At 38.3% G+C, this 66,619-nt stretch overlaps 1 protein-coding gene across 1 annotated transcript; it reads right to left on the bottom strand.

The window, feature by feature from the left end:
- Window positions 1-9,117: 9,117 nt before the first annotated feature.
- LOC114359626 (CREB-regulated transcription coactivator 3) lies at window positions 9,118-43,495 on the bottom strand. Its single transcript, XM_028314092.1, has 14 exons — window positions 43,294-43,495; window positions 40,084-40,238; window positions 35,872-36,032; window positions 29,432-29,531; window positions 27,256-27,416; window positions 27,084-27,148; window positions 25,090-25,251; window positions 23,792-23,839; window positions 22,476-22,583; window positions 21,462-21,557; window positions 17,733-17,828; window positions 13,967-14,202; window positions 13,308-13,402; window positions 9,118-9,495 (listed from the first exon to the last, which is right to left on the bottom strand). The coding sequence occupies exons 1-14, from the start codon at window positions 43,405-43,407 to the stop codon at window positions 9,341-9,343; spliced, it is 1,752 nt and encodes a 583-aa protein (XP_028169893.1). The 5' UTR covers window positions 43,408-43,495; the 3' UTR covers window positions 9,118-9,340.
- Window positions 43,496-66,619: the final 23,124 nt, after the last annotated feature.

Genomic DNA, 66,619 nt, shown 5'->3' with positions numbered 1-66,619 from the left:
CGCGCGGCAAACTCGACATCTTGCTCACTCAAGAGCAGGGTGAGCAGGATGTCGAGTTTGCCGCGCGAGCATATTCGCCCAGTGTGGACGCACCATAAGATTAAAATAATATTTTTTGTACAGGCATAGCACATAACTGAGTAGGTCGCTGGAGTGCGGATAGGGTGACGGTTAACGTACCAAAAAACCTAAACACTACTGCACTGCTCCACTACAGGAATCTACTCAGTTTGCGCTATGCCTGCAATTAGTTTGATTATTAGCGGAATTAGGGATTATCATTAAAAGACATGCATTACTTACAACAATTTTATTTTAAATGAGACCGTTTCATCTCTATCACACTTATTATGTACATTTGGTTTAAATAAAACAAACCTTTGAAATATTTACTGCAAAATCTTCATTAAGTTTGTGCATATTTGAGGGAAAACATTTATGTCCTAGATTTAATGTTATACAAATTGATCAAATATTAAAGACTTTGTAGAAATGTTTAATCACACGATTTGGTGTCTCGACGCTTCCCCGCGAAAACTTCCTCTCGCCTGTACATTAACCCTACCGCTACATAACCTAACTCCAAAATGCAAAAGGTAAAAATCCAACAGCTTTATATATTTATGAGTACATAGAGCCACGAGAGAGTAGAGGATCATTCATTGCCAGTAAAAAAAACCGTTTTCAGAGCTATATAAAATAATCTTTGACCCATTGAACCGCCTGTGATTGGCTGGTGAGACTCGTAACAACTAATCACAGTAGTTAATAAACTATTGACCATCTAATTTTTATCATCCAGTTCAAAAATAACTTAAGACGATCCGATAATAAATAAATTGTTTTGTCTCTTTTCTTTACAGGGACTTTGATAATCGACAGAAAGAGACAAATCAATTAAACTAATAAATAATTAATACAAAAAAGAAACGCAACTCTTATGGCACTGTTAATTTTGTATGAATTAAGGGTATCAGAATCTTAGCACTCGTACCTGCATTGATTCTCTACTCCCAGATAGCTTTCTCCCTCTATATTTGAAACAGTTTTGAATTTGGCGTTGTACTTCTAACGATATAAACAATAAAAGAATTTAACAATCAATATAACATTGATATAATAATTTCCTTTGGAATTGTCGATTTACTAATTTGCCTTTAGGTAATAATATATTTTTTTATACTTTGGAATTAGCTTAGAATTTAGAAAAATAAAAAACATTATGCATAATTTATATCGAGAATAATCGTTTAAGTGAAATCTGATTAACTAAAGACATCAGTAAATCCCACTCTTCCGTCGTCAAAAAATCTAACGGATCACAAAATTCTAACATGAATGTTGTTTCAACCCAACATATAAACACCATATTGCACCTGATTCAGACTCGAGTCTAACCGACACGTCGCTCCCACATACCTTTAGAAAACTTTACGAAAACAAAACTTACTTCGACGTCAGATTAGGCTCCGCTATGTTTTATGTTGTGCTTTTTTCCTTTATCACATTTATCCTACAATAACTATTTATACAGTACATTACATCTGTCATACAGTACATACCTTTAGTGAATGTGAAAAACTAAACTTTAAAACCATATTACCAACACGAATTATGTTCAGTGTGTAAGACATACACAGTTGCTATTAAATTCGAGACGCGAAACGTTTCATAGAACGCGAATCGCGCTCACGTAAAATGGAATGAAGACTGTAGGACTTACAGTGTTAAAACAGGGTCTATTTCGTCTGAAACTCATAACTTGATGACTAGACTCTTAAAACATAATAAAATGAGCATTTACAAAAACAGAAAAAAAAAACACGTGTCTAGTTGCGTGTCAGTGCGGTCGCAACATTAACGCGAAATGAATTAAAATTAATTTGTACATTTTAATCTTTTTACAAAACAAACGGTTCACACGTGTCGGTACGAAGCAATCGTTATCGTATATGGCCAACATTGATGTTGCGAGAGCAGCGAGTGTTATAAACTAAACGATTCAAACTTAATAACTACTTAAAGTTTAACTTCAGATAGTTCTAGACTTAACGTGAAAATGCATTATTCGCTGTTAGGGCGTCGAGTGCTTGTATTAACCACTCCAGTGCCAAAAAGTAATCGAAAGTAGATTTATATTATAGCCAACGTATACTAAACCATTAAAAGTAACATTTAAAACGAGCAAAATAGGATTAATTCACTTTTCATCTACATTGAAACCGTGCGCAATTCTTTTATTGAAAAGACAGGCTTCTTTAAGCGGTAAATATATCTACCGGTTGCTTGTTTAACCTGAAGTTTTATTATTATGAACGTCCAAAGTAACGTATTGCCAAAACGTAACGAATGTACAAGAATTGACTATCTCACTTCGAACTCGCAACCACACGCACGTACCGTCGATAGAATATCAACTTGCCACAAAATGACGATTTTTCCCAATAGATTTGGAACTTTATAAAATTAAGTATACGTTTCAAAGTCAATTGAGGAAATAAGCCATTTTGAGGTAAGTTCATGTACTGTCGATTGTACTACAAATACATTTAGATATGTTTGCGACAAAAGCTTATTAAAAATGTTCAATAACAACTCTGCGGCCTAAGGACAACAATGGGACTAAGAGTGAACTTTGGAACGACACAATTTATATTTATAATATTTATTTACAGTTAAATTCAATAAATTTCCAACATAATTATATTTGTAGAAAAATAATTGCACATTATAGTATTAGTAAAACGATTTCATAAATCATTGGATTTCATTGCACCGATATATTGCGGTAAATAAATGTCAAATATAATTCGATAAATAATAATCTCTCGTTCATTGTTGTTGCTTAGGTCACCAAAAATATCTATTTACATGGCTCTAACGTTAATTCTAAAGAATTAGAAGTATTGGGACATGATCGTATGCTAAACAACACCCAGAAGCCGTGCAAGGTGGTTCCCACTGGGACAGGTTGCTAACACCTCTATATTATACGTAACATTTGGCTTAAGTTGAAAATATTCAGTCAACGCTTGAGCAACCGCTGAATGACGTAATTTGAAATGACAAGAGCTCACAGTAAGCATACGGTTCCTATGCTAGTCCAGAGATATCAAGTAAAATATTTTAAAATTAACTTCCGCAACCAAGTACATTTACAAAACGATAATTGAATTAAGAACTGGGATTTTGGAGTACAAAATTGCGTATTTTTTCATACTGTTCCCATTTTTAGGTCTCATATGTGGTTGATAAAAGGGTAATCACATCGCTTCATAGGAGCAGTATGCTTAGAGAAATACAGCTGTATGTATGTGCACATTAGAACTATTTTATATTCGTAAAAATCGTTTACGCAACTAAAACGACCGATATTCTAGCATGCAACATTAGCGATTTAAATGCAATTTCAATAAAGTGAACACTTTCAAGTTTTATTTACAAAGAAACGGCCGCGCGGGCCTCACATATAGAACAGTAATCAAAAATGTCTCCATTAAATCCGAATTAAATTCCCTAATGATATTCGAGTAAATATTCACAATACTAATTATAAAATAATCACCTCATGCTGTACAAGAATCGTCGATAAATTGATCGATTATCATTATTAAAAAATCTAATTCTACAACGTACCTAACCCCTCGAATTAGAAACATGAGTAAAACGTTAAAACCACATTGAACACTTGCATTCTTTATATTACAGAGTACCTCACTCACACCACGCCGAGAGCCGACACTACCTCAGACTTCGATACAATTGTCATGATAGGGAGTCTCCGGGAATCATACAGTAGGAATGCGTTTTGCGACCTCTAGCGTACATCGGCCGGTGGCGATTCAAGTTCATCAATTAAACAAAAACTAATAAAATCCATTCATTCACCGACCAGGCGGTAAGGAGAGCTCATTTAAGATAACTTAGAATGTTTGCCACCAACTCCTTGACTATAAAAATACGATACTGGATGTTGTCTTTGACAGAGCTTGTGGTGTTAAAATAACAATAATAGCTCAATGCTGTTATTTTCATTTCATAAAATATTTTAGCACAAACAGTGCAAATTGATTAAAAACTTTTAATAAAACAATTTTCAATTGATAACGAGAGTAAATATTTTGTTAGTGCCAAATATTTATTTTAGTTTACTATAGAAATATTTTGATACCAGTTAGGTATTTTATTATCAACTGAAATAAAAGTGTTTGATACATCTTGTACCATTCTTACGGTAGTCCAAAATATAAACAGCACGATTAGCTATATTAACACCACAATACTCCGTCATGCGTGCGTATGCTCAAACACAACTAACCACCATTTTATCTGTACAGTCAGTCCGATAAAACACACACACAGTACAGTCGCATTACATTTTTAGACATTATGAAGAACAAAACAAAATGCTCTTAAGGTGCATCGTTTCGAGTGAAGCGAGTTTTGTATTTCGACATACTTTAGATTTCGATAGTTGTCACATTTGCAAAATACGCAATTTATTAACTGAAGAGAAATGTCATCTAATTTAGAGATTCCTACAGCAGGCTCAGTATAATTTTGATGATCATTAACAAAATCTAACAGATGCTGAAAAAAATATTCGTTATTTTCAAATATGACAACAACCAAAATCAGAAACAATAAACGCTTGGAACTTAATCGATTATCGAACATTACATAATCTAAACACGGAATCAGTAACTTGACGTTTGAACTGTTACTTATTATCTTTCCGACTAGGTCCCACCGTGACTTAATGACCAGTGGAATTTTGGAGAATAAAATACCAATGCCATATCAATAGATATCAATTAATAATATTTCATGTCATTCATAATTTTACGTCAATGAATTTAGCTAAGGGCTGATTTTACCATCGTCGGATAACTTTTAACTGAAGAATAAGTTTGGCACATTGACAGTTTCAGTATGGGAAATATGTCAAAATGACAAGTTTATTCTTCAATTAAAAGTTATCCGACGGTGGTAAAATCAGCCCTAAGAAAAACTCACTGTTCATAATATTCCGGTGGGTTTTTTGCACTAACAGAGATCGTACTAGCTAGGCGCCTGAAGCAATTTCAATAATGCACAATAATTTTATACAATTGAATGACTGCATTGGTCATTTCCTTCAGACGCACTGGCTAAGGGTATATTCACGTGGTGTGAAACATTTGTATGAGACCAAGAAGAGACTCAAGTTTGTAAGGTCAGCGTCAAATAGTTCGTGACACCCAAGTGGCCAAAAAGTTGACAACACAACCTTATTCCAATGAGGGTTTTCGCGAATGAAAAATCCGCCAGATGGCAATACGTAGAGGCGAGGTACAATGCTGCATGATTGGTTATTTTTTACATGACATTGACAGATATGTCAAAATCCACCAATCACGCAGCAGTCAGACCCCACATCCACGTCCCGCCATCTAGCGGATCTTTCATTCGCGAAAACCCTCATTGTAACAAAGACGCGTTAACTTTTTAGCTACTTTAGACGTCACGAATTATTTAGCGCTGACTGTACTGGTCCGTGTCACATACACAAATATCGCATCACGTATGTGAATACGGTTTGGTATTGGTCGGCATATTTTTAACGATCTCGTATAGTCGGAAAGATTGTAACGCCGGTAGCACACTACCTTAAAACTTGTCAGCGAATCGTAACACATGACATCATAACCACACATCGTGGTAGAATGGTCACTCAGAGGCTACGCAAACTTTTGAATCGGAAATGAGTATGTGTCAAGTGGACGCACATATAAAAAGTGTGCGTCTGAGTGGCTAATTTCCAGGGTTCGAAAATATCCGATATTTATTATAAATATCAAAATATCGGATATTTATGATATACAGTCGTGGTCAACTAATTAGGGACGTTATATGACTAAAACACAAGACCGTCTCTCCAGTCCGAAAAAAAAATCTTCACGAGGCTTTTTAGCTTGTGCCTTTTAATAACAAGTAATTTGGCTAGTATTCTAAATATTTACAGGCCAGAAGAGAAACTAGATAGTTGCGATCAATATTTTTAAAATAAATAAATCATTGCCACCTACACATTTATTGACCTAGGGATGGACAACTAATTAGGGACACGTAACACTTTCACTGTAAATGTAAATAAATTGGAAATTATTTAAGTGTTTATTACATAAAAAGTTTTCATTAATAAATATAGAATACAAAACAAAATCATCAAACGTATTTTTATAACCAATATGGTTGGTTTTGTTGGTTATAACCATTTGACATCGGCGCGGCATGGATGCAATCAAATCATTACAGGTTTCTAAAGAAATATTATTCCAAACACCATGAAATGCCACGAAAAGCTTATTTTTAGTGCCAGTACGTTGAGCTGCAACTTTTTCCTTCGTTTCATACCATAAGCTCTAATAGGGCTTAAGTCTGAGTTGTTTTCAGGCCAATCTAGTACCGTCACTGACTGTTGCGCTAGGAACGATTAAACAGAGAACGCGGTATGTTTTGGGTCGTTATCGTGTTGAAATGTTTATGAGACTGGTAAGACTTCTTCAGCATACGATAGCATCGTTTTCTCCAATATTTATTTGAATTGGAATTGCTCAAGTTTAACTTCAGTTCTTTTTATAGATTACACTCTATGTCCAGAAAAACAGCCCCAGATTTTAATATTGCCGCCACTATGTTTCACCTGCTTCTTCGTTTACTTTGGTATCATTTCGGACTTTACAGATCGTCGCACGTATTGTCTGTCATCGGATGAAATAGGATTTATCTTGGTCTCATCAAAAACAGCACTTTTATCCATTGAGCAAAAGCCTAATGTCCATACTTTCTTGCAAACGCCAATCTTGCTTCTTTGTGTTCCATCTTCAGTAGTGGAACTTTTCGAGGAACTCTTCCTACAAGCTTTGCCTCCACCAGTCGCCTTCTGACGGTCCTCGCAGATACTCCAGCAGTCGGTTCTGGTCCAAAAATCTCGCTCTTGATCAGAACGGAACCCTTAAAGGGGTCTCTCTTTGCGAGAGTGACCATTCTGCGATCATCTTGTGGGGTTGTTTTTATTGGCCTTTTCCTTCTAGGCATACTTTCTGTGGTTTCATGATTTTGAAATAAGCCACTGCATCGTAGATTCATGTTTTTGGAACATTTCAGATGATCTGCAATTTACCGGTATGGCCATCCACACTGATAAAGATTGATTATAACTTAGCGCATTGTTGCTTTTCTTTCAGCCCATTACCTTTAATAATTTGATGAGTTTTTAACTCGCAAGATAAGAATATCACTTTTCAAATTGACGCCGAAATTACAAATGAACAGAATAAAAGTTATTACTTTTTATTTTTTTTAATTTAGAAGGAAAAACTTAAGCGTCCCTAATTAGGTGGCCAGACCGTCCGTACCATAATTACCGATTCATGTGATTTGATTAAGATTTTTTATTAAGTTAGTAAGTTTTTTTTTTGTTGTTATTGTATTCTATAAATAGAGTACTTGATAGTCAATATGTTTACAAAGTAACAGTCAGTAATATCGAATGAAGCTCACAATAATAGGATATGAACACTTAGTATTGCTTAGTATTCTATCTGTCCCTAATTAGTTGACCACGACTGTATATCCGATATATATCAACTTTTTTTTTTTTTTTTATGCATAACAAGGCAGGTATTTGACCACAATCGCACCTGATGTTAAGTGGGATGCGGTCTAGGATGGTACATATCTGCCCTGTAAGTGCCTATTCACTCTCGCCTTGAAAAGGCCCGATATATATCAATTTTGTATGAAAGCCATAGTATTATTTTATTGTATTATTCATGAATACTATTGCATATGTGTTACATAAACATGTTTTTAATGTTTTTAAACTTAAAATCAGACAAATAAAGCAAAAACATAAAATATTCTGTTAAATACGGCAAAATCAACTAAAAAAATAAAAATTTTATGTCAAAAAGTACAAATACAGTAACAAATTTTAAAAGTTGATATATATCATCAAAACCGGCTGGATATATATCGGATATATATCCAATATATATCGGATATATATCCGATATATATCTTGATATATATCCTCGAACCCTGCTAATTTCATATTGAATATGAAAATAAATTAACCACTGGTGGCTAACCCGTGGTCCTAGGTGAACGACAAACCCGGTGATTTGACGCCATGTAACCCAATGTGAAAATGTCAAGTAGTCGTTGGATATAATACTTGGCTATGTAGTCACGTGTCATGACATATTACTATGTCATACATCACGTGATTGACACATTAGGGCTCGTTCCCCCGTCAATCCAGTTTTACGTGATCCAGTTAGATTCCACAAAATTAGACTGTCGTGTGAACACACTCATGGTGTTTGAAATTCAGATTCAGATTTTTTGCGGGACACTGCAACAGGGATGTTCGTGTGAACGCTAATAATAAAACGTATTAATATACTAAATGGGATGTCTCAGTCGGAAGAAGCCCTTACATCGCATCGCGTCGCTTCATGTCGCGTTCCATCGCTCACCATTGGCGTATCTAGGATAATTTTCCAGGGGGGCCTGGCCCCCTGACATGTCATGACATCGCGGGAGGGGTGCGATTGGTAACATATCTCATGAGTACTATCAACTGTCATCTTTCAATCGGTAGCCCAACATCCTTGGGCACCAGACCATTCTAAGGGGGCCGTGCCACCCCGGGCCCCTTGCTATACAGGGTGGAATTTTGTAATGCCCACCTGGAGGGAAAGTACTCTTAATATTTTGTAGATAGAAAAAATATCTCAAAGAAAACATTCCTTTATTTTTGACAAGAAATAGAACTGCATTCAAAGATTTCCAAAAATTAGCTTGCTACACCCGGGAATCGAACCAACTATAAATCTGTTAAAAATTACGCCCTGTATTTTTATTGCATTGATCGTTAGTGTTAAGTATAAGGATGAAATCTCTCTAAGAAACTTGATAAATCAAATGAAAGGAAAACCATGAAATCTTAAATTATCTTAATTATTTACAGAAAATTTTATGGTATGGTAGTGAATTTTCGAAATTTTTTCGAAAATCTATGAATGCAGTTCTCTTTCTTTTCAAAAATAAAGGAATGTTTTTTTTCAGTAAAATTTTCTATTTACAGTATTAAGAGTACTTTCCCTCCAGGTGGCATTACAAAATTCCACCCTGTATACGCGCGTGTCGTTCACCTAGGACAACGGGCTGATACGAACACAAGACAAGTGTCTACGATTGCGCAGCCTCAGTTTATCGGCGTGCGTTACAGGCGGTCCACGATGTCGTCCAAGCGTCAAGCGGTCACGCCGGCGGCGGGCGCCGCGCGGTACTACAATCGGTCGAGGCGGAACTCGTGCTCCACCGCCGAGTCGGGCAGCAGCGCGCTGGGCTCCTCGAGAAGCGTCAGGTCGTCGAGGTCGAGTCCTTCGCGGAGTTGCGCCTCTTCGCCGCCGAATATGCCCGCGTCTAGCTCGCCCGAGTAGTCTGGAAGGGATTGGTTTGTGTGTATTAGATGCTGGTTCGACTTTATATGGGTCGTCGTCGTTTCAGCCAAATGACGTCCACTGCTGGACAAAGGCCTCCCCCAAGGTTTTCCATAATGAACGGTCCTGCGCTGCCCGCATCCAGGCTCTTCCCGCGACCCTTACCAGATCGTCGGTCCAACTAGTAGGAGGCCTGCCCAAGCTACGTCTTCCAGCCCGTGGTCGCCACTCGAGAACTTTCCTGCCCCAACGGCCATCGTCTCTACGAGCTATGTGCCCCGCCCACTGCCACTTGATTTTAGCAATTCTGCGAGCTATGTCGGTTACTTTGGTTCTCCTGCGGATCTCCTTATTTCTGATTTGATCACGCAGGGAAACTCCGAGCATAGCCCGCTCCACCGCCCTTTGGGTAACCTTGAGCCTTCTTATGAGGCCCTACCTCATATCATAGAAAGAGAATGATCTTCTATGATCTGAGGGCCCTACTATGGGCGACCACGTCTCAGATCCGTATACCGTATACTTTATATGGGTAGACAAAAGAAAAATTATTATATTAATGTAACGGAAATAATTGGCTCTTTAGAAAATCATTTTGATAAGAGCAGCCTACATTGCTTGTGTAAGGAGTGGGTTCACCACAATAAGGCTGGTTTTAGTGTCACCCGGACCGTCCGGTGCGGACCCGCTCCGCACGGTCAATCTGTATGAACTTCTAGGGAGCGTTTTAGAGTAATGCGGTCCAGAGGAACCGCTCCGCTCCCCAGCAGTTCATACAGATCGGCTGTGCGGAGCGATCCGCACTAACAGTTCGCGTGACACTAAAACCAGCCTAAATAATCTAGCGACCGGCGGCGGAGATGTGTTAGGCGACTCGGACGGAGCGGCGCTTGGGCTCTTTTTTGCCTTCTCCCCGTGTCTCGCACACCCGAGCGTTATACGATTCGTAGACAGCAATATACTGATATCTACGCACAGCTCACATCTCCTTTCCTCTCGTTTCCTCTCTACATTGGTGGAAAGCGTACCTTACTCTGCAGTGGCATTCTGGTTTGGACAAATATGGTAGTCCTCATTCACAGTCATATTATAACGTATAAAGCCCGGTCTGTGAGCACGTAGAATTTTGTCCAATAACCCAAAGCTACCCATACTTATCGCTCACGCGTAATTATATTGCTGTCGTGACTGTGTGACGGGCGCCCGCAGTGAGTGTGCAAGCGCGACAGCAACATAATTACGCGCGAGCGATAAGGATGGGTAGCTTGGGGTCATTGGACAAAATTCTACGTGCTCACAGTCCGGGCTTTATACGTTACTAGCGGCCGCCCGCGACTTCGTACGCGTGGATCCTGTTTTACCCCCTTTTCCGAATTTTCTTTGCTATAAACCTCACGGAGCCCGAGACCTTTCCAACGAATGCAAAACCGTGGAAATCGGTTCGTGCGTTCTGGAGTTATAGCGTCAGGGAGGAAAACCCGACTTATTTTTATATANCGTGGCGGCAACGCTCGTCACCGTTTAAACTCCCGCGTGATCCGGTTCGAGGACACTGCCAGGCGGGGAGTTTGACTGGGGCGGTACATCTGTCAAAGAATAACGCAGGTGTCCTAAGGCCAGCTCAGCGAGGACAGAAACCTCGCGTGGAGCAAAAGGGCAAAAGCTGGCTTGATCCAGATGTTCAGTACGCATAGGGACTGCGAAAGCACGGCCTATCGATCCTTTAGTATAAAGAGTTTTTAGCAAGAGGTGCCAGAAAAGTTACCACAGGGATAACTGGCTTGTGGCAGCCAAGCGTTCATAGCGACGTTGCTTTTTGATCCTTCGATGTCGGCTCTTCCTATCATTGCGAAGCAAAATTCGCCAAGCGTTGGATTGTTCACCCATCAAAAGGGAACGTGAGCTGGGTTTAGACCGTCGTGAGACAGGTTAGTTTTACCCTACTGATGGCGTTGTCGTTGCGATAGTAATACTGCTCAGTACGAGAGGAACCGCAGTTTCGGACATTTGGTTCATGCACTCGGCCGAGCGGCCGNGTCTAAAAGCGCCATCTATCGTCATTGGTTAAAATCTACAGCACTGGACAAACTACGGTATGACGTTCGTAAATATTCATTCGGGGGAAACCGTGAAACGCCATCTATCAACATGGGTAAAATGAGGTAAATAAACATCATATCTAACGGGGGTAAAACGAGGTCCACGCGAACAAAGTCGCGGGCGGCCGCTAGTTTATAATAGGTAGCTTTCCCTCCGCAACCTTATTGGTATTCCATGTATGTGTCTTTTAACTGAGTTCTGTTAAACATTTCATGTAAAATTTGTCCAGTTATAACTCTATTTACATCTGCATCTGTAAGCAAGAATTCATGTTCTCCAGCCCAGATGCCGAGTAAACAGAATCGTCTTTCAGTGACGTGCAGCTGCCCCTATATTTGACCCACTGACCTAATTTTTTATTATTTATTTGTGTCAGTGTGCTCTTCTAAAGAGTGAAGACGATTGTATGTAGGGTTTCTGCTCGAGCTTTCTCGAACTCGAGAAAACTCGAGAAATTTGGCTTCATCCGAGACGAGAAAAAAATTACCGGAGCTCGAGAATTCTCGAGTTTCGATTTTGAAGCTTTAATATTCTTGAAAGCCTATTTTCTTAGATAAAAGTAAGTTTTTAAATATTTAATAGGTTAACGTTGCTTTTAGACTGGCCTAGTCTCTCCTTTTTTAACTGATTTGATTTGCAAGTAATGATCTCAATCGAAACTAAGTATGCTATATTTATTATGTACTAGCTGACCCGGCGAACTTTGTTCCGCCTTAATGGCAATAAATAAGCAGACTTTTTTTTAATTTCGAACGGGATAAAAAGTATCCTATGTCCTTCTCCTGGCTCTAAACTACCTCCCTGACAATTTTCAGCTAAATCGGTTCAGCCGTTCTTGAGTTATAAGCGAAGTAACTAACACGACTTTCTTTTATATATATAGATGTTTAACTCTGACTGATTTAAAGACTGAAACATTTGTTTACTGTCTGTTAGGTTAGGTACTCGTGCCTCCTCGTAAAGTTTATTCAATAGGCTAGATGACAAAATTTCAATTATTTGTCCGTCAGACAGATCATTAGAAAATATTAGACTCATATTATTCATCATCTTTCATAACTAAATAATAACTGTGCCACATCGGTTTGAAAAAGCGCGTTACGTCACACTTGAGTAGAATTTTTACTCATAAGTGACGCCACGCGAAACTTTAACTCAATACAATACTGTAACTATTCGATTATGAAAATAATCAAAAAATATGTCTCCAAAATCTCTTTATTATCTGTCTGACGGACTAAATAGAATTTCGATTTCATTACCCAGTCATCATCCCTACTGTAGCTCCAGATTTTTATTGTTACTTATCCTTAAAGTACACGCGACTTTATGACTTAATTTGTTATGATTATTAGTTAATATTAATTATGAAAGAAGATTTTATTTTTTGTTTCTTTCCTTACTAAAATTAGTGTGATACTAAATTCTAATATTGATTGTTGTGCAATAAAAGTAGGTATATTAGATTAAAAAACCTGTGTTTTTATTTAATTTCAACCGATTTCGACAGTTTTCATGAAAAGACTCGAGACCCGAGAAAACTCGAGACTTTGGCCTCGAGAATTCTCGAAACTCGAGAAAAAAAAATAGGTCGAGAAATCAGAAACCCTAATTGTATNCTGGGGATGGGCAGCGCGCGCAGCAGCGCCCGCGCGGCGCGCACGGGGTCATCGCGGGCGGGCGCGGGCGCGGCGGGCGCGGGGGAGGCGGCGCGCGCGGCGGCCAGCAGCCCGTAGCGCGCCAGCAGCGCGCGCGCGCACATCGACTCGCACCAGCCGTTGCGCCGCAGCAGCGCCATCTCCACGATCCTGTGGCCGCGGTATGGACACGTGTAGTGTGGCAGAATGTCTTAAGAACATGAGTGTTTGTAAACGCATATTATTTTCGAAGGTATGATCGACCTTGATAGTTTTTTTTTTTTTCAAAAAAAATATATTTATATTTTTTACATTAAGGTGTTTTAACATGGTTATTTAACTACGGCGAATAATTTTGTATGAAAAAATTAAGTCGAAAAAAATTGCTGAAAACATTTTTTAATGCCGTTCGTTTCATCGAAGCGGTCTCATCGATACCCTAGAGTTCCAGGAAATCATAAGAACGCTCTCACAGGGTGGGACAAAAATTAATAAAATCGGAACGCTTCGATCGTTGAAATCCGATGATCGGTCACCGTATAGACGACCCACACTGAACTGTCCCACCAAACTCAATGACAGGGGGGCGCTACCATCGTTCAACTATATGGTTTCCAACATGGCAAAAATCGGAACCAGCGATCCGGTATTGACGGTGGCGCCCCGCTGTCAACGTCACGGATAGGACAGTTCAGTATATTGGAAGTATAACTCTCGGAGCGAGCGCGCACTCACCCCTGCGAGCGGATCTGGTGGCGCAGCAGCGCCAGGTCCAGGCGGTGCGGGCGCAGCTGCGGCTCGGGGCGCAGGCAGCGCACCAGGCGCGGCGCCGCCGGCAGCCGCCGCACCAGCGCGCCCACCAGCGCCCGCTGCCGGCAGCCCAGCGCCGCCGGCCGCCGCGGCGACCCGCACGCCCCGCCTGCACGCGCCGCGGATCGGAAACGATCGACGGACGACATCAAATAATTACACTATTACAGTGCATAGTGATTGAGTTGATATGACGTGTGCCACTCATTTATTACGTGAGACAATTTAAGGCTTGGTATTTCTTCTAAAGTAGGTATTTCGCGCTGTCAAAATCTGCGCGCGCAATTCTTCGCCGAAAACAGCGCGTCAAAGAGCTCCCGCCACAATTTCCAGCTACACAGTATAGAAATACGCAGTTGGTTAAGTTAGGTCGACTTCCTTCCCTTCAAGCGTCACACGAACAATTCGAAAGGGTAATTTGACGGTGTTTGGGGAATTCTAGGAATAAATACAGAGTCTCCTCATTGAGATTGAGACATTTCAATTTGAGATTTCACTTGACATTGAACAAAATCTGAAATGGATTTTTCAAACACTTGTAAAAATAAAAAGTAATTAAATCAAAGGCACTAAGTAGTATTGATATCAACTTCGAAGAAAATGACTGCCAAAATTACTTTCTACCCGTTCCACACGTCTTTCATGAATTATATTAAGGTATTGTTAAACTAAATTTCAAGTAGATTGAACCAAGGAATCACTTTGTCCCATACAAACTTTGCCCCCTTTTTTCACCCCCTTCATTTCATGACCCCATTTCGGAAAATCTTTTCTTATGAGATGCCTACGTCATAAAAAGAACACACCTTCCAACTTTCAGGTCTCTACGATATCCGTCAGTCATTTAGGACAAAGCATTTTTATTAGTTGTTCAAAACTCTATCGTTCCAGGTATGTCATTGACAGGAGGGCGCTACTATCTTAATGGGTTATTCATTAGTCCACTTGACATTTCAGAATCGTTTGACTTTAGATACCTAAGCGATTTGATATTCGGAGTCTTTTAATGAAATCAAGTTTTTGTATGAAAAATCTAAACCGCTTAAGTTAGACGCTTGAAATTTGGCATGCAGGTACCTTAGTAAACTTAAAGCTTAGTTACAATAGGATATTGCAAAATTCCCACGGGAACGGGAGTTAGCGGGAAAAAACATTTGTATGAAAAAATCTGAACCGCGTAAGATAGATGAAGGGGGTAAAACAAGATCCACGCGTACGAAGTCGCGGGCGGCCGCTAGTTATAAATAAACTAGCTTTCCGCACGCCGCTTCGCCTTCGTGGAATTTTTTGGTTTTTATATAACCTATTACACTCAGATATAATGTGGCTTTCTATTGGTGAAAGATTTTTTAAAATCAGTTCAGTAGATCCCGAGATTACCCCTTACAATTTAACAAATATACAAACACACAAACTTTACCTCTTTATAATATAGATTATAGATAGGTAATTTGAAACCCTATTTTGTTTTATTCTTTTTTTTATTTTAAATATTTCACGATCCAAACTAATATTTACTGTATAGCCTGACCAGGAACATAAAAACCCTGGCATAGAGGCGCCACAATTGCATTTGATAGTGCAACACTGAGTACAGTCGTACCTGTGTTAACTTAATAGGCTAACTTTATGTATCAGGATTACGGGCTAATTTGATATTTTCATAGTTAACGAAAAAATATTATTATAGGTAACCTGGTTTAAATAAATTAAATGAAACCATCAATCGAGCTAGTAGGATTTAGTTTATTATTCATCAATCATCAAATTCAGAACTTGAATATTCAACTACAATGTATGCTCATGAACGCATCAAACTCGGTACTTCTTTTACAATTCCATAAAATTCAACACTTAGAAAGTGACAAAAAACTTTAAAATAGGTAGTTGAAACAAACCACAGCTAATTTTCATAGTGGACTGTACTATACGATAAACATGTCAGTCAATTTGACAACCTTTGTTGGAAACATTATTCAATGAAAATATTGTCCGAACCCTTAGTATTTCTCTTCGACAAATACTTTAACACATTGTGAACCACTTTTCTTTCACGACTTTAAAAAGATTTTAGCAATTTAATTCATAAAATCAATTGCACACATTTAAAATAAAGTTTGTTTACACTTTGACAGCAATAGACTGACATGCAAGGTGACAAGTCAATGAAGTTTTCAGTTACTGTTGCCATTAAAAGAAATTAGTACCATTAGTTTTCCGCAACATGGCGAGGGTTTTTATGTTCCTGGTCGGGCTATAAGTAAATGCTAAATAGTAAATATTAGTTTGGATTGTGAAATATCCTACTAATATTATAAAGGCGAAAGTTTGGATGTCTGGATGTCATGATGTCTGGATGTTTGTTACTCTTTCACGCAAAAACTACTGAACGGATTTTGTTGAAACTTTACAGTATTATTGTTTATAACCCAGATTAACATTATGACGATATGTGGCAAATTTTTAATAAATAAATAAGACGTGTCTAAAAGCGCCATCTATCGTCATTGGTTAAAATCTACAGCACTGGACAAACTACGGTATGACGTTCGTAAATATTCATTCGGGGGAAACCGTGAAACGCCATCTATCAACATGGGTAAAATGAGGTAAAACATCATATCTAACGGGGGTAAAACGAGGTCCACGCGAACGAAGTCGCGGGCGGCCGCTAGTTTATAACACGCGTCCGTCCTCCGTAAGCGCCACCGCGCGACTGATTGAGATTGTCCAAGCCGTCATGGGCGATTTTTTCCACATTTTTTAACATAGTAACTAAATAAGACGCAATATAAAAATTTCATCCGTTAAAAGCCCTCAAGTTATTTCTGAACTTTAGTTTAGTAAAAGATTCAGAATCTCAAATCGCTTATTTTAAAAATAAAACCATAATTAGAAAACGAATAGAGGTAACTTTGGGAATTTATTCTATCGAGTCAACTTCATCAAATCGTGTTTCCATCCGTTAATAGCCCTAGAAAATATCCTCAACTATGCCCAAAAAAAATCTTAGCCTTTTATTTTACTGTTTAGTACCTCAAAAATGAAAAATGAAAACCTCATTTTCGCCATTTTCTCTGTTACCCGGCCTTAAATGAAACAGCAAATCGAACGCACAGCGTTAAATGGAAATCTGTGATTGGTTCGTGTGTCACCCTGTGCGTCCACGCGCACTGTGAGACCTCATAGTAATGTTTGTGAATATGGGAGTAAGGCTAATACTTGTGCGGATCCACGGAGCGGGTACCATGATTTCAAGATTGGCCGGTTGGCCAGTGTTTTCCTGTAAACTTTATAGGATCACCTGTGCACCTTGTTGTCTTGGGTGGACGTTCTACACTGCACTTTCCGGTACATGGCCTCAATTACAGAACGTTGCACCCTAAAGGCCGGTGCTGTAGCTTCAGGTGCCAAATGCTACGCTTTGCAGAAAACTCTACGCGGCTGATGCCCGCGGTCAAATGCCTACAGGTAGATAAGAAAAACGCTCCAAATCATACGACTCCTTCTGGCACAGGTGCCATTGCACTTACAAAAAAGAGTCCACCTCAAATCTCATTAATTGTTTTTGTTAACGAAATAAACATTTTTCATTTTCACTTTATTATTGTGATATGAACATTTCAACCAAAGGACCCAAAACGGATAAAATACGCCCTTTATCAAACAAAAGAACATCCAAGAATGTTACCTGGGAATATGTGTGCGGCGTACTCGTAGTCTGTGGCGAATGCGGTGAACTGTGGTTCATGTACGATGTGTTGTAACTCGAAACTGGCTGATCCATCTGCCGACCGAAATAAAACAATTCAACACTTCACTCTAATAGACAAACAGAATATGAAGCAATAAAAACACCGAGAAAAAATGCAGAAAAACCTGAAATAAATCAACATGACGTCACTAAATCTACACTGTATAAAAATGACACTCGAAGCGTAATAAAATTCGTAGGAAGCAGGCGGGTAACTTAAATTATATTCACATGACATTTATAAACGATACATCATTTTCTTAGTAAAATAAGTGCATTTGAACGATTGGTACATTTTTAAAACATGCTCCAAAATATAAATCTGTGTACAAACTACGTTATGGACTTGTCATGCGATAGATTGTGGAAGGTATGCTGTGGTACATTCTGTCTGTGCACAGTTTTACTACAGACATGTTTTCTATGATATAACAAAATAATACTAATATTTCCTACTTTAACCGAACTATCGAATCAGTATGGGTATTTCTATAACTAAGAATTTGTACTAAATAACTATGTACGTTGTGCAAGCAAATAATTAAAAAGTACATGTTAAGGAACTATACGCATTAAATTAAAGCTTTACAAAGAAATGTATACTATTGATATCATTTTTGTTTAAAAGATACATAGTACAATGATTACAATAGTACCATATCATACTGATGCAGGAAATGAACAACTTTTCTTTGTCTATGGTAGTCGAAAAATAATTCATGTTCATTGCCTCAAAAGTATGTCAAATAAATGAGAAATGTCAATGTGTGTGTGTCAATCCTCACATCGCTTCGTACAATAAGCAATGAAAGTCATAACACGGTAATGTTTGTAAAATAAGTATAATAAAACTGAGAAAATATTATAGAGTGTATGACGAAGCCAAAATGAAATCATCACATTCATTATACAAGTCTAGGAAGATAAACATTGAAACTTGGACAGCTAAAGAAAAGTAATTATGTCAAATATTGCCAACATACCATTCAATAGCATACACCTCTATATTCTTTTCAGTGAGTGAATTATCACCATATTAGAAATGCTAATAAAACTTAAATCAATTATTCCTCTCAAAAGTGTATAACGATTTTGAAATTTGGAAAGGTATCTGTCTCTCTCTTACCCTTAGATATTTCTAAAAGAGAGGGAGACGGATATCGCTGACAAAGTACTTTACAGACTGATTAGAAGTGTTGTGTTTGCATTTCTAACAGGTAATGTAAGGTACGGTAACGCGATCCGTTGAAATGTCATTTGTGTGTCAGTGGTCAGGATTATTTCACTGTTTTGTACCAATAATTAATCACTGAACCAGTGACCACGTTTCTGAGGCACTATTTCTCATAAAAATCTACCATATCACGCACGTAAAATCTTAAAAAACCTCAGAGCTCATATTTTTAGCGTGCCAATGAGTGCTAACAAACTGTCAAATAGTTGCAAAAAACGGTTCTGTTAGACGTGACGGCGACGGCATCGCATGTCTTTTTATCACACAGCGTTGACATCTCTCGCTCGCTCAATTCTTTGTTGCTCTAAGCCGCTAGGTATATTAACTTTATGAACTATCAGCGCCAACGATGAAAACCAAATTGAGTTCTATGAAAGACCCATTCCAACGCATCGCGCACCAAATTGTCAATGTTTTATGTATGTTAGTGTAGTGTGGGGGTGTCGTACATTCTCCGCGACTTGGACGTGCGCGGTCCAGCCGGACTCGACCAGCGTCTGCACCAGCTGCGCCCAGTCCTTGGCCAACATCACTCACGTTACACGTACGTACAACAAACGCCGTGTACAAACTGTCTCTCATTCATTCTCATTAGTTTTTCTACACTACGGTTTTTTCCCGCAAGCGGTAACCCGCCAAACCGCGAGACTGCCCGAAACGTATACACGGAAAAAAGCCGCAATGCGGAGATTCCTTTTGGCGCATTAGGGCTAATTCTCATTAAGGCTACTTCTCAATTTGGCTACCTCAGATTAGATTTACTTGGTTATACTCGTAAAATCACGAGGTTAAAAACCGCGGCGTTTTAGCCGTAGTGCGGTCTCGGCCTAAGTTTAGTTTTTTTTAAATTAGTTTTCTGCGTCTTTCATGCTAAAGAATCTTGCTTTTTCGCCAAGAGGCCGATGTGTTACTTTTTCATTCTTTACAAACTTATTTTAGTTTCTAGTGGGCACGATTTACAATAGAACATAAAAAGCGTCATCTGGTTATGCAGGGTTTTATACATGATCAAACAAGGGTTGGTTCTACTACTCAAATAGTTTGCTTTTGTCTATTTCTGTTGCATTCTATGTTCTTTTTTACAACAACATAATTTGACGTGATTAATATTATTATATTAATCATGTAACAGCTATTGATGAGTGGTTAGAATTTATAAGAAGAGACAGTTTGTACATAATTATGATTAACTCTATCACAAGACCACATGAATATCGATTATGTATGTACATAGAACTACTTTCTATTTACTTCCCAACATTGCAACAGGAATCATCCTGAACTCTTACATACAATTCGATCTCGTATGGTCTCTCAGGTTTTTGTATATTTTATAATTTGCTGTTTCGACAACATGTTAAGGAAATGCGACTGAAATTTGAATTAGGTATGTGATTGAAGAAGGTTTCTAAAACAAATATGCTAATAGTGAAGTGATGTTCAGTCACAGTTTCTTAATATTACAATATCGATAATCTATAATCATCTGATTCTATTGTGCTAGTATTTAATATGCTGTGCGGCGATCTTTAATAAACTGTGCACTGTCAGTTTATTTCCAGTTTGCGAGTGCCAATATTCAGCTAATCTTTCATCCCGGTAAGACTTTTAGTAAGTTTGTACTGACTTAAATATACATCGATATCCAGACGTATAAGTACATCCGAATGTAGAAGCATTTGGTTAGCATCTAAATATTTATGACTGTATATTACTTACAACTCCCTGCTATTCCATTGAAGCATAGAAATATTATAAACATTTTACATAAAAGGGTATTTCATGTGAACAATAAATATTAATTGCACCATAATTTTACTTAAGCGAACTGACTCAGATGTGCCCAAAGCATTCTTCAATACGCCATTAATTCTTATTTATTGATAACTGTTGGTCAGTTTCATAAGAACGATACATATTTTACGTTTACCCAATAAAGCACAGCATCCAACTGACGTGTGTGTATTTAGTGAGAGAAACTCACGTCAGAAATAATTAATTTATTTTATGGAAGCATGTTTATCAAATTATTATTGGTTGCAATTGTAGACATTATTTTTGGTTTCAGATCATTTTACTGTGCATATTCTCAAGCGACAGGACTGCGGGTATTTCTGTGGCGCAAACTCTACAACATGTACTCTATTTTTTAATTCGAGTTTAAAATCCAATGTTTGAACCATAGATTACGGCCTTAAATCTATACAAATCATGAATATACTTAAGATAATACTCAAGACTCTACTGTTCTACTTTACACATCAACGTGTTTATCTCATTTGAAATACACCTTCAGCATGTTATAAAATTACATAGATAAAGTTTGAATGGACTCGAATTAAAAATAAAGCCTAGTTAGTAGTCTACAAAGTCTTTTGTTCAGTAACTGCCAATTCAATATGTCAGTTAAAAAAAACATCGACAATACTTACCATTGTGATTTGTTCGAAGGGCTGTAGCAGAACTTGGTGCAGGTTGTAGTCGGCCGCCGACGGAGACTCCGCGGGGCTTCCCGGACTGTGCACCATCTTGAACCATAAACGTAAAGCTTGACAAATTATGAGAAATTGGCATGGCAAATACGTGGCAAAAATCGGAACCAGCGATCCGGTATTGACGGTGGCGCCCCCTGTCAATGTCACCGATGGGACAATTCGCTGTAGTGGGTCTATAACGAGAATTAACGGGACTAATCGCACCTCTTTTTCCCACTCCTACAACTGCTGTCTAGCCAGGATCTACAGTTTGCCCTCCAATTAAGCTAGTAGCTAAGTAGCTTAGTGTCTTGGAATCCACAATGAATTTAATCAGAAGAATAGAGGTGCAGATCGAAATAGAATAAAGAAAACGGTACTTGTGAAACTGTTATAAATAAATGGAGGCTTTCCTAGAAAAGTGTGTTTCATTTACAAGGATACTAGGTCACTCGTGTTGTAGTACTCTATTAAATGTTTTAATCCAGATGCGATTTTTGTAACAAGATCGAAAGTGTCTAGTTATAATATTTTTTGCGTGCTAAGTCTTCCATAACATCTTGGCACTTTTCTTCTGACGGAAAACAATTAGAATCATATCTGACGTATAAATATTCAAAGCGGATTAAACGAGTTACGGCAATTTTTTTGTCCCTCTGACGTAAATTTAACGTTTTCTATTTATATTGTATACAAATTACGAACAGTGACGGAACATCTTTCCACTGACACGTATCCAAGTGATTTGAATAATTAATATGTAACTTCCCAAGCTATTAAAAAGTAGTTATGTTGAAATGAAACTTTTTTATATTTAAATCGACACCAACTTTTTTTAATGTAACTTTCCAGTTCGATTAATTTCGTTTAAAGGTAAGCGTAGGTCAGTTCACAATCTATGACACCATAGTTAAGTGTTGTGACCTTTTTGACATTACAATACATACGATAGAAGATGAATTATTCACTTACCGTCGGTGAGGGTATGTTTATATTCGATGTCGATGAATATTGCGAGGGCGGACTACAATGTGATTGGTACCCTGACGTTATCCACCCTTGGTCCAATGGAGACATATTCTGTAACCAGCCAAAACGTTCACCGTCAACGCAGATTAAATTAAACTTTATTGCAAAGAGTTTAGGTAAAAAACAGTGTGACTAAGTAAGAAGTCAATTTTAAAGCACTAATGCACGATTACAATGTTTTTTTAAATGTTAGTTCAAGGTTTTGGTCACACTATTTTAAGATTGAGGCAAAGCTTGACATGCTGTAATAGAAATAATGTAAAATGAACGCTGTTAACTGCGAAGCATTTGTATTTAAATGAATAATGAAAATAAGTAGATTACAATTTAATTTTAACAAATACATTTGGCAATAGTTATAAAATTTGAGCATTACGAATCTATGTACACAAAAAGCAACGAAAAAAATTTAACTGCAATTTTTATTAAGTTTAAAATGGTTTTTATATGGTGCCAAGGCACGGATACCGGTTAATTTACTATGTTATCTTAACCGGAATACAGTTTTTAAGTCAATTTTTATAATTTGACAAATATTGTGACAAATTCCATTCTAGGGATTTTTAAAATTTTTGATTCAATTTAGAGAAATATTAACCGGTTTCGAGCTTTGCTTGGCACTTAAATATTTATTTTAATATTACACAGTTTACAAAATAAATATTAATGCATAGTAATGCTAAGTTTAAGCACAATTTCCTACCTGATAGTAAAAGCAGAACCTGTTCCAACATTGAAATAATAACCAACCCCAGAACAATAAAATAAGCACTAATAAAGAGAAGAGTTAAAAAATAACCTAAAATAACATCAAAAGATTCGATACATAATTATGATCAAGATAAATTATACACCAGAGTGTAATTTAAATAAATAAATGGACTGGAAAAGTACACAAAACAAATTCAACTGGAATAGTAATAAGTTAAAAACCTCCATACACAATGCGTAGTACATTAATTTACTATTTAGATTGTTCTGTGATAAAATTATGGTATGACATAAGCAAAAATTGCTTTGAATAATTTGATAGTGCTGTTAGATTAAAGCGAATAACTGTTAATACATGCAGATAGTATCAGTACATCGATGGAAGCTTTATAAATTGTTATAATTGTTAAAAATGTGTGTGAGCATCGAGGATATTAGTTATATCCTCAAGGGTGCGTGTCACCGACGCGCAAAGCACTCAAAAGCAAACGCCTGGAGAAAACGTATGAACCGGAAAATTTAAAAGGAGGTTAAAAAAGAAAACGAACCTTATTATGATGAAGATAATTATTTGTGTTTGGTACAGATAAGTGATTCTGAAATAAACAAAAAATGATATTGTGTAGAAAGCAAATAAACACAAACAAAACAAAACAACAACATAAATGTTAACATCCCTATCAGATAGTAATTTAGCTGACACGAGTTACATGTTCCAAGCTTTGGTTAGATCTAGTGTCTACACACACTACAATACTACACGTTGAACTTTTAATGGTTGGTTTCAGATATTGATAGCACGACCAAATGTGCATAAAGTATAACACTGTAGCTTCTTATGTAGTGGTGATAGGTGTGCAATTTTACAACAAAATTATAGTAAGCTCAACTAATATCGATACTTTGACAGTACATCAGACTATACATTTTGTTCCAAAATAGTACTTACTTAGTAGAACTACATAAGATATAAGGTTACATGGCTCGTTTTGAGGGTAAATGGTTTAGCAGTGTTAAATCAACCATTAAAATTTCATGGTACAATTTAACGTACACATTTGACATTGATTACTATTGTCTTTACATAGCCGAATTCGACTCTTAATTTGCCTAAAAGCATTCATAGGAGCGTCTATAAAACAGGGTAGGAATAATTTTCATTCAGCGTCCAATCGTTTGCATTATACATTGCGACGTCCGTTATCAGCAAGGAACCGACGCGCCATATACGAAAAACAATGCTATGATTAATATCGATTGAATTCCTGAATATATAACTTTTTTTTTTTTTTTCGAATTAATAATTATATTCGAATTAATAAGAATACTCTTCAATATACACATAATTGATTGAGTATTTGAAAATGTAAAGTGGGATTAAACATACTATCAACAGTATAAACACGATATAAAACTTTTTTTTTAATGAAATACATATGATTGGGTTGACAGTTGAGACCGCCGAACCATAATTGACATAATCAGTTCGTCGATTCTTTGATTTGATGATGTTGTTTGATAATTCTGATATAGTTAAAAATATTTACTTTTGAATTGAATAAATGAATCAAATTATTAGTAGGAAAGGAAAAAACAACCCTCATTTCTATGGGACATCTTTCTAGTATAAAATATAATAAAAAACTTGTGGAGCTTAGTATTCTTTAGGAGTTACACATTTCATGATTGAAACAACAGATGATGATGTTACTTATTATAACGATATTTCTTGCACTATTATTTCACTAAACGTAACCTCTTTGGAATACTAACGCAAATAAAAAAAAGTTTCTAATTATTATTTCGTCAGATTTAAAAAAGAACACCAAACCAGCCAGCAACATACCTGTGTGTCGTACAACGACGTGCCGTGGTCGTACGGGTGGTGTAGCGTGTTAGCGAGCGGGACCGTTGCGCCGACCGGCGAGCCCGACGCCGGCGACAGCCCGCCGGTCGCCGGGGACACGCTGCCGCCGCCGGGCGACACCGCGCCGGGTGATGTGGGGCTCTAGAACGTATAGCATGGAGTTAAGACTCTTTTTTAAGTAAACTTTAATGCCCAATGCCGTAGTGTGCGCAGGCTTCCAACTAGGTGGACTCATGATATGGAGAAGGTCGCGGGACTACCTGGATGCGGGCAGCGCAGGACAGGTCGTTTTGGAAATCCTTGAGGAGGCTTTTGTCCAGTGGACGTAATTTGGATAAAACGAACGAATGCCAAATTAAAGCGAACTAAGACATTCTCTACGGGCAAAAAAGAAAAACTTGTTTAACGACGTTTTGAGAGCCCTTAGGTGTAATTCAAACTTGACACTTTTGACAAGCTTTGGGAACTTTGCACGCTTTGTTTTATCTGTAGTTACATAGGCAACAAAACGTGTTGTCTCACCTTGTGTTCTCGTCACTTTACGATTAAGTTTAGGTATTTTTAGTCACTGTTCAGCGAGTTTCAGTGAGTTTGTTGTGCAAAGGCACTATAGTGTAACGTAGAGCGCGTTGTACTCCAAGTGCAAAACAAGACAAATGACGTCAATGCTCTCTGATTTTTCGCACGTGCATTTGGTTAACCTAAAATGTATCAAATGTCACATTGGACCTAAAAAACCTTGGTGTGTGTAGGCTTCAATACTGATAGTCTCTCCTAGACGTGTTAATTAGGCCACTTTACAATTTAAGTTACTGTGTTTTGGGTCACTTGTCGTCAATGCAAAGTCAAAGCGTAACCCGGAGCGCATTGAACTCCACAAGAAGACAAAGTATGATTATTCAAAAAGTATGTCCTATTGCAGTTTTACCAATATAATGCCTTTTGCGTTGCGGTTTGCGCACCAAAAGTACTGAGGAAACGAAAAAACACATACTGCGCCTTTTGAGTAACATTCGCGCAAGTTTTACATATTACAAGTACCAGCATTGCTACAGCGTAAAAATGAATGATCGATGTCATTAATGATTAAAGTTGCTCGACACAGCGCGAGGTGTGGCTTTACTATGCGATATACTCATATACCTACGGTCTGGGCACTTCGATATAGTGACTAAGTCCACTAATTACCCCGATGTAAAAAGTATTTATAATTATCGCCCTCCTACCTAAATAATAGCCTAGTTCAATCCGCTAACTATTAACTAGCCAACTTTTACAAACTTACACAGTAATAATAATATGATTTGGTACAAAGGATTGTAAATCGTAAACAAAGAAAATTTTCATATAACTAAGAATTTGTTCATAAATTAAATTGGAGTATTTAGTGTAAGTAATTTACTACGCGGTAAATAACATTAAGTATTTGTATGTCAACTAATTTACTACGCACTAAAACGTACATAGTTTGTTTTAATAGTTTATTAGATAACAATATTTCAAGCTCATATGCAGGCGCATTATGTAACACAGTAAACCATACATTATGTATGAGTCAATAGTACCTAATTTTGGCGTGAAGTGAGAAATCGTTTTTCAACGGTTTTCGCGCAGCCTGTTTAGATAAAAAAAATCTGTTTAATGCAGTTTTTTCTTGTAAATTTAAAAACAGATCTAACACAATCCAAGTTAAATCTGCATTGCAATTAAACATGACATTTGAAACAGCTAATATATTTTTACATTAACTCACTTTTTGTTGTTCTTGTTCCATTAAAATTCTGTTCATAGTGTGTGACACTATTTTGTACTAATCTCGGCTGGTTGTAGTCGGGCGAGGTCCGGTGCGGCAGGTGGTGCGGCGGGGGGTAGTGGACCGACGTGAGGTTGGGCAGCGAGCCGCACGGCATCTTCTGGTCACCGTATATTAGCCCCTAGCCCCCTGTATTAGAGTCCACAGTAATAACACTCACATATCTCGGCTGGTTGTAGTCGGGCGAGGTCCGGTGCGGCAGTTGGTGCGGCGGAGGGAAGTGAGGTTGGGCAGCGAGCCGCACGGCATCTTCTGGTCACTGCATATTAGCCTCTAGCCCCCTGTGTTAGAGTCCAGAACAGCAACACTCACATATCTCGGCTGGTTGTAGTCGGGCGAGGTCCGGTGCGGCAGGTGGTGCGGCGGAGGGAAGTGGACCGACGTGAGGTTGGGCAGCGAGCCGCACGGCATCTTCTGGTCGCCGCACATCAGCCCCTGGCCCGCCCCTAGCCCGCCGCCGCCGCCCCCGCCATCCCCCCCGCTCTCGTATACACTGGATAAGAGGTTTATGGATTAAAAAGACAAGTCCGAGTCAAAAAAGGGAGAAGATTAAAGATTGGGCTGCTATCAGTCCGGGTTTCACCCGGGTCTTAGCTTAGAATTAATGGTTATTTTTAAACATTGTTGTGTCTCTCAAGAGAGCAGACTTTCTATCAAAGGATAAATTTGCAGAATCTTTAGTGAAACCGTTTGTATGTGGATGAAATCTGTTTGTTACATTGATACATAGAACAAATAAAAATTCCGTGGTTTACAAGTCTAGCCATTGCAATTTTAGCTATGGCAACCCTGTTACAGATAAGACTGGTGTTGTTGTGGTGAAGTTTTTGCCGCCATTTTGCAGGACTCGCGCGTGTGTCTTTTTAATAATTACCGTTCACTTCTTGCCCAATTAAAAGTCTATCTATTTTAATTTATTAGTCACAAACAGTTAGCAGTACCTACATAAATGTCGCGATATAATGAATGACATTGAGAATTCTTTAATAGTATAATTGCGGTGAAGTGCGTGTGACAAATTGATCTCAATTATACACGGCGATGTCTGCTTGGGTGTCTTCATGACATTAATAGGTAGTTAACGGAAAGTATATAGGAACGTATGTTTTTACACTACAGAGACTATTGATCGGGTTTCCCTCGAACTATTATGATATCCACGTATTATACTTCATTTGAAATTGACACTTAGGGGCAATTACGAATCGTTAGGCGTGTGTAATGTTTTTATACTGTTTTCATTAAAGGAATAACAAATAACGTTTGTTTATTTAGGATGTACATTTACAGTTTATTTTCAGTAGTTTAATAAGGATTTTTGAGGCTTAAATCAGCCATTTTTTATGGGACGGGACACGCGCGTATGGTGACCGCTTCTTGTGTGTAAAAGGTGCTTTTTGAGTATTCTTCAAAGATTTTTTTACACACATTTGAAATGAATTATTATTGACGGATAGATAATAAACAATCACAGGGGGTTTTATATCGAACTGTTAGACTATAATCTCTTTAAGATAGTGTATTTCGGCAGTTGATAAGGAAATAATAAATTACATATTATTATCATCTGTCTAGGGCTGACGCATAAGCATAATGCAGATGTAGGCAAAGATATATCAATAATGACGTGTTTCGGTTATTAAACTTATAAGCAATGATAGATTATTTGAATGACTTGTCAAATAACATGAATGCTTTATTTCCGTAATCTAGTATCTAATTGACGATCTAAGTAGTATTTGACAAGATATATTTCAAAAAGTCTTATTCCTCAAGAAAAAAAACTAGCATTATCAACGTTCTTTTTTATACATTTTATCCTGTACGACATTCGAGATAATTACATTTTTATGTTCTAGTAGTGCAATAAAATAAAACATTTAAACATACATAGCGTAATTGGGCTATCAACTCACGAAGTTATCATATTACATTAACGATCAGTGTAACGCTAATTAAAGTGTGATGTAATTTTTTTGCAAGACGGCTATGAAGTTCCGCTTATTATTGTCTTCTGAATTCTTTTTTATTCCATTTGTAATTACCTCCTTCTTAATTATTTTCTTGATGACTTTGTACCGGATACCGGGACCGTAAGATACCCTCTGTCACTTAATACTAAGATAAGCTCCATGGCCTTCGGCCAAATCGGGGTTTATTAATTAATTGTTCCAAGCTTATCACAACTTTTATGAATGTGTTCCATGTAGCTTATCTTAGTATTAAGTGACGTTGGGTAGGTATCTTACGGTCCCCTCTCGGTACGGTAGAGAATATCATTTCTCTAGTCACCCTCCTAAGTTTTAGCTGTGTATTTTGTGCAGCTGCTTTGCGTGTAAACATTTTCAATATGAGCAGACGTTGCCTGAACGAAGAAGCTCTTGGCCTGCATCTCACCTGATAGAAAGTGATGACTAGGCCGAAGGTAGACGCGAGCTTCAGCCGGAATCCTCGACCACAGAGAAACTGGCTATCTTTATAAAAGGAAAAATAATGTAACCCACTTACTTATTATTGTTTGGTATCCTGGGTATTTCGCAGGAGGACCTCGGACGGTTGTTGGGGCTCATGCCCAGTGTTGCCAACACATCTAAGTGGATGTCAGCGGCTGAAACAATTGGATGTTTGATAGCATAAACCAATGAGGGCTATCGTTTTTATACTTAACAGTTGGCACCCCTGGCGATTGACAGGATCTTACTCTACAGTGGCCAGGGTTCGAAAATATCCGATATTTATTATAAATATCAAAATATCGGATATTTATGATATATATCCGATATATATCAACTTTGATATATATCAATTTTGTATGAAAGCCATAGTATTATTTTATTGTATTATTCATGAATACTATTGCATATGTGTTACATAAACATGTTTTTAATGTTTTTAAACTTAAAATCAGACAAATAAAGCAAAAACATAAAATATTCTGTTAAATACGGCAAAATCAACTAAAAAAATAAAAATCTTATGTCAAAAAGTACAAATAGAGTAACAAATTTTAAAAGTTGATATATATCATCAAAACCGGCTGGATATATATCGGATATATATCCCTTGATATATATCCTCGAACCCTGACAGTGGCGCCATCTTGATGAGTGCAAATGCGATAGTCCTCCTACCACTTTAGCGCTCACCAGTTGGTGCCACTGTCTTCGCTGCTAGCAAGTGACAGAACCTTACTCTACAGTGGCGCTAACTGGTGAGCGCTAAAACGATAGCCCTCATTACTCAAAATCACTCACAAATTATCTAAAATACCTAACATGACGCAAAAACTCAATTAGCCTTCAATTTCGATTTTATTTGCCATGAAATTGGTAAAATTGTTAATGAGGGCTATCGTTTTAGCGCTCAGTTGACGCCACCGTAGAGTAAGGTCACTGTCATTGCCAGTGGCGTAGACAGTGGCGCCGACTGGTGTGCGCTGAAGCGGTAGGAGGACTATCGCATTTGCACTTACCAGGATGGCGCCTCTGTAGAGTAGGGTCATGTCAATCGCTAATAGTGCCAACCGTTACGTATAAAAACGATAGCTCTCATTGAGTTGAACAAATAACTAGTATCAAAAGCTATGAGAATCTATTCTTGAGTCCGGATCAAGATTTTGGTTCATTTCATATTATTTATGCCATAGTAGTTAGTTAGTCTTACATGCTTATCAAAAATCAAAACTGAAATGAGTGCGTAAACTTATGTTTGACGTCGATAAAATATTGATACTACATCTTTTGATACCAACTTATCATTTCTTTTTAAGATTTATTAGATAATGTTCACACACCCAATTGTTTTTACTAAATAATCTGAAAAAATCCGGATATGTGTGAATCGGACTCGTACGCTGAGAGTTCTGCCATTATCTCTATTTTTATGTCCTTTACTAGCTGTGCCCGCGACTTCGTCCGCGTGGACTAATGACTTTGGGTAGGCACTTTTAATAATTTAGTCTAATTATTTTACAAAGGCCTATGTTCAGCAGTGGACGTCCTATGGCTGAAATGATGATGATGATGATGATGATGATGATTTTACAAATAGCTTTTGCCCGCGACTTCGTCCGTGTAGAAGTCGAAAAAGTTCTCATAGGATTTTTAAATGGTTTTTAACGTTATTATCTAAATGTTTGAATACTATTTGATCGTTTAAACACAGTGAATGATTCAATTACATAAAATTTTAATGATACTTTTCACGGCTTCGCTCTCATGAATGTTAACGACCGTCAAAAGCACGTCGATAGATGGCGGTCACTAATTTAGACTTTGATTTGCTCGTTTAAACACAGTGAATTATTCAATTACATAAAATATCTATAATGACTAAATTTTAAATATTATGAACAGTTCTATAAATGTAATATTTAGTTCCTAATTAGGACTAATGATACGTTTCACGGCTTCGCTCTCATGAATGTTTACGACCGTCAAAAGCACGTCGATAGATGGCGTTTTTAAGGATATTTCTCACCTCTTAACTATTTATTGAAATTTAGTTTGTCACATATCGTCATAAATTGTAGCCTATATATTAGCCTGGGTTATAAATAATAATACTGTAAAGTTTCAACAAAATCCGTTTATTAGTTTTTGCGTGAAAGAGGAACAAACATCCAGACATCCAGACAAAAAGGTTACAGTGAGCCAACCATAAAAGATAGACATATGCTGTAGCGGACTTTTTTGTAGAACTTTTAAAGGGGAAAATCCTATCATACATAATTTATGCGAAACTTTAACCGTTTACGCAGCGTCAGCTCTCAAAAGGAAAAAAATCACTGATTTGAAACATTCTTCATTGGTGCTCCGCTCCTAGTGGTCTTAGCGTGACGATATATAGCCTAAAGCCTTCAGGGATTAACGGACTGTCCAACACAAAAAGAATTTTTCAAATTGGTCCAGTAGTTCCTGAGATTAGCGCGTTCAACCAAATAAACAAACTGTGATTAATAAATTGCGCCACTACAAACGGTACCAACAGATTGCGCTGTTACGATCTTACTATGGCAAACTCCACCGCGCATACAATCCTGCATCGCGGTGACGAAGTTTTTTACCCTGCCCAGTATATATAGACAAACCAAGATTGGGAAAATTAAATGCTCTAACTCCTTATGGTGGTTGACCGTCATGTTCCACAACTTCAGCTTTATAATATTAGTATAGATTTCGCATTCGTATTTTAAGACTACATGAACATTTATCTTACAAAATACATGCATTTGCTTACGCTTTGTAGTTTGTACTTAGTTCAAAGCAGGGTTCGAAAATATCCGATATTTATTATAAATATCAAAATATCGGATATTTATGATATATATCCGATATATATCAACTTTGATATATATCATCTAAATATATAAAAGGAGAAACTGACTGACTGACTGACAGATCAACGCACAGCCTAAACGGCTAAACGTAGGCACTTGAAATTTGGAAGGGACGTAGCTTAGGTACCGTAGAGGTGCACTAAGAAAGGAATTCCCGAAATTCCCACGGGAACGGGAATTAGCGGGAAAAACGGGATTCACGCGTACGAAGTCGCGGGCGGCCGCTAGTTTTGTATGAAAGCCATAGTATTATTTTATTGCATTATTCATGAATACTATTGCATATGTGTTACATAAACATGTTTTTAATGTTTTTAAAACTTAAAATCAGACAAATAAAGCAAAAACATGAAATATCTTTGAAATACGGCCAAATAACCTAAAAAAATAAAAATCTTATGTCAAAAAGTACAAATCCAGTAACAAATTTTAAAAGTTGATATACAGGGTGTTTGGCGCATCGTGTGCCAAAATAATTTGGCGGATAGAATGGGTCATTACCTATATTTTCAGCCCCCATAACACGTTCCATGCCAGGCGGCTACTTTTAAATTAATTTTTTTAGTAATTTCACCAAAATACCCAAATTTCGATTTAAAAAAAAACTACTAGGCATAGCTTCAAAGTAAATTATTTTGTTTTGACGTGCATTGATGTAGGGTTGCATCATCTCTAAATTTACTGGCAAATATCATCTAGGTTTTTTTTAATTCAACTTTGAAGTTTTCCGAAAAGTTAAAAATGGACTGAACATTTATGTTTACATGGCTATAAAAAAATAAATAGAAGAGATAGCGATCTTCGGATTTTATCAAAACTTTTCTAGTCTATCCCCATTCAAATGGTATACTAATCTTGTTTAAATAATAACAACAACTTCACAAATTCCTTAAATTAGTGCATTGACTCTACTCGGACTGATTTGCGAAATTTGTGTTTATAGCCCCTTTTTGTGTGAATAGCACGTTAAATACCTACAGGTAAAAATTATTTATCTTATGCAATGTAAAAACCTTTTCCCTATCGTTTTTAATGTGGATTTCTTGAATTTGAGGACGAAAATAATTATTTTGATCGTTTATTAATTATTACAAATTTAGTTCAAAATGTCCGCCTCGGCAACGTATACACTCACGACATCTTCTTCTAATTTGGACTGTTGTCGTATGCAGCCACATTTCTCTTTTTATTACTACAAAGGCGTTTTTTATTCGTTGTTGTAGTTCTTCTAATGTTTGAATCCGTTACGTACACCAGTTCTTTAGCTCGTCCCCAGACGTAAAAATCTAACGGAATTAGGTCTGGGGAACGTGCAGGCCACTGTATAGGGCCATCTCTTCTAATCCACGAGTAGAAAACGCATTTGTAGTAATAAAAAGAGAACTGTGGCTGCATACGACAATAGTCGAAATTAGAAGAAGATGTCGTGAGTGTATACGTTGCCGAGGCGGTCATTTTGAACAAAATTTGTAATAATTAATAAACGATCAAAATAATTATTTTCGTCTTTAATTTCAAGAAATCCACATTGAAAAACAATAGGGAAAGGTTTTTACATTGCATGAGATAAATATTTTTTACCTGTTAGGTGTTTAATAACGTGCTATTCACACAAAAAGGGGCTATAAACACAAATTTCGCAAATCAGTCCGAGTAGAGTCAATGCACTAATTTAAGGAATTTGTGAAGTTATTGTTATTATTTAAATAAGATTAGCATACCGTTTGAATGGGGATAGACTAGAGAAGTTTTGATAAAATCCGAAGATCGCTATATCTTCTATTTATTTTTTTATAGCCATGTAAACTTAAATGTTCAGTCCATTTTTAACTTTTCGGAAAACTTCAAAGCTGAATTTAAAAAAAACTAGATGATATTTGCCAGTAAATTTAGATTTGATGCAACCCTACATCAATGCACGTCAAAACAAAATATTTACTTTGAAGCTACAGCTAGTAGTTTTTTTTTAAATCGAAATTAAATGATGCGATTTGGGTATTTTGGTGAAATTACTAAAAAAAATAATATAAAAGTAGCCGCCTGGCATGGAACGTGTTATGGGGGCTGAAAATAAAGGAAATGACCCATTCTATCTGCCAAATCATTTTGGCACACGATGCACCAAACACCCTGTATATCATCAAAACCGGCTTGATATATATCGGATATATATCCGATATATATCTTGATATATATCCCTTGATATATATCCTCGAACCCTGGTTCAAAGGTATGTTCTCCCTCAATAAGTGCAAAATTTCGCAACGGTGAAAAATATTTCTGAATTTTAGAACTTTTTTAAATTGCATTAAGAAACGCTACTTATTGCTGGCTTATTGATTATTATCTATCTCTTAGATTCTAAAAATACTTTTTTCTTCTTTGCTGTACCGAATCTTTCATGACACGATTTAAGGCCCATGTATTAAATCTGAGTGTTCTGAAAAATTTTACTATATTACTAAATAAAACTAAAATAATCATTAGCTTGACTGGCATTGAAGACAAGATGTGAACTTTAACATCGAAATTTCGCATTTCCGGTTTTAAAGTGGCACAAGTTGGATCACGAAATTCTATAGTAAAACCCACTGAGCCGATTCGGATAGCTAAAATGTTGCCTACTAGACAGCTTAGTAGGAGAGTAAATAGATTTGAAAGCAATCAAATTCTGTTAAAAGAAGAAATAATGCATTCTCTTTTCATTTGCGCTGAAATATCTATTTACTCGTGCTTTTACATGTCCAAATGTCCAATGTAGACTATTTTTGAATCTCCAAATAACGAACGGAATAAAATTCCTTAGGAATTTTATTTATGCTATTAAAGTACAGGCTATACGGCATAAGCTGTACACTGGCCTCTTATGAAACTGTGATAGGGCTATTTCAGAACAAAAATGTATAGTTCGATTAGCTGTCGACTGTACAACGCACTGAAAAAAATACGTATCACTTATTATTTGAAAGCTGTACTAAAGAGTTAACAAGGCATTGTATTTGTGTTACCGTTCTTTGGTTTGGTGTGGATTAAAAATGTCATTATGCCTTCAAGCCCCGCGAATCGAGATACAATAGATTAATCAATTGTATTATAATGCGGTTATATCCGACGACTAGCTGTGCCCGCGACTTCGTTCGCGTGAAAGCCCGTTTTTGCATCATTTTTCATTGTTGCTCTCCTCCTATTACTTGTATCGTGATGGTATATAGCCTATAACCTTCCTTGATAAATGAGCTTTCTAACACTGAAAGAATTTTTCAGATCGGACCAGTAGTTCCTGAGATTAGCGCGATCAAGTAAACAAACAAACTCTTCAGCTTTATAATATTAGTATACAGGGTGTTAGGTAAATGGGTATATGAACCGACACGAGCCCATGTTAACATGGGCATATAAATGGTATGGTGAAGTCAGAAAATTGATATCATCATTTTAATTTTTTAAATTTTCATACAAAATAAATGTTATAAAATCCGATTTGTATGAAAAATAAAATAATATGGAGATATCAATTTCCTGACTTTATCATACCATTTATATGACCATGTTAACATGGGCTAGTGTCGGCTCATATACCCATTTACCTAACACCCTGTAGATTACTTACTTCTCCGGTGGTTCTGGTGCGGGTGCAAATGTGGATGGGCATGCGAATGGAGCGGGTGGTGGGGCGACAGCGGCTGCGTCACGGTCTGCTGCTCCCCTGCGCACGACTGGTGCAGTGCCGAGTCCGAATTCGTCCGCCGCCAGTTGCTATCAGACGGTGGACTGGAACAAAGATAAAGGTTAGGGTAGGGTATCATCATCATCGCTGCAATTTACGTGTAGATCCTGGCTACACAGGAGTTGAGACGAGAGGTGGAAATAGTCCCGTTCATCATCATCATTTAGGCTGGGTTGCACCATCTTACTTTAATAAAAATCTGTCAAACTCCATACAAAAAACTCGTTACGGTCAAAGTTAGGTGGTGTATCTCAGCCTAAGTCATTCGTTTCCACCGAATATTCATCATAAGGTCATTACATGTAGTTTGTACTGCAGGAAAACGACTATCTCCGACTAGATGCAAATGGAGGATTGGGCCTCTTACTTCCCACGCTAGCCAGACAGCATTCATTGATGATTGATACTATCATCAGGTCATTTAGTTTCTACTGAAGGAACACGACTCTTCAATTTACCAAAGGCAAATAGATTCGATCTACTCTTCACGGGATGATCTTATTCATCCGTCGGAAAAGTACGCATATTTTTCACTAAGTTCGTAAGTTCATACTGAAGACTCTTATTCGGTGTTAGGATTGTTTCTAGTAAACTTTTACTGTTGCAAATATTTTGCCAGTAAATTAAACCTTCTCATTTATGTCAATACTACAGTCAAGCAAAACTTGAGCACACACAGTTGCTATATTTTTAGACATAGCTTAGTTAAAAGGTTAATTGCCATAGATAAATATAAATATGATTCTAGGAAGTACGAGTATTTTTGCCCGCGGCTTCTTACGCGTGGGCGTCACTTATCATAGGACTAATATTATAGCGATAATTATAAGGAACTGCTTATTTTCTTAGAAAATGAAAAATGACATTTTTTTTATTGCTACACTAAAAAATTAGGACAAAAAAATATTAATTCCTTATGAATTAGTGCCTTTTCACACGTCCCGGTTGCCGGCTAACCGGCGCCGGCTACCCGGCGTCAAATGAGCTTTCACACGCTCCGGTTGATCGACTAGAGAGCCGACAAGAGTACAGTCTCGTTCATTTCATACTTTCAAAGATGGACCGTGAACAAATAATTGCAATGTGGCTTTTATATCCTAGACTGCATGATGCATCTCACTTAACATCAGGTGCGGTTTGATCAAATACCTGCCTAGTTATGCATAAAAAAATAAATAAAATAAAATATCGAAGAAGAAAATATCTGTGTCGGAAAGAAATATCAAGAAATTCATGCAATTAATATGAAAAGAGAAGCATTAGGTGCATTCTATACATTATTCCCAGATCTACGAGCACATGAAGACAGGTTTTTCAAGTACAACTACTTTTGATGAATTACATAACCGTTTGAAGAACTCTGCAACGTCAGGATACAAAAATGAGAAACTGCAACTCTCGCAGACTGTACCTGGACGACTGACCGGCCGGCGCGTGTGAAAGCTAGTTGCGTGTTCCATACACCACTGTCAGTTCGGCCGCCGGCTAACCGGTGCCCGGCGACCGGACGTACAGTGGTGGATCCGGCGCGCACCCGGCGACCGCCTGCCGGATTAATTTACGCCGGAACATGTGAAAGCTCCGTACCATGCCCATACACTTCACCACCGGGTACCCGGCGCCGGATAGCCAGCAACCGGAACGTGTGAAAAGGCACTTATTTATCTCTTATTATAAGTTAATTTTTCTACTTATATTTCATAATAATTTACATCTTTCTAGAATTGAAATTGTGTTGACACTACTGAGCTGTCTGCATATTTGAAAATTGATTACCTTAGAAACATTACATTCCACCTATTTATTTTTCCTTGTCTTTATTTTCCTATACATAGAATTAACAATGCGAAATTATCACAATTACCTTTGCAATGGTGACTCACGAGTACAACGTACTAAAGAATTGGTTAGATTATGAAAACTAGCATTTATATTAACTTTCCTTCTACGTCCGCGTAGATTTCTATCTATTATACAAAAACAAGATGTATTATAATGAATATTAATAGGGTTGCTAATTTGCTATTTGGACATCAAAGAAAGTAAGAACACAAAGTACTTATTTATATTTACTACCTACTTTTTAAAAGAAAAACATCAATTTTAACTTGATCGAAAGACATAATTATTGTTTTTATTTGTTAATCGTGCCTACTAGATATGGTTAAACATTAAAACATAGATTTAATCATTACTTTAGATGACTTTGATTGCCACTGTTTAAAATATTAAAGAGTTGTTGTTGGTCTACTAAGGTAATAAACTATTAACTGACAAAGACCATAAAACATTTTTACCGTAATCCGCGAGTCCCATAGAGAAAAAAAAACGCCAACACAGCAAAACCTGCTTTAATTATTGATGTTAAAATTACTGCCTTAGAACCAGTAACAGATTATTAATAACTATAAAAGTTACAAAAACCGAATGACGATTTCCAGTAATAATGTATGCAAACGACATAAATTTAAACCACGCGATTACTACCAAATATTTCCTGTTTGTAAGCAAACGTTTATGAATTAATTTTCTTGGAATATGCAATGAATATGAGTAGTGACGTCACTTTATAGTATTTAGAGTAGGGGATTTTATTCAAGAAGGATACTGTAACATTTAAATTACTTGCTAAAACTGTACTATTACGCATATTATATTCGCGAAACTTAATAACTTACTACATTTTCATATTTTTAATCAGATTCCAAGAAGTGGACATTAATATTCGTGAAAACAGCTTTCTCCACCTGGTCTAGTAATAAATTACATAATACAGGACGAATTTTAAATATTCATAGAGTTAACAATACTGCGCAACTCTAGCAAGAGACTAGTCAAAGTAGAAAAATATAACGAATCTTTAAACTTATCCTTCCTTCATACTTCAAGTATGAACTTTAAGTATAAATAATAACAGTAGGTATTATTATTATGTTTATTTATAGATCGGAAATCCCATGACATGAACTCATTTGATCATGAATCGGTAGTAATTTTTTGCACTGTCAAATTAAGGTGCATGTACATTGTTTTTATGATAATCAACTTCTTAAGAACATACAGGAAAAACTTTTTTGATAATATTAGAGCGCATTGTAGGACTCAAGGCTAACGATGTGGTATTTAATGTAGTTGTAATAAGTACGATATTGCAACAAAGTTTATGTCAGTCCTGTGTAGACAAAATCATTGTCTTCCCGCCATTCTTCTTTCTACCCACTCCTGTCCGCCCACCATATACGTTTATTTCTATAAGTTACTTGTACCGTTGTTACTACAGAAGTAGGGATTCCTTTAGGATTAGTCGTGTCGGGTTAGTCTCTTAGGGAAAGTTCTAGCATTTGAGCCGTAGAATCAATCCTTTTTGTTAGATCCATACTGAGAGGGACACCCTGTATTTTGTTATACTGCAAGACGTAACCCTTCTTCGGCAGTCAGATAATGATAATGCATGCTGTGTCATAATTTCATGAATCATGAGTTCATGACGCTTGCGGTCATCGGGCGGGTACCGCGTATTTCTTCCTCGCTTGTGTTACATTACATACAATAGGTACCGATTCTATGCAATCACATGTTACCTAATGAATAAATATCAAAATGTATCCTGTTACAACTGAATGAACTGGCTGGCCCACTGGACTTTTGAATAAGAATTAAGTTTCCAGTGGCTGTATGGGGTATGGGAAGGATAGTGCGCGCGGAATTCGCTTCAAGCAGAGCGGTTTTCCCCTGGAATAAGGGCAAAAGAAGGAAAGGAAGGAACTAATATCTAGGAAAACCTAGAGAAAGAGGAAAGGAGGAGTATTAAATGAACACTCCTTGTTATCTCAAATAAACAGTGCTGCCGTACGGGCTTGCGTTTCTTGTCGTCTACGCTATATCAATGTCTCTCAGAGCATAGTATGTCCGTGTGCAGCCAGAATATAATAAAATGGCCCTTATTACCTCAAATCAACAGTGCGTCGTGAAAGATGTACGCTCGCGCTTTACGAGAGCGTGCGAGGGAGACTACTACTTAGCTTACTGGTAAATCCGCCACTGGTCCTTTGAGGCTGCTGTACAGCCAGTAGATAGTATAATAACCCTTATTACCTCAAATAAACAGTGCTGCCGTACGGACTGGTATCATGCTTGCGGTCCGCCGGGCGGCGCATGGGCCCGACAGACGACGACGTGCGCCCGCGTTGCACCGGCGCGCGAGACGGCGACGTCCCGCCACCGAGCCCGTACTGTGGCGACTCCTCCGGCTAGAGGGAAACAAAACACTGTTTAATCTTGTCTTGTCAAGCGCGCCGTGATAAAATCTTATCGATGATTTTAGACAAACGTATGGGCTTATCGCGTAAAATCGATAAAAATATGTGATATAGACTTATCGCGGCGCGCATGCTAGGCCTACTGATCAGTTAGCATACAACTTGGTCAAGTTAGCTGCGTACCTAGTTGCTGTGACGTCACATCGATGCTCGCGGGTGTGCGAGTGAGTGCGAGCGAGTCGCATTCGCAGGTGCGCAGTTAACTTGACCGGGTTGTAATGGCGCAGTTCTATACGCGAATTTGATCGAACACGCGCACGTTAAACGAACTCAACTGCGTGTTTACACTATCTGATTCGATCAAGTTCGCGCATCACTATACTTTTTTCTACATTTTGGCGCAGTTAAACTTAACTGCACCAAAATGTAGTAAACAAAAGTCTTTACCAATCTAATTGCAAACACCTTCATCCATAATCCAATTTAACACCATTTTAATTAAAACAGTTTTGCCTCTTTTCATTGTAAAATAAACAAAAAGTATAAAGTATGCAGTGTTAGGGAAGTTAGGATCCACAACCAAATCGATGTTTAACAGTAACATTAATTAGTGGAATTTGTATGTTTCTCAGATTTCTGTGCTTAAACCTGAGAATTCCACTCATTACATTACATTGCATGGCTTGCATGCAATGTAATCAAGTGTTAGTCATTGTTACCCTAGTTTTCTAGAAATAAATATGAGATAGTAACATGATTTGAATTATACAGTTACAAATCTGCATTAGAATTTTTCCAATAGGATTTTACTCATGAACATACTCCTCTCTCCTAATTGCTACAGGGTCCATAATGTTCTAATTTTAAGTACATAATAGATGCAATAAAATATTAAGTATTGAAAAATAAGATAGGTAGCAAAACATTTACTACATTAACTCGAATATTTTTGTTTATTAACAATGCATTGGTAATAAATTAATGGTGTTGTAAAAACATAAAACGATAACCTTGACTGAATGAAACTCAATTAAAACTATGGTAACCAGTAACCACAACCTTGCCTGCCTTGATCAAATTGCCATAAATTTTTTAATTAATCATCATACCATATCAACACCATTTTCATAGCTCTTAACAAAGAAATCTACAGGAAAGTTAAGGAGGCATTAAGAGCACAGAGCAAAGCAGAGCTGGTTTTTTGTACATTTGTAATTAAGCACTACTAGAAACATAAATAAAATTTATTAAAATACAACCAGCTTCTACTTCACTCTGCTCTCTATAATGTAATCATATCATACCCTAACTACCAGTTTTCTAGCATTCAGCCTATTTATATTTAGCATACACACTACTGGAATTGTAGAAAATAATATGATTACCTAATTCTAGGACATTCACAAAACGGTCAATATTTTCAAAACAATAGGCACAGGCAGGACCTCTTGGTGCACTGTTAAAATGTCTATCTAGCTGTAAATTAATCTGGATGCAAGACCACATGCTTTTTGAGGCCTTTGAACAATAAACTACAAGTAACTTCCATAATTGGCCATCAATTCAAAACATTTTAATAATTTCATTAGTTAAAAAAAAAGACTGTTAACAAGTACAGTTTTATGGTAAGTGATTGTTAAAAGTAGTTAATTGTTCAAGGGCACTCCTTAATATGAAAGTTTACAGTCTTATTGAATAAAACCATGAATAAAGCAACATTTATGTGACCTATCTAAAAGTAATGTTGATTGTACAGATGATGCTCATCAAAAAATGTTAACACATGTTGTAATGTAAATATTTTAACAGTTTCTAAGCCATGGTCCAGTTCATTTATGAATGAACCAAAACGTGTATTATGACAGACATTATAATTAATTTAGCATAATTTAGAATATTTTGAATGTGTTAACACAGTTACTAATGTCATGTACAGATATTATAGGTCAACTTTAATTTTGTGACCAAACTTAAGCTAAATTGTTATCTGCAAAAAATATACAAAAATCCATTATAAAAGAAATTCTAAGCTGCCTGTCACATAAAGTTGTTATAAATGGTCTAATATTAACTTTTAGTGTTAGTGGTATTCAATAAACATTTCATACACAATGAGTACTGTCAACCTAACCAAAGTTTCAAGGTGTTAAACAAAACAATGGGTAATTTGAATACAACAAAATATTCATAAAACACTTTAGCCTATAACTTGGATGAATTTACAGCCATCTACAACTGCACCACTACCATAAAATAAAAAAAATAGCAATTCTACTGTCATAATCAAAATACGGGGTTTCCAATAAGAAGGAACCTTGGTATCATTTGGCTCTGCATTCGTGGCTTGTGGTGCAGCCACATTTGGCAGGGAACCACTGCGGAAAGTGCCCAAGCCCTGTTGTGCCGGCCGCAATGTCGATTCAACATTCGCAATGGGCTCAGGTGGGGCTTTCATTCTTGCACGCCGAGTACTAGAATTAACCTGCAATAGTGCTCTCACAATTTCAACCCATAGTAAGATTGTAGGAATACTTGTTACTTTCATTACACTTTACAAAAGTACTATTTGTTGACAAAAACAATTGTACTGGTATTGTATCCAGTTATTTATAATATTGAACAATATAATTTGACTGAAATCAATGTTAGCAGCGTGACAACGAATGCATGACCTATGAATGAACACAGATAAGATTGTTTACATCTTTATGTACAAATGGGCTTATAGGACTACCCATGTCGAATTTGCTATTGTTTTCAGCAGTGTAAAGACATCTCAAGAGTATTACGATTAATGTAACTATTAATACGACGCTATTATGATGCTCATGGTTGTAATGTATGCTAAAACCAATTCAACAATGACTTCTACAACAAAGTATACGAAAACGATTGTCCTCATAACAGTGCGTTGTTTGTATTTAGACAGGATTAACTATTGAGTTTATCAATAAGGCGCAATAGGCATATTGTAACGATTATTGTTTACGTCGGCTCGCACATTTGACGGCCAGGAAGCGATTGCCTGAGTAAATAGGCGACATACCTTATTGGTTGCGACGGAAACTTCGCGCATAATTTTCTCAAAAGCGGCCGTTTCCTCAGCCTGCTTTTGGTTGTGGAGAGCGATTTTTTCACTAAATTTCCTTGGATTCGCCATGTTGGCCAGTAAACATTTATTTTTCTCGTTTTACATCACAATTTTCAGCGCTCAACCTATCAACCAAAACGCGCTTTCTGTCAGACAGGCGGGCACTTCATTGCCAGTAAAAAATATATTATTTTTTCTAAAACAAGATATAAAATACCGGTATTTAGCAGATAATGATTTTTGTGAGTTTTGAGTTTTTGGCATAATTGGGTAAAGCTAAAACAACAAAACAAAATTGCCTATATACAAGAAAGTTTAAACAACAGTGACTTGTGTGCCCGGTGTTCGTTCAACTTGGCACTTGTATGTATTATGTGCCTTAATAAAACACAGCGTTCTGTTGAGAGAGCTGTCTATGATCTTTGCCTTATTTTAGTCTATGGTATAAGAAAACTTACCAATTGTCTCTGCTTTATCATCTAGTTTACCTTCTTCATACACCAGCTGGCACCACTTTCTATGGAAATTGGTGATCTGTCAACTTGACATTTCATAGCGTTTGTGATTTTTGCCGCCTACACAGCAAAAATTTTTATCTTCTTGTTTTAAGTATAAAATAAGAATAAAACACAGTTAAAATGTGCAAATAGGAAATATAAGTGATGCAGAGTGTAAGGGTAAAGAGTGGTGACGGTGAAAGGTTGACTTCTGTCGGCCCGGATGAAGGAAAAGCTCGAAATCCGAGTCGTCTTTTTCAGATTCATCCTCATCATCCTCGGAAATGGAAATGTTTGCTTCACCACCTCCAAATAGGCGACGGAGGCCATGTAAGTGTTAACCCCACTCGTAAGACACTCGGTCGAAACTTTGACGACTCAGATGAATGTTATTTCCAACTTTGTTGCGCACCACTTACCTTCTACATCAAGCCTACTAGATGGTAATAGCTTGCAAAGTAGTATTCAGTTCCTCTAAAGAACGATTTCAGTTACTTCGTTATCGTAAAGTGAAGTTAAGATCAATCATAAGGAAGATAGAATATTACTTTTCCTTTTCCTGCTGACTGAGCGAATTATTAATGAGATAAATTGCAGCATTTTGGCTACCTTATAGCGGGTTAAAGGCAGCTAGTTGAACATTCTGTTTGAATGATGCAGGGCCTACCCACTAAAAACTTCCACCAGTCTCCAGCTTGCTGTGTTTGTAGGAGGCTAACGGTATAGCTGGGCCTTTCCCGAATGCCACCCTACAAGAAAACACAGTTGTCTGCAATGCAGACCCGTCAGTTTTGACCACTTCTACTCGTGGCGGATGTGATGTTCCGCCATAAACCCACGGAGACTTCTATGTACATCTTTTATACACAGTATATATGTTACGGCTAAAGATAGGTGTGGACATAAACTTAAGATTAGCCGGCTAAACTTAAGTTTATCTTCGACGAGGTGTTAATGTTAGTTTCTTCTATCTTTATCCGGCTAAACTTAAGTGTAACCGCAGGCCCTTGGCTAAAAATGTAGAAGGAAATGGCAAAGGAAACAATGTAATAATGTTTACTATTTTGACATGAAAACTTTATTAAAAAATAATCACTTTCATAACACATACTTTTATGTACCTATGTAGGTATTCAAAATTACAATTATTACAATAACAAAATATTAATTACTTAAAACAATATCTTCCTAATCATTTAAATAAAATAATAAGGTAAACCATTTGGTCATTACATAATCTTCTGTAGGTATTTAAAATTACAAAATAAAACAAAATAAAACTGCGCACGCGTTGTCTCCCCACCGTTCCCTCAAGCCCTCCGCCGGCCTGGCGCGCCCATCGAATACAGTTTTAGCCGTTTCGTTTTGGCTAATGTGCACATTAGCCGGCTAAAGATGGAATACCACAATGCAAACTAACATGTTATCGAACATTAGCTGCTTCACGAAGATAAACTTAAGTTTAGCCGGCTAATCTTAAGTTTATGTTCACAACTATCTTTAGCCGTAACATATACACAAGGTAAATATGTACACTGTACAAGGAAAAGATATATTTACAACACTATGTACAAGAATATGTACAAACATTGGCATTGCAGACAGGTGTAAATGGCCTGCCTGCAAATGTCCAACTACCAACTATCAAGGTCGACGGGCAAAAGCCCGCCGCCTTCGGCCCATCCTTCTACGGCGAGCTGGGTCTGCGAGGGGATCCTCTTCCCTCTCCCGCTCAGCCGTTTCCTTCTCATTCATGACGGCCTCACAATAGACCTTAAATGCGTCATATCCGGTGTCACTACCGACTATGGCCTTGACCACTGCCGGTAGCGATAAGTCATATCCAATGGCCGCACGGAGCGTGGCTCGGTGCGGCTCCCACGCAGTGCATACCTCTAGAGTATGCTCTGCTGTGTCCTCAATTCCGGTATCACAATGGTGGCAGGCGGCGGTCCTCTCACGACCGATTCTGTGCAGGTATCTCCCGAAACAACCATGTCCGGTCAACACCTGCACCATCCGGTACGTAAGTGGGCCACCGCGCCGCTCCAACCACTCCTTTAAGCAGGGCTGCAGTGCCTCGACCGTCCGGTGGCCCGCACTGGGCTCCATCAGACAGGCCGACCACTCTTCCACAATCTCGTTGCGGGCCTCCTCCCTCCAGTGCTCTATTTCCCGGGGCGCTGGTGGGTTACCACTGCGTCTTGCGGCAGCGGTTTGCCGGTAGACCTCCGCCAACACCCGGGCCTCGAGCTCCCATGGAGGGGTACCCGCAAGCGCACAGGCCGCTTCCCGAGACACGGTGCAGTATGCGCGCACCATTCTCACTGCCATGACCCGTTGGGGCCTTCTCAGTGCCGTCAAATTGTCCCGTCCGTTGAGGGAGTTAACCCATATGGGGGCGCCGTACAGAGCCATGGATCTGATGACCCCAGCGAATAGACGGCGGCACCCCATGTGTGGGCCTCCTAGGTTTGGCATGATGCGGCACAATGCCGCTGCCGTCTTCATCAACTTGGGGGCGAGATACCGAAAGTGGGCTTTGAAATTCCACCGGCTGTCGAGGACCAATCCTAGGTACTTCATCGTCGACCCGACGCCGATGGAGACGCCACCCACCACGATTTCCGCCCCCGCTGGTGGTGATCTTCTGGGCCCGTGGAAACAGATCGCCTCTGATTTATTCAGGGCGACCTTTAGCCCTAACCGTCTTATGCGATCTACCACTTGTGCCACTCCAGCTGTTGCGAGTATAGCTGCGTCCCTATACGTCCGTCCTTTGGCTGTAACCAGGGTGTCGTCAGCGTAACAAACTACCCCGATGCCATGTAGGGCCGAGCCTCGGATTGCCCAGTCATACCCGATATTCCACAGGAGTGGACCTAAGACCGACCCCTGTGGAACACCGCGCGACACAGGCCACCTGCCCCAACCATCCGCGGACGGAAAGATTACGTCACGGCATCGCAGGTAGTCCAGCACAATTCTTTGCAAGTATACAGGGAAACCATGATACTTCAAAGCCTCTTCAATGCACCCGTGAGGGAGGGTGTTAAAAGCGTTGGCGATATCTAGGGACACCGCCACTACGCAGCCCCCACGGGCAACCTCATCCTCGGCAAGGGTCTTCACCTGCTGGATGGCATCAATAGTGGACCTGCCCCGCCGGAAGCCGTATTGGTTATCTGCCAAGTTTGGTCCCGCCTCCTCAAGGTGACGATTGAGGCGGGTGGCGATGACGCGTTCCAACAACTTGGCAGCCTCGTCCAGTAGAACAATTGGCCTGTATGCCGACGGGGAGTCCACTGGCCGACCTTCTTTCCTCAGCAGTACGAGTTTCCCCGTTTTCCAATTCCGAGGGAAGTGGCCTCGTCTTAAGCAGGTTGTGAGGAGTTCCCTAAATCGGGGCTCCAACCCGTTTTTCAGGGCAAGGACCCAAGCCTTTCCTGGTATTCCGTCCGGTCCAGGGGCAGTGTTTTTCGCCTGAAGGCGAAGTATGGCTGCCCCTAATTCCCCCTCCGTGACCTCAGGTGCCTCATCCTCACTGACTCCTTCCGAGCTGAAGCACACTGGGGGAACCCAGTCTTCTCTTGCTGGGAACAAGGCCTCAACCACATTACTCAGTAGACCAGGATCCATGGTGGTGGTAAGCGGGGGAGTCCACGGGCGCAGCTTGCTCATAACAAGCCGATATGGTCTCCCCCACGGATCCTGGTTTAGGGTGGATGGGCCTGAAGGTCGTGGATCTCCTCCGTTACCGTGCGGGTGGCCAGGGTGTTAGTAGCCGCCCTAATCATTACTACTGCCTCTTTTAGAGCAGCTTGCATCGGACCTTGGAGACGGCCCGACTTCTTCTCCACCTTTTGTACGAGATCGATCCCGGTCTGCACACGTTTCAGCAGGCCGTCTATCGTCTCATTTTCCTCAATCGCCTGTTTAGTGGCAATCCTGACTTCCGCGCTGGTTCTGGTTGACCGCGCCTGAGCCGTCAGGTCCACGATCTCCTTCTCGGCTGCAAGCCGAAGCTCCTCCCGTTCTAGTTCGGACTTGGCCTTTCTGAACGCCGCTTGTGCTTTGGCTTTGCCAACATACTCGCCTGTACTTGGCGGCCGGCCCCGGCCTCGAGACGCTTTCCCCGCCGACACTTTTCGGTCTGGGGCGCTCTCATCTTTCTCGGAATCCGAAGCGGCAGTATTCCTCTCCCAACTTCGTTTCCGGCTCCAGAACTTCTTCCGGGCACACTCGCTTCCCGAGCCAGATCCCACCGAGTGCATGGACACCGCTGATGCTGAGTCCGACTCGATGTCGATGCGTTCCAACGAGACACGTGCCACGCGGAGCTGCATGATGTTTTGCAGCTTGTCGCTGCTAGGCTTCGCACCATCTTCCTTCATATCTACACTATGTACAGTTCCTTCTTTTACACTATTTACAACAATGCCTGCATTTCCAGGCGCAGTGTTTTCCTCTCCCACACATCTATTTACACTATATGTACACTCCTCCTTCTCGCACGGCTGAAGCCGAGAAACAGTGGGTGCCCCCCCCAGATACGTAGGGCAGCCCGCCGCCGAAGCGGCGGGGCGGGATTCCCCGGAAGTTCCGGGACCCGCCTGGGGAATAATTTTTTTGCCAGCACTGTCCATTATGTGATCTGCTTACGGGCGCAGCTGCCCCACCAACTCCCCGGGCGGGGTAACGGCCGGTGCTACTGCACCGACCATATCGAGCCTAATACGACCCGATATCGTTCCTCGGCCCCCGCCAGACCTTGACGTTTGAGGGTTTTACTGACTTTTCCTTGTCTTGGCCCCGACTTCCGTAGCCGGGGCCCCCGGCCCCCCTCCGTTGGGGGGTAACGGGTCGCCCGACAGGCCCGCCGAGTTGACGCGACCTGCCGCGCCGGTGAGGAGTCAGCCGCCCGCGTGACAGAACACGCGGACGTTGCCCGGGATGCACCACGGGGAGGTCCCTCACCATCGCAATGGTGCAACTCAGCCTAAGATTACTTTCTTAACCCTAGTCTAGTCTCTAGTCTAGTCTAGTGGTAAGATTCGATTCCCAATTGGGGGCAGATTTTTATTTTTTTGGTTAGTGGTAGGGCTTGTTCTAAGTCCACCTGGCTAGCGCCTAGCTACCACTATCTTATCTAAGTCTGTCGTCAATCATGTGTTCCAGCAGTTGGAGTTAGGTTATTTTATCAAATATGGCAAGCAACACATCGACTTTACACTTATTTATTAATTTAAATTCAAATATATCGGTACTATTGTCTGCTACATGATTGTGTTGTATCGTGTCAATGCACTGTTTTGAGGTCATAGTTTTTTCAACCCTATTCCGTGAATATGTTCTGAAAAAAATATAACTCTGTTTACCTTCTTTCAAAGTGCAATCAAGAACAGAAAATGAAATTTGAAAACCCTACATCACGATAAGGGCCCAACACTGTACCTTAGGGTGCCCCTTTGTATCACGAGATCTCCGCGGCCATTCCCAGCAAACAACAAGGTAAATCAATTTGATGGGGTATAAAGTGTTTTGGGCACGGTCTTGTAACAGATTGCAATATTTTAGAGGGACGACTCGTGTTTACATGGTTTGAATATTTTTGTAAGCTCTTGAGAAGTATATTTTGGGATAAAAATATCAATCGCGGTTATTTTTATCCCCTGATGGAAAAAGAGAGGTATTTGTGTTCTCTATATTATTATGTGTATGTGTACGAGTAAGAAAAATAGATAGGTGTAAGCTTTACCGTATGGGAGGACCGCACATTAATTAATAGACTATTACCTATTACTAAGAAACTAGACTTTAATTTCTACAAGATCAAACGCATTAGCTAAGTTCTGGGTCCCGCAACGCGACTGAAATATACATATTACTATTCAAAGGGCCAAGCCAATACTATTGTTTCTTTTTACTTTTACATACGTTTTTGGTAAGAGAACCAATTTCTTTGATATATCTTACTGAAAATAGAAGGTGTAATATCGTGACATCTAGCACTTGGCTCCGTCCTGATAAACCTACTAAGGCCGTAGTAGCATGTTCTTCTTTTATTTAACCGCTTGAGTCCCAGACGGCATTAATTAATGTCATAACAATTGATTATATTATCTATTGTGTCTAGATTCGCGGGCCTTGAAGGATTAATGGCAATCAAATCTCTGAGGAGAAATCTTAGTTCTACAAGTACACTCCTTGCACAATGTCTGTCATTAAGTAATAAAGTCTCACTATTTACTCCATCTGCACCCACCGCAGAGCGTGCTAATGTATGCGCAGCCGTGCCTTATATGGCCACTGTCCGGCAACCGCAACCAATTTGCCGATATTTGACTAGAACCGGTTAATAGTGGCCCTATTTGAATAATTTCCATTAGCAAACGATTTAGAACCGGTGCGTCGGATCGCGCAGTGTTTGCGTAGGACCGGGGAGGGTTATGAAAATTTTCATGAGATCCTACCCACATTTAGTAAGTGATTATCACCGACCGCTGCAGCTGCTGTTTTGATGGGATTCAATTTTAGTTAGAGCAGGTACTTAGAAATACAATTTGGAAGGTTCTACATTATAATTTGATATAATAAAGACTAACTGTTTTTTAAGAGACTGAAATCTTTGCGCACAATGCTGCGACACGAGGCTAAATAAGCAAAAGTTAGTTCTAGCACAGAATAAATACTTGATTCTGGTCCACATGGAAATAGTTATTTTATTGATTACAATGCAAGTAAGCTCGTAAATCATGGAGATAAAGTGTGCCATATTTGTCACAAATAAAGATTTGTGATAATAAATCTACCATGTCTAAACAGCTACAGGATTTTTAATAAACAAGTGCTCTAAACGTAGGCTTATTCTCTGCACTAAGGCTGAGAGATCTTACTTTTTTCACAAACCTCTCACACTCCATACAAAAAACACCACTTATGATTATCGTTATAGTTACTTTTAAAATTAAATGGTGCAACTCAACCTTAGTAATCTTCATGTCTTATCAGGTTCATTCTTTAATAAACAAGTGCTTAAAAAGTAGCCCTCTTTCTTCACTTAGTTTCACTCAACTAGGTACAAAATGTAAGGTTTCTTTTCACTCAACTTCCAGCAATGTAACGCTCGGCTTACTGGCAATGAGTTGTGGTAATAGAAGGGGTAATTAACCTAGGTTATATTGCTGCGCTATTTACCTACTCTACGGTGCTTGCGACCACAAGTTTTATAATTTAGTGCTGTATTTCAGAGTTATAAGGTTCAATACTTTTCTAATTATTCAGTGGTTTTGATGTCGATCGGGAAAAAACAAGAGACAGTGAATTGGTTGATCTGAATACTACGACCCTAGGTCACAAACAGAGGACACCAAACGTAGGTATATTTAATTAGCCTTTAGTTAAGTAAAAATTATTCCCTGAAAACAATAATTAAAAGTATTCAGGCCTCTACACACAGCCCGCTGACAGCACGGCTTGGTGTCGACAGCTTTATTTCAAAAGAAAGATGTCGACGACTTGTCCTTTCTATGAATTTTGACAACAAGTCGAAAGACGACGACTCATGTCGACGTTCAGCATTCGGTTAAATTACCCCTGAGTTAGACCATTGTCATTAAATTAGACGGTCAGTTCCATATGGACCCTGGTTCGAAAGAAACATATTTTATTTTTATTTTATTTTATACAGAACACCTACTGACTTACTTTTCTAACATACACTTTTCTTAGAATTAATTTTGTCAAATTCACAAGTTTTGTTTTCGAAATATTGTCTTCTTTAACAACAAAGTGAAAATTTGAACAATTTTGAAAGAAAATACTTTTTGCAATTCAAGCGTTATTCAAGTTTCAACGAGTTTGAAACAAATAATTTTGTTGTTGCTGAACAAACTTGGGGCAACACTCAAATTGCATATTATTCTGAATTAAATATTGAGTTATTTTTATATTTCTGGTGTTTTATTTAAGGAAAGTGAATGAAAATAGATATCAACATTGGAAAAATAAATAAATCTAATAATAATAATGTGAAAATGTTAATTACATAACTACTGTAAAAAGTACCTGATCAGTTTGTTATTATAAAAATTAATTAATCAGTTGCAATAAGTTGTAACTTCGCAACAAAAAAGTCAAGTCAGAAATAAATTTAAAGGCCTTTTATTCAGTTTTTAAAAGGCATATGGATAGTTTTTATGGATCCAGATTTTGGAAGTTTGTAAATTCGCCGTGGCGCATTTCCTTAGTAGATAAATTCCGATGCCTACCCTAAATAATAAACTAAAGTAAGAAAGTTAACTGTCTCAATAAAATTGTTTGGTAAATTACCTGTGAGCCAATACGTATTCTACAATTCACACGGCTTAGGCTCAATTAGATTATTAAACAAATTAATTTAGCCACATCAAAGATCCGAAGCACTTTAATATTAATAATGTACGTGTTAATTTCGCCAGATTAGCCGACACGGGGCTATTATATCGGCCTTTGTTCAGCATATTTTGCTCTTGATGAAACAGTGAATGAAAATAATACTTTCAAACTAAATTGGAATATAAATTTTGCAGACAATATTATCAGGTGCAATCATGGCATAAAATAAACCGTGATTTTAACGATGTGGCGATGAATTTTATAAAAAAGCAAAACTAACAGAGGTGCGTTTTAATTAACGAATAGAAACCTATAAAAAATTCGTTTTCAAAACTATATTTATATAGTATCTTTACCTTAGAGGGGGAAGGTATGTAGTGTATGTTAAAAGTGAGGTTATGTTGCATAGATGTCATTTTCCTCCTCGCCTTTTTCACAAAATAAACTTGTTACTAAATAAGTGTGTTTCAATCATAATAGTGGAAAAATTGAATTATAATATCTATACTAGTTCGATCTGTCTGTTGGCCAAAGTCAACTGACCAAGCTGAAGGCAGAGGATGGCAGAGCCATTTCGTCGGGGCCGGAGATATTGGAAGAGGTTGAGAAGTTCTACGGACAATTATACACGACTGTACGCGCACCTGTCACAAATCTAGCCGAAGACCCAAGAGCTAGACTGACCCGACACTATACCGAAGATATCCCGGACGTCAGTCTGTACGAGATTAGAATGGCTCTCAAACAGCTGAAGAACAACAAGGCACCGGGTGATGATGGAATCACGGCTGAGCTTTTGAAGGCAGGCGGAACGCCGGTACTAAGGGCTCTTCAGAAGCTGTTCAATTCCGTCATCCTCGAAGGAAAAACGCCTACGACATGGCACAGAAGTGTGGTGGTACTCTTCTTCAAAAAAGGTGACAAAACCTTGTTGAAGAATTATAGACCCATCTCACTTCTGAGCCATGTCTACAAGCTGTTTTCGAGAGTCATTACGAATCGTCTCGCTCGCAGGCTCGACGACTTCCAGCCTCCCGAACAAGCCGGTTTCCGAAAAGGCTTTAGTACCATAGACCACATACATACGCTAAGGCAGATTATACAGAAGACCGAGGAGTATAATCAACCACTTTGCCTGGCGTTTGTGGATTATGAAAAAGCCTTCGATTCGGTCGAGACCTGGGCAGTGCTACAGTCTCTCCAAAGGTGCCAAATTGACTATCGATATATCGAAGTGTTGAGGGGTTTGTACAAAAACGCCACAATGTCGGTCCGCCTCCAGGATCGGGACTCGAAACCTATCCAGTTGCAGCGAGGGGTAAGACAGGGAGACGTCATATCTCCAAAACTGTTTACCACCGCCCTGGAAGATGTCTTCAAGCTTCTGGACTGGAACGGATTTGGCATAAATATCAACGGCGAGTACATCACCCACCTTCGATTCGCGGACGATATCGTAGTCATGGCTGAGACCTTGGAGGATCTAGGCACAATGCTCGATGGCCTCAGTAGAGCCTCTCAACAAGTGGGCCTCAGAATGAACATGGACAAGACAAAAATCATGTCTAATGTCCGTGTTGCACCCACTCCTCTGAAGGTTGGAGACTCTACACTCGAAGTTGTTGACAATTATGTATACCTGGGACAAACAGTCCAGTTAGGTAGGTCCAACTTCGAGAAAGAGGTCAATCGTCGAATCCAACTCGGATGGGCAGCGTTCGGGAAGCTTCGCCATATACTCACGTCCGAAATACCGCAGTGTCTTAAGTCGAAAGTATTTGACCAATGCGTGTTGCCAGTGATGGTATACGGATCTGAGACGTGGTCGCTTACTATGGGCCTCATAAGAAGGCTCAAGGTCACCCAAAGGGCGATGGAGCGGGCTATGCTCGGAGTTTCCCTGCGTGATCGAATCAGAAATGAGGAGATCCGCAGGAGAACCAAAGTAACCGACATAGCTCGCAGAATTGCTAAAATCAAGTGGCAGTGGGCGGGGCACATAGCTCGTAGAGACGATGGCCGTTGGGGCAGGAAAGTTCTCGAGTGGCGACCACGGGCTGGAAGACGTAGCGTGGGCAGGCCTCCTACTAGGTGGACCGACGATCTGGTGAAGGTCGCGGGAAGAGCCTGGATGCGGGCAGCGCAGGACCGTTCATTGTGGAAAACCTTGGGGGAGGCCTTTGTCCAGCAGTGGACGTCATTTGGCTGAAAAGAAAAGAAGAAGAAGAAATCTATACTAATACTAATAAATACATGCATAATAATCGTTATACAATCGTGAAAAGTGATTTTGACTAACGCGCTTGGTCAAAACCACTTTTGACTGGAAAAATCAGTCAAAAGTGATATTGACCAAGGTCATCATTTTTTCAGTCAAAAAAAATTCAAGATTTTTGCAGTCAAAAGTGGTTTTTTTGACCGATTACGAGTTTTGACTGTAACACCTACATTGCGTGTTACTTGATGATAGTTAATACATATTATTTTAGGCTCTAAAATAAAAGAGGTATAATATTAATGTTACTTCGATAGTGAGTGTAGTGGAAGTTAATAAAATGAAAGAGTGGACTGTATACAATTAATTGTCTATTCGGTATAAATTAACAATGATATTGAGACCGTTTAGTGCCAAGTCGTTGAAGAGAGTGCGTCAGGATCGTCTTCTTAGATGTTCGCTCGCGAACCGAACATTGCTCGTTCGTTCGCCGAACGCTCGCCGCTCCCTCCGGTCACGCCGCCCGCGGGCAATGTCCGTGAGTAGACAATTAACAACAATAATAAGGGTCCCTATAAAATTAATAAAATGTTTCCTGTCGATTTTATAACCTAACTCACAGTTAATTGGAAGTACCTACAACATGACGTAATAGTGTCAGACTACGTGATGCATTTTCTCATTCCCTGTATAATGAAGGTAACAATGCAAACTAATATTAATTCCACACTCGGAAAGCTCCAAAAGAAAGACGTCATCTCTTAGTTACAGTCTTACAGCTCATTAAGGAACTCCGTAACTCTTAGCGCGGTGTCGCGCGCACGCCCCGTAACGACCTCTCGCGGCCGAGTGGCGTTTAGGTACTTGATTTCGCGATGCAGTTTATTTAGCCACGGCAAATATGGAGTTAGCAAAATAGTGTTTTTTATGCATTTTGCTTTAAGTGTCCTTAAGGGGACTGAAGCTACGGGGCTCCTTGAGAGATAGGGATCAACCGTCATTCGCTAAGTGTGCCAGCTGAAATCTTAATTGTTGGCGACATGAAGGTAGAAGTTTACTATTGTCCCTTTAACTCCATAGTGCAGCCGTGTCGCGCGCACATCCCGTAACAAACTCTCACGGCTGAGTGGCGCTTACTTGATATCGCTTCCATTCATGATGCAGTTTATGTGGCTACAATAACTATATGGCGTCAGGAATTAAAAAAACAATGGTTTTTTGAGAATTCATTTTTCATCACGTACTTATGCAGCAGGCAGGGGGGCTAAAACCAACCGTCATCCGTTAAATTGAATCTAATAAAAATAATTAATCTACCTCATTCATGATTTTGTAGCGCTACTTACGAGTATGTCCAAATATTTTAGACAAACTCATACTCGTATTTTTATTATCAAATCAAACTGTATATTATATTCTGTGCTCAAGTTCTCAGTTTTCGTGGTTTCAATATGAGAATACTACAAACGTAAACTAGTAACTAGTTGCCAAGACCGCGCTGTCAGAGTTGTGTTCTTGCGGCTACAACACGAAATATGAAAGCTTTGAGACAATAAAATACGTTCATAGTTCACTATATCAACTCTAGGAAGCTATAAATCAAATGACCTTTATTGTAATAGATGTAAGTATTTAGAAGTTATTTAAAAACCGACTCCGTAAAATAGGTGCACTAAAAAAGATGCCACATATTTTGACTAAGGTGTTTATAGAGCTTGGCTCTACTGCCAAATTTTTGTGGGAGCCATACGGTTTGCTTGGAAGCATTTTACATGAAATTATTTTTTTGTAGTAGTTAATTTAATAAGTGACCGAAAGTTTTTTCGGTCCGTTAACCCATTATTAATAGAGGTTTTAAGTGACAAAAAATATTAAAATAGGATAGCAACTGAATAAAGTTTTCATGACATAATAACGTTATTATGAGAGGCACGTCTTCCCAAGTAGTTGATAGCGCGCGCCGAGTCGGGTGACGTGCAATTTGCATCCAATTGCACCAACTAAGTGAGTGTCCTTGTCAATCAAAAGTAGGAAGCAAATTTAATTTTGATTACGTATTCCTAATATTGAATTGTTAATATCTATATAATTGCATTGAGTTATAATGTAGGTACTGTATAATTGTTTATTTTATTCTTTAATCTGACCTATACTCGTACTACAGTAATTTACAGCCATGAATAATTAATTCCTATTGTGGCTTTTAAACGATTTAATAGATAGTAAAACAAATACCTAAAGTCTACCAAATGTCACATAGTCACACCTAGGTACGTTCTAAAAGGAACCCGCATACAAAATTTGAGAGATTTTGGAGATTTCGTGATGAGTGAGTGAATCAGTGACCTTTACCACAAAATATAACAAAAGGTAAACTCCATACTAAGCGTGCTCGAGCCACGCACACATAGACACCGCTCACGTACGCGTTATCAAGACTGTCTCGGACGAATGCGAGGCGCGACTGCGTTCGCTTGAGTGACGCTGCTCACGCGTTTGTGAAATTATTTTTTTTTTTGTGCGAAAATGAGTGAACAACAAAAAAGGGGTATTATAACATTTGTTAAGTAGATGGTTGCTTACACTCAACATTAAAAACTAAATTTTCGTTTTTTAAACTACCGCTACTATTGATTCCGCGAGGTAAGTTAAAGGTATTTATTTGTATTTCAATAGTTCGTTTAACATTGACAAATTGAAAGTCAACCCAATTATTTTGGAATATCGAAGTGTTTTAAAGAGGTTTTAGGAATTATTGGATAATAGTGTCAACCACCCAACTACATACTACGTCATACTACTTCCTTCTCGTGTATTTGTTTGCTAACTATTACTATACTATTTACGTACTAAACATAACTACATAATTATACATGGATAATGTGGATATCTGTTATTGTCTTTCTTCCATAGTATTAAAAGTTTCATTTTACTATCATAACGAAATAAACGCAACACGTGACAAGACAACCCTAGCGCAACGGCCGAGCGCAGGTATGCGAAGCGAAGTACATACATGAGTTTACCTTCTGTTAAATTTTGTGCCTTTACGATCTAGATATGTTGCTAATTTTTTTTTATCCGCAACGAGGAAGCTCTTGGCTTGTATCTCACCTGATGGTAAGTGATGATCAGGCCGAAGGCACATATTCAACCACGGTGTTAAACATGATGTGTAATCAATACGAATAAGTATTTGAAACTTCTTACAAAATTCATTCAACTTTTATTTTACTTTGCTGAATGTTGTCCAGCATTCAAACCATGTAACCTTAAATCCCTCTACAAACTTCATCGATCCGCAAACACAATGTTTGCGAGTCTAGCTTTTGTGGAACTTCAACTATTTGCGAAGAATTCTAATATGTTTGATGGACGTGGTTTTATAGTGAACCGCTTTCTTTAAATAAAACGACGAGAAAACGAAATGATGAACGTAAACGTTAGAGATATTAAGTTGTGTTTTCAGAAAATCGCTTAAATGTTAAAGTTTAATTTATCTTGAATAAACATAACGTATTACAACACGGTAACTACGAAAAATCCAACACAATATTATTCTTTCTAAAAACACCAATAAGGAAACTATTTCCAAATATTATTTTCGTATGACAAAACAAAATTGAAATTTGAATTACAAATTCGAAGAGAATCTTTTTTTTTTTCGTTACACTGCAAAGGGTATTTTCGTGTGAACGTTAATATTAAGACACGTATAAACTACCTACTACTAAACGGATTGCAAAAACAGTTCCTGCAAAAAACCGTGTCTCCGTGGGAACAAGCCCTTAGCTGAGCCGTCATCAGTATTAATTTTGTGAAAACATTAATCTCAGAAGTGAAACTACAAACGTTTGTGGTATCTTTACGCTCAATAACGCGTCTACGTTCTTAGAGTTAAACAGACACATTTCAAGTTGGTACTAGAATCCTAGCCCAAGTACTACGTTAATTGTCTATCCTTTCATTGTATCAGTTACCTTAGCGGCTTGGAACAATAGATCTATCCTACAAAAGGGTCGGTCTGAAGATTAACAGAACCTGGAGTATTAGATATACCTATTGTGTTGAATAGTGCTCTAATCACCACCATCATCTCCCTTGGTGACTATTCCAGAATGAATCTACATTCAGTATAAGCATCATGTAAATGAATGAATCTATTACTAATATTATAAAGAGGTAAAGTTTGTGTGTTTGTATATTTGTTAAATTGTAAGGGGTAATATCGGGATCTACTGAACCGATTTCCAAAATTCTTTCACCAATAGAAAGCCACATTATTGCTGAGTGTCATAGATTAAATAAAAAACCGGAAAATTCCACGCGGGTGAAGCCGCGGGCGGAGAGCTAGTAGTTTATAAGCGTGTAAGACCGTCTGAAATCCCAACTAGTATTATAAATGCGAAAGTAACTCTGTCTGTCTGTCTGTCTGTTACGCTTTCCCGCTTAAACCTCGCAACCGATTTTGATGAAATTTGGCATAGAGATAGTTTGAGTCCGGGGAAAGAACATAGGATAGTTTTTATCCCGGTTTTTGAAACAGGGACGCGCGCGATAAAGTTTTTCTGTGACAGACAAAATTCCACGCGGGCGAAGCCGCGGGCGGAAAGCTAGTACCAAATAAATTCATAATTGAAATAACACGAAATACACTCGTCGTCAAATAAATCGCACCTCGCGCGACAAGCACTTTCAAACGTATGCATCCCCACTTCCCACCAATATTGGCACTATTTAAAAGCCTAGTTACTGTTCTAAACTTGATTTCACTATGGGAAAGGTTTTTACCATAAAAATGTGTCTCTAGAAGGATCCAGAGTCACTTCTTCATAAAATTACGCTTGAGCCAACTTTTATGGCTATAAAACTGTTAAGTTGAGATTAATTGCTATCCATCTGTTAAAGAGGACACGTGAGATTATTATTTGGTTTTATAACCATAAAAAATGGTCTAATTGATCCCAGAGGTGAGCCCAAAGTGAGGTATTTTTTCAAGTTTTTCAAGTCACATTTATTGTATATGTTAATCGTTTATTAGGAAATTAAATGTGTTTTTCTTTAAGGATATTTATTGGGCTTTCAAATAACACCAATATTGTTGGGGCACCATGATTATGTCAGAAGAAAATCTTTAAAGTTCGCCTCGCAGAAGGTGCGATTTATTTGATGTTGAGTATAGGTGTAATTTCATCGACACGGTGCTAATTGAAGTAATTAACCTGTCAAAACAAATTTCGATAGAGATAGTGACAGGTCACAAAATACAGGGTAATTTAGTGCTTAGGTAAGTACTAATTTAATTACACGTAATAACGAGGTGTCAAAATACAATTTCCTAACACATTTTAAAGCATTAGGGCTTCTATCGTCACTTGTACACAGACATTTGACTTTTCATAAGATTTCAGGACAACAAAAAGGTTTTTACATGGTCTGCCTTAATTTGTAGACTAAACGAGAATTAAATCAATTAGTCAATGACCAAATCTACGAAATCAGCCATTTAGGTGAATCCAGTTTGAACTTTTCCAACAATCTAAACCTAAAATTGGGTTTCCCTAATCGACGAAAAGTTCACAATCTAAAATTGAGATTTCGTAATCGTTAGTGACAAGTCGATTAACTTCAAATTTCGTTATTTTACAATGAATTTTATTGTAAACTAGCTGTGCCCGCGACTTCGTCCGCGTGGAATAATGACTTTGGGTAGGCACTTTTAATAATTTAGTCTAATTATTTTACAAATAGCTTTTGCCCGCGACTTCGTCCGTGGAGAAGTCGAAAACGTTCTCATACGATTATTTTTAAATGTTTTAACGTTATTATCTAAATGTTTGAATACTTTTAAAATATAAAAATCAGGTTAAATAAACATGAAAATATTTTTTTCTTATATTTTATGAATATGCAGCTCGGCCTTTGATCCGGTGAAAGTTACTCGGTGGTATTAGTTTTTTACAACGAAATCGAAAACTACACCTACCGCAGTATTATTGGTAAACTTTTTTTTATATTTTCCTACGGGTGCTAGAATCACCAAGCTTCCAGCATGCCACTGGCCGTGGGAGAAGGAGCTTTTCCTCAAGACTACTCCCACTACCTCAAGGGCCTCCGCCAAAACTCGCGCGAAAATGAGTTTATGTATACAGCGCAAGCAGGTGCCCGCGGCATGACTTTCATGCATTAAGGTTCGGCCAAACCAACGCGATCAACCGGCGTGCAGCGATGGCGATCAATGCATTTAGGTCTGGTCGCCATCGCTGCACGCCGGCTGATCGCGGTGTGATCGCGTTGGTTTGTCCGAACCCTTACTATGTATTGTTGGGCGAGCGCACGCAGCGGGCACCCACTCCGAGGTTAAGTGGAGGCCCCTAGAGTATGGTAGTCGTTAACATGACGTCATGATTGTAAAAAATGCACTAATGAGTAATTAATATCAACTTTGAAGCAAATCACCACTAAAATAACTTTCTACCCCTTTTTAACATAGTTACGGGGTGCATTTCACTAAAATACGAAACACGTCTTCCATTAATTCTATTATAGAATGCTTATGCAAAATTTTAAGTAGATTGGACGAAGGAATCTCGTTATTTCATACAAACTTTGCCCCTCCTTTTTACCTCCTTAGGGGTAGAATTTTGGAAAATCCTTTCTTATCAGATGCTTACGTCATACAAAGAACACACCGTCCAAGTTTCAGGTCTTTACGATCAGCGGTTTAGGCTGTGCATTGATCCATCAGTAGCGCGCGTAGTACTTGATCATTATTTTGCTGCGATGTGATTTTAAAACTGCGATATCTCCTAAGATATTTATTGAAATCGAATGGTGTAAAGGGCAAGAATGTTTAAAATTAAATACTTGTGGTGAATAATTTATTTATTTGGATAAGGATTAATATCATGTTTATAAAAACACCTTCGCAAATAATGCATTATTTTAAAACAGATTTTTTTTGCATAAAAATGGTTACTATGAGCCAACCTTAAAAGATAGACATATGCTACCGCGGACTTTTTTAAAGAACTTTTAAAGGGGAACAATCCTGTCATACATGATTTTTGCGAAACTTTAACCGTTTACGCAGCGTCAGCTCTCAAAAGGAAAAAAATCACTGATTTGAAATATTCTTGATTGGTGCTCCGCTCCTATTGGTCTTAGCGTGATGATAAATAGCCTAAAGCCTTCAGGAACTAACGGGCTATCCAACACAAAAAGAATTTTTCAAATCGGTCGAGTAGTTCCTGAGATTAGCGCGTTCAACCAAACAAACAAACAAACAAACAAACAAACAAACAAACAAACAAACAAACAAACAAACAAACAAACAAACTCTTCAGCTTTATAATATTAGTATAGATACACCAACCGGCCATTGTGGAAATCATTGGGGGAGGCCTATGTTTAGCAGTGGACGTCCTAGGCCTGAAATGATGATGATGATGATGATGACGATGAAAATGACTTACAAGCAAGCTAAACACTGGATTCTTATGTAGGTGTAAAAACTACAATTTTGCAACAAAAAATACCGATGCAATACGAATTGTTACAATTGGAATAAGGTTATACTTATTGTCAATTTTTGCCCACTTTGGGTATCACGAACTATTTGACACTGACAGCTGTACATTGAAATATAATGCTCGCTCGCGAATTCTGCTCAAGTTCGCAATCATTTGTAACAAAGCCAAGTTCGTCTCACCAAGTGTAGTCAAACACCGTAACAATGACTAACTTAGTTGCATACTAATACGGATGCAAATTGACGAGTACCACGCAGAAATTGCTTTCGAACTATGTCGCAATCTATTGTGGAAGTCTATCATATTATAATCAATACTTTATTAAATAATAATAGTGATTAATTTATTTATTTCTTAATTTATACTTCAATGCCAAAAATATTAACACTAGGCGAACTTAATGCCATAAGGCATTCTCATCGAGTTTACCTTTGGGTTATGCAGAAAAATTAGTCGTGATGCATCTTAGGCTGAGTTGCACCACCTAACTTTGACCGTAACTTTAACGATAACCGGTGTTTTTCGTATGGAGTTTGACAGATTTTTGACATAAATTGTCAAAATTAATGCAAGACAAGACCCAGCCTTAATTTAATTACCATTCTTATGCTTCATCAACCACACCAAGTACCAACGCGTGCAGATCGCGATCATAGGCCAATGACAGGTCGCAGGTCGCGCGACAACTAGATGTTTATTTTAATGATAGACTTTAGGTGTAGATTCTCATTACCAGAAAAACTGCTGCCACATACCAATATTATTTATTAAACCTTTTCCTCCACCTTTACACGCTCTTTGTGAGCTCCCAAAAAGGAAAATCAACACCAATAAATTACTTTCAATTCAACCTGCAGAGCCAATCGGTGAACTTAAATAAACTACTCAACATTAATAAAGCACTGACATTTGAGTAAATACGTTCGGGAAAGTCAAAGAGGTAAAAAGCGGGAAAACCAATTTGGCTTTGCATACGAAGGCGCGATGGGTTAAATAACGTTCGATGGAAATTTTATAATTTGATGGCCCTCGTGAAGGCATGGGGCCTGAAAATAATCAAATTCCTTGGTTAGACTTATTGAATCTGCGGAATTTTACCATTAAGAAATTATTTTTTTTTTTACTGATTTATTTTAGTCTTTGCTTAGCAACAAATTGTGGTCATCTTTCAGAAAATAATATTATTGTTAAGAAAAAGGTAGGTTAGGTTAGGTTAGGTCAGGCTCGGCTAGCGGCCCTCCGCGACTTAGGGGTGGAGTTTCGTAAAGTCCGTTCTTAGCGGATGTCTACACCCTATTTGGAACCTACCTGCCAAAAAAGTTTGTAGGTGTTATAATTTCTGAGATTTCGTGATTAACAAATGAGTGGTAAGTATTTCGCTTTTATTATAGATCATTTTAATGATATAAGCCGCGGGATTGTGAACATATACTATCTATCTATCTATCAGTTACAGCACTTTCCCCAGCCTCGTTCATTCCCCGTTTCCACCGCTCATGAGGCTCTTGATTAATTCGCTTTGTTCTGCTTTTATGGGGATTGTTTAGATTTGTTTGATCGCATATTAATGACACGACAAATTTCACCCGCGAAGTTTTTGGGAAACACGCTTCCCAGAGTTTTATTACAATCGTTGGAATGGAATTGCTCTGTTTTTTGTAGTAGACTAAGAGCTAGTGAACGCCAGACCTACGTCATTTTATAAAAGCTGAAAGTTTGTCAGCGTATGCTCCCAATATAGGATATAATGGTGAATTATGATGTTTGGGTCATCGTGGCTTTGGTAGCTACCCTAAAAAAACTGTCTGGCAAGGAGTTGGAACGGTCAAAACTGTCTGGCATATGAGGAAACTACTTGTAATTATTGCCCAAATATGATAAGTAGTAGTTTCTCCAACAGCCAGACAGTTTTGACAGTTCCAACTCTTTGCCAGACAGTTTTTTTAGGGTAGCTACCAAAGCCACGATGACCCAAATTTATATAATAAATATAATTATATAATAAATATATTTATATAATAAATATAATTATATAATAAATATATTTATATAATAAATATAACTCAAAGGTAACTGACTGACTGACATAGTGATCTATCAACCACTGGACAGATCGGGCTGAAATTTGGCATGCAGGTAGATGTTATGACGTAGGCATCCGCTAAGAAAGGATTTTACGAAACTTCACTCCTAAGGGGGTAAAACGGGATCCACGCGGCCGCTAGTAAATTCATAGGAACGTTCATCAATACCTTAACGCTCACGAATCAACCCTGTATTCACCGCGTTGTCACCACACAGAAAGTTAGATTCAGTGCGCCAGACAAACTCAAACTGTGATTAATTTAGTGCATACCCTGCGCTAGTCGCTAGCTGAACTTAAATGCGGTTTACTTGCAGAACTTTCATACAGGATAACGTTTTAAGCCCTCGTTGATATACGATGGAACCTGGATCCCACGCCTTGTTAGTAAAGGATCCAGTTTGCAGTAACGTAGTAATTAATCATCATCATATTGGATTATAAGTATTTACATGTCCGGCGTTTATGAAACACTAGCGGCCTCCCACGACTTCGTACGCATGGATCCCGTTTTACCCCCTTAGAGGTGGAGTTTCGTAAAATTCTTTCTTAGCGGATGCCAACGTCATAACATCTACCTGCATGCCAAATTTCAGCCCGATCCGTCCAGTGGTTTGGGTTGTGCATTAATAGATCACTATGTCAGTCAGTCAGTATAATTAGATAATAGTGTAAATACAGTCAGTATATTATTTAGTAATGAAAGACCGCAAAATAGGTACCAGTGGTCGTAACGCGCTCTCTGCCGTCATGGTTTACGCCCATATTCACAAACGATGCTTGCTTATGTGAAGCAGCAAATCGAACGCACAGCGTTGAATAGAGCTCTGTGATTGGTTCGTGTGTCACTATGCGTCCATGCGCACTGTGAGACCTCATTTAATAATGTTTGTGAATACGGGCGTTAGACTGAGCAGACGCCATTTAAATGCTCATACTCATACTGTTTAGTGTTATTATAGTTGTTATTGTTTTTTGTACTTACATCGAATAAATACTTTTTCTTTCATCCTAAAATGAGGACAATTAAAATTTTAACTAGATACTAACGTAATAAAATTAAAGTTCTTCGATCTAAAGCACAAGCTCTATCTTAAGGTTGCAATGTCCACACACAGACTCTCAGAAAGGAAACTTGAGTAAAAGTGCACGTAACTTTCATGGCTGACTTTCAAGGGAGAGTACTCAAGAGGCAATACCTAGCCTGATCTGAAAGAAGTTGTAAGTATAATGTAAGTTTTAATATTCTAATTTAAACGTAAACGTCGAGAAATTTTAGACTGGATATGCAAACGTTTATAAATATCATAATTATAATCATATTCTGAGCTTGCTTCACTAACATAATTAAGCTTTATTAAAAAATTACGTAAATAAAATAAATAACATTATTATAATACTAAACTACTCGTACTTTAATAACTAAACTAAACCTAAAATAACCTCGGACAGACAGACATATCGAAACTATAAGGGTTCCTTGTCAGGACTACGAAACCCTAAAAAGTATCAGGGCTTAGTATTATGATTACGTAACGATGTCCAAAACTCTCTAAGCTACTTCTAATTTTAATCATTCTATCAATAGACTTGATAAAGTCATAAGTTTACTTGAAGTTTCGAGCCTGGTTTACTTATTTCACGGACTTCATATTAAGTTCATCCAATCACACGCTATATTGAGTTTTGTTTTTGTTTCAAAATATGAGCCCTCTACTTCAAATAACTTAAATCCAAAAATCACATCACATAAAGATAATTGTTCTAAAAATTACTGAAAATAATAAAGCTGTAAATCACAAAGAAGTAACTGAAAATAATACGATTACCTACAGAGCTATGCGGTTTCCATACCGCATACCGTAAGTCAGGTATTTCCGTTACATCCAACGCTAACAACCAATTTGAAGTGTCACATTCTCATCGTAGTTGCCGCCATTTGAGATGCTCCAGCTTACTGATTGCTATTAAGGCTAAGTGTGAAAATGTATATGTACCTATATGTATTAAGGAACACTTTGGCAACCACGTAATACAGTTGATAAAAAACGCATTGAGTTTTAAAAATATGTATGTATCAGTTAGTTACGTCGCAGTCATCTTAAAAATTTAATTATTTATATCAATCATCGGCATCTGGAAATCTGGACCAATTTTGTAAAGAAGAATTAACAACTTCATCATAGGTGTGAGGATTCACGCCATATACCAGTCCTCAATCAACAAACCTAGAACAACTCCAATAAACGCTTGTGGCCCTTCTGGTCATTTCATTTCCCAACAATTAAAAAAGCCTGCCCGCTGAAAACGTTATATTTTTGCCAACAGAAATAAAAGATAATTTGCCGGTCCGAATTATTTACAATTCTGTATCCTATTACACGCGCAACCACCCAGCTTTTTCAGAATTACATAAATTAGCATTCCATCTTTAATTTAATCCGCTCTACATCAGCACTCATGCCACAGTGTAAATGTAAGCAGTAAGATAAGACATAATGTCAACTAACACTTCCCACCATGTTTTTTTTCGTACGAATATTATATTTGAAAGAAAATAGTTAAAGCTATTATTATT

Source organism: Ostrinia furnacalis, unplaced genomic scaffold, assembly GCF_004193835.3.
Source record: "Ostrinia furnacalis isolate ACB-3 unplaced genomic scaffold, ASM419383v2 OfSCF4519, whole genome shotgun sequence".
Lineage (NCBI taxonomy): Eukaryota > Metazoa > Arthropoda > Insecta > Lepidoptera > Crambidae > Ostrinia > Ostrinia furnacalis.
Note: the sequence above shows the minus strand (reverse complement) of the source record. Positions and strands in the feature narration are given on the sequence as shown.

What these genes read in the sequence shown, in the direction of transcription:
- LOC114359626 (XM_028314092.1), bottom strand. Translation starts at nt 43,407, where the DNA reads ATGGCGAATCCAAGGAAATTTAGTGAAAAAATCGCTCTCCACAACCAA. An exon ending in TAAACATACCCTCACCGACG is followed by an intron (nt 21,558 to 22,475) that starts GTAAGTGAATAA and finishes TTATGGTTCAAG; the next exon opens with ATGGTGCACAGTCCGGGAAG. An exon ending in CCTTCGAACAAATCACAATG is followed by an intron (nt 17,829 to 21,461) that starts GTAAGTATTGTC and finishes TTCGGTCGGCAG; the next exon opens with ATGGATCAGCCAGTTTCGAG.